Source organism: Lontra canadensis, unplaced genomic scaffold, assembly GCF_010015895.1.
Source record: "Lontra canadensis isolate GAN:19392208 unplaced genomic scaffold, GSC_riverotter_1.0 scaffold142, whole genome shotgun sequence".
Classification (NCBI taxonomy): domain Eukaryota; kingdom Metazoa; phylum Chordata; class Mammalia; order Carnivora; family Mustelidae; genus Lontra; species Lontra canadensis.
The window spans coordinates 1-66,932 of NW_022631136.1; the positions used below are offsets into that span (position 1 = coordinate 1).

A 66,932-nucleotide genomic window follows, 5' to 3' on the forward strand; every position below is an offset into this window, starting at 1 on the left:
TCCCACTTCCCTGTCTTCCCAACTGTGATGATTAATTTGATGTGTCACCTGGCTAGGCCATGGTACCCAGATAATTTGGTCAAACATCATCTAGATGTTCTTGTGAGGGTATTTTATAGATAAGATTAATATGTAGGGGCGCCTGGGTGGCTCAGTGGGTTAAAGCCTCTGCCTTCGGCTCAGGTCATGGTCCCAGTGTCCTGGGATCGAGCCCCGCATTGGGCTCTCTGCTCAGCAGGGAACCTGCCTCCTCCTCTCTCTCTGCCTGCCTCTCTGCCTACTTGTGATCTCTATCTGTCAAATAAATAAATAAAATCTTAAAAAAAAAAGATTAATATGTAAATCAGTAGACTTTGTGTAAAACAGATTACTCTCCATAATGAGAGAGTGGCTCATCTAAACAATTGAAGGCCTGAGGGGAAAAAAATCAAGGTTCCCCCAAGGAGGGAGGAATTCTGCCTCCAAATCCTGCCTCAAGGTTAGAACTACAATATCAACTCTTCCCTGGGTCTCCAGCCTGCTGGCATATCTTGAAGATTTTGGATTTACCAGCCTCCACAATCATGTGAGCTAATTCCTTAAAATAAAAGTTTCTCTTTCTCTCTCAATAGATAAATATTTTATATACACACATATTTATGTCCTAGGTATGTATATAAATGCATCTTCTGTTGGTTCCACTTCTCCAGAGAACTCTTTTTTATTTTCTATTTACTGATTTCTTTTTTTAAGATTTTACTTATTTATTTGACCGAGATCACAAGTAGGCAGAGAGGCAGGCAGAGAGAGAGGGGAAAGCAGGCTCCCCGCTGAGCAGAGAGCCCGATGCGGGGCTCGATCCCAAGACCCTGAGATCATCACCTGAGCCAAAGGCAGAGGCTTTAACCCACTGAGCCACCCAGGTGCCCCTTAAACCTTTTTCAAGAACTCTCTCCTGGCACATTCCCATCTCCTCCAGTCTAGACCACTTTACCTATAGGCCTTCCCTACTGCTGTCATCATAATACCTCTCTTTACCATTATCTTGGGGTTTCCATTGCCTCTTTCTTTTATTAGGTCCCCTCCCTTCCTTCCTTCCTTCCTTCCTTCCTTCCTTCCTTCCTTCCTTCCTGTTAACGGTGTATATCCTCCAATGACTTCTGTAGAGAATTGCTCAAAGAACTAAACTCTTCGAGACACTGCATGTCTGAAAATGTCTATTAGATCCATATCCATTAATTGATATTTTTACTAAATAGAGAATTTTAGGTTGAAATCACTTTCCCTCAGATTTTTCAAAGCACTGCTTCATTGTTTCCTATTTCCTAGAGTTGCTGTTAGGGAAGAAAAAACAGTTCTTCACTGCTGTCAGCTTAGAGCCAGCCTGACTGAAACACCTGGGCTGTGATGTTCTCCTGTTAAAACTAAAAAATTTCCCAGAACACCAACATCAGACGAAACCACTCTCTAATCATGATGAAACAAAAGAAAGAGGAAAAGAAGAACTACTACATGATTGTCTGAAGGCAGAGGAACCTCGAGGATGCTTGACATCCCCTGAACTGAGAAGGCACTTTGAGATGGGGAAACAAATGAGAGAAGCAGTTGACAGTTTTTATATTGGGTAACTTACTGGCGGGGAGGACTGGACCATGATCCAGTCAGCTGCTCAGCTATTCTCCACAAAAATCCAGACCTTAACTCATAAATTGTGTGAGGAGGTAGGACCTGAGGAAGAGCATAACAGTGAGATCTAAGTGTACACGCAAATGTGATTAATAGCTAATATTAACAGACCCATCTGTGCACCAGGAGGCCAAAACCATGTTACTGAAGTTTGTATCTTAATGGACCTGCTGGAGGTACAGAAATCTTGGTGCTCTTGTCTCCTCTGTGATCACAAGACACGTACAGTAATCTGTGGGGAATAAGCGGAATAAGGATTCAAGGCTTTGCTTCAAAAACAGGCTAGTGCACTTCCAATTTAGGTCTCGGAACCATCGACCTCAGAACTACAGCACCCTCCAGTGAGTGAGCAGCGGCAGCACAACCTGACAACCCGTGCAAAGAGAGGTCGTTCGGCGGCGGAGGCCCTCGCCCTGTAGCATTTAGTGGGGGCAGCCGCCAGGTTTTATCGGAGGCGGACCCCCACGAGAGGCGGCACTGGCAGCGATCCTCTGGTGGGGAGGATGTGATACGCGTCCTTGAAGCTGGTGATGCCAGGCTCGCTCAGGGCGGAACCCGCCTGCTTCCCTTCTCCGTTGTCTCCCCTGCCCCAGAGAAGGCCCGCTGTTAAGGTAATCCCTTTAAGTGCTCTCCTCTCCCACAAATTCCAAGCTGCTCGACCAGGCACACCCTCGTTAGTACTCTTCTTGTTTACTTGTAAGATTTGCGATTAAGTATGACTCAACATTCCTTGTTTACCTACAAGACCTATGACTCATAAATGTTGGTTGTTAGGTTGTATCTAATAAATATGGGACGGAGTTGTGGTTTGGGGCGATGGTACTGTCGTCACCTGTCACCTGCTCCCTCTCTGGCAGCTGACTTGTTTGTGCCTCATTCTTCTCCCGTGAGCAGTCAGGAAGCGGCAAAATAAATCTTAAAACAAATCTGAAAGGAAATCTGTAACTTTAAAAAAAAAGATTTTTATTTCTTTATTTGATGGAGAGAGAGAGCGCTGGTAGGCAGAGCAGCAGGCAGAGAGAGAAGGGGGAAGCAGGCTCCATGCTGAGCAGAGAGCACTATGCCGGGCTAGATCCCAGGACTCTGGGATCATGACCTGCGTTGAAGGCAGAGGCTTTAACTCACTGAGCCACCCAGGCACCCCCCGTTCTAATTTTTCTAAGGAGTCACCTGTGTTAATAAAAAAATACAACATGACATAAACTTTCTCCATGACCTTTATATGTCACATATTTAAATTATTTAAAAATACTAATTCTGGCACCTGGGTGGCTCAGTCATTAAGCTTCTGCCTTTGGTTCAGGTCATGATCCCAGGATCCTCATATTGAGTCCCACATGGGGCTCCCCGCTCAGCCAAAAGCCTGTTTCTCCCTCTCCCACTCCCCCTGCTTGTGTCCCTCTCTCGCTGTCTCTCTCAACTAAATAAATAAAATCTTCAAAAAAAAACCACTAATGCTCCTCTCCATTATCAACTTCCATCTCTCTCTCTCTCTCTCTCTCTCTCTCTCGGGTACCACGCAGTCAAGGTCGTGAATTAAATTTGGGTTTTTTCCATGTTGCAAATTCAGGAACAAAATCTTTAAGGAAATATCACATTTAGGGGTGCCTGGCTGGCTCAGGTGGCAGAGTATGTGACTCTTGATCTCCGGGTGGTGAGTTCAAGCCCCATATTGGGTGGGGGTGGGGTGGAGCCTACTTTAAAATGATTAAATATCATACTTAAAACATACATAATAATTTTCCCAGATAGTCTTCATTTCTTATTTTAGTTTTATATATAAATGTACATAAATTATTACTACCCCTGATCAAATTTTTTAAAGGTTTTATTTATTTATTTATATGACAGAGAGCCATCACAAGTAGGCAGAGAGAGAGAAGCAGACTCCCCACAGAGCAGAGAGCCTGATACAGGCTCGATCCCAGGACCCTGAGATCATGACCCAAGCCGAAGCAAAGCCCGAGCCAAAGGTAAAGAGGCTTAAACCATTGAGCCCCCCACATGCCCCCCACCCTTATTAAATTTTTAGAGACCGAATTGTATTTTCCCTGCAGAGGAAGAGAAAATATACTGATTTGTTTCTAAGAAAACATATTTATTAACGGGAAGAATTCCATCAGACTAATGGGCATTCTAAGGGAACTAATTGTGGTAAGTAACATCATTTAATGTGGAAACAAAGGCGACCTGTCTATGAGCAAGTCTTGCTAGTGAAGGACACAAAAGGAAATGATTAAACAATAGGAGGTCCCTGAAGGGCCCCCTCATTGCTGAAAATCAGAGTAGTTCTGTGATACCCTTTTGAGTCTAACAGGACATTCTCTTTCCCTGTGTATATATCTGCACATGAAGTCATTGCTTTTCATCCATTCTTATCAAACCAAACTTGTTTACCATTATGAAAAGTAATAAATCTTGACTTGTCAGAAAAGCACATGTTGTTGATTTAATTGCTTGTCTGTCATATGTGTTTCCTTTACTTAGTGTTGTAATTTAAAATAGAATCCTTAATAGACATTAACATTTTTTTACTCAACTATTTAGAAACTTGTATATACTAATCAAAGAAGGTTGCCCCTTGCATGTTAAAAATTTTGTTTTCTTCTTGTGTTAAGATCCCTTTTAGATATAGTAGTTATTAAAGCCAAGAGTTCCTACAGGGAGATCACTATGTATTAAGGTCATCCTTATCATAGACATTCCACTTTTGCAGATATTGGTAAGTATTGGGTTCATACCAAATATTGGGAAGATAAGCTTCTTGTTGCTGTAGTATCAAATACCGGAAAGTACTGACCAGAATCCTTGGGACAACAATCAACAAGACTCACAGGCCAGATTAGTTGTCATCTCTGACCTAACAGGGAGTAGATCCCCATCAACCATCACTTGGTAGATCCCCATCAACCAATTACTCATCAGAGATTAGCTCCTGGAATTTATTTCATAAAATTAAACCACAATCACACACTGATGCCTGCTGATAGGAGAAAACAATGATGCACAATGAGAGAGAGAAAGAAAGTTTTCCAGTCACCCCACTTAGTATATAAAAGGCAAAGAGCTCACTTTCTGCTCATACGAGATTTAATAGAAGACTGAGCCAACAGCACCAATGGTCCAGGTGTGCAGGAGCTGGTCAAGGGCAGGATTCTATTGCCTCCGGTGAGATGTCTCAGATGGGCTAATTTTTATAGACATAGCAAAAAGCAAACTGTCAAGGAATACTGTAGTTAAATCTGCATGCCAGTTCACCATTGCATAGCAAGGAAGACAGGCATGAGAGATTGTTTCCATCAAATAAAAGCAAAACCAACATTTATCTTTTTAAAGTTTTATTTATTTAAGCAACCTCTACAGCCAACATGGGGCTCACAATCCCGAGAGGCACCCCCAGAGAGAAAAAACCATCTGGAGTCTGGAGCCAGAGGGATTTTTCTCCTCTTGGATAAGCTACTTGGCAGGAGGCAAAGCCATCACTCTGAGCAGTCCGTCCTAGACTCAGCTGAGTACAGAAAACAATGACAGTGATTGGAGGACTCTGTATTCAATGACTGCATCCTGAAAGGTTAGCTGTCCAACATACGCAATAGAATGTCTCTGTGTAATGTTCACAAAGACCCTGTGTTGTACCTGCCCTTAGTTAAGTCAGGAGGGCACCATTTCCCTTTTCAGAATATCTTAGAGGTTCAGAAAGATTGTTGTCTTGGCATGGAAACAAAGGGACATGGACAGGTTGGGAAATAAATGGAAATACAATTTGGTTATTGCTTCTGTGGAAGGCGAAGTTGCAGGATTTCCTATAATTAGGAGCCTATGAATATTATAATATATAGCACTTCCAGTTCTGTAAACTATAGGAATACCTGTACAGGTGGCCAAAGGCATGTGTGTGAGCATGATGGCTACAGCCTATTCAGAATCATAAAATCATATAACTGACTTAAATGCAAAAGCAATATGAGAGAGGTTAAATAAACAGTACACATACTATGGAAGAAATGCCTCTGTCAAAAGAAATACAGAGGATAATTATGATGAGGGTTCCACGGATCAGGACATTATTGATGGAGCAGTTACCAAGTCCCGGCACTTCCTGGGGACAGGTTACCATTGTTGGCCTCATGACACATATGAAAAAAACTGAGGCACAATCAACACGGAAATGTTGGTGAAGACGTAGAGCAACAGGAACAGTGGTTTACTGCTGGTGGGAATGCAAAATGGTACAGCAACTTTGGAAGACAGTTCGCAATTTCTTACAAAACTAAAAATACTTTCTTAATATAGGTGCCAGTAGTCAGGCTCCCTGCTATTAGCCAGAGGAGTTGAAAGTTTAGCCCACACAAAAACCTGCACACCCATGCCTATAGCAGCTTTACTCACAATTGCGGAAATTTAGAAACAACCAAGGTGTCCTTTAGGAGGTGAAAGGATAAGCTGAACTAATAGTACTCAACACTTACAAGAAATGAACTGCCCTTGAAAAGACATCAAAGAATCTTAAATGCATATTACTACATGAAACAGCTGATCTGAAAAGGCTACATGGTATGATTCCAACTATAGGACATTCTGGAAAAGGCAAAACTGTGGAAACAGTAAAAGGATCAGTGGTTGCCAGAAAGGGGGCACAGAGGATTTTTAGGAAGGTGAAAATCCTTTGTGTGAAACTAATGGTGGATAGTTATCTATTTGTCCAAACCCAAAGAATGTAGACTGCCAAGAGTGAGCCCACAAGGTAAACTATGGCCTTTGGGTGATTATGATGTATTAATGTAGGTTCATCAGTTGTAACAAATGCAGCACTCCAGTGGGGGATGTTAACAATGAGGGAGGCTATTCATGTGGGGGTGGAGGGCAGGAAGTATGTGGGAAATCTCTGTACCTTCCCCTCAATTCGCTGTGAACCTAAAACTGCTCTAAAAAAATAACAGCCTTAATATTTTTTAAAAGTAAGCACCCTTAAGAACAATCCTCCCAAAGTAAGCAATTTTGAACAATGAATGCAAACAAATTTAGACTTTTTAAAAATTGAGTCACCAAAGTCTAAGTTATTCATCCAATCTTTTAAGGGCAGAATAAAAAATTGTACCCCACCAGATCCTGGGTTCTTCTGTCAGGAGTTCAGGTTGAGGGGTATAAAGCTGATAGGTTAGCAGATACTCTTTTACTAAGAGAATCAGGTTGGGGAGGTGGGGTGGGCCAGTGGGTCTTAATTAAGAGTTAGCTGATATGAAGCGGATAGGACCCAGAATCAAGTAACAGATTTCATGTGAGGAAATGTGCAGGTGATAAACAGCAGGAAAGACACGGAATTGAGTTAAAAGTCACGCACTCCGTCCCTGGGTGGGCTCGAACCACCAACCTTTCGGTTAACAGCCGAACGCGCTAACCGATTGCGCCACAGAGACTTGACACTGTGTTGCGGTTGATTCCATAAGCAATTGGAACTCCCACCCCGGCATGTACTGTGCCCATTCTGAGGGAAAACCGCAATTTCTAAGGCTTTGCAGAACAGAGATGAATCACGTTGTCCGTCTCATTTGAAACTGGGTGCGCTGGGTGATTCCGAAACTAAAAGGGCAGCGGAACGGCCTTGCGCACCTTGCTCCTTACCGGCCTCATTGCCAGCACCTGCAGAGACCCCGAGGCCGCAGTTCCCCGCACCTGAGCTCCGTGGGGTCTGCGGGAAACTGAAGGCCTGTTGTGCTCCTTTGGTGGCTTTTTCCACTGGTCCACCTTCACCCGAGAATGAGAGTTTGCGTGCCCTTCCAGAGCCCTACGGGAACGGTGTGTTTGGTTTCCCGTGTCTAACACCGGACTCCAGGAAGGCCAGGGTCGTGGGGTCTCCCCTCAGAGAACAGAGTCTGCAACTCACCAGGAAGCACTGTCAAGACCTGTTGAATACATTGCTGTTTAGCTTCTAGTCCCACGAAGAACCCTGAGAATGGAAATAAGGAAGTTTTTCAAAGTAGAAGGTTCTTTGTATAAAGCCTTTATTCGGATTGCTCAGCCTCCGGTGCAGCGGCAACGGGAAAGGCCCAGGGAGCCCCCTTGGCGCCTGAGCTCCCCACTCAAAAAAGCCCCGCGAAGTTGTGTACCCTTTGGAGTAGGCGGAAATGAAACCTCAGCTAGGGGAGGGAGCTGGGGGAGGGGAGGAAAAACGCAAGGAGACCTCCTAGGAGGCTTGTGCGGGGTGGGGATGGGGGGGGGACGGAAGGCGCGTCCAGAAAAGTAAGAATTGGTTTTGTTTTATAACTGTGGGGGAAGGGTCAGAGCCGGTGCGGGGGGTTGATAAAAAGGAGGGAGAGAGGAGGAGGGAGTGAGGAAGACAAGAAGGGGATGAAAGCATTTATAATTCCATCTCTCCCTCATTTGCACTCTCCCTCTCTTTTTTCTTCTGATCCCTACAGCTGAAGAACTCTGATACCCTGAGGTCTGAGAAGACAGACCCAACTAATGTATGCTCCAGAGGACAAGCTCTTGGTTGTAAAGATGGTTCTGTCCTTGGTGGCCGGGTGAGGGGTGAGGGGGGGATGAGTGAAATAGATACATGGGATTAAGAGTACACGTACACGTACACGAGTGCAGAGTAATGTATAGAAAATTTGAATCATCATATTGCACACCCAAAACTAGTAACACTAATCATACTTAAGTTAAAAAAAATGGTTTTTGCCCTTGTATGGCTTGGATAAATACACTTCAATTATCTCATTCTTTATTCTGTAAAATGGGACTAAGAGCGTTCTACTTAATTCTGTTGTCATTGTGCTTGGATTTAGGAAATACTGGATCATTCATGTTAAAAGCAGCAGAATCATGAATATTGCCATTATCTTCCGAATCTTTTGACAACCAAATCCTTATTTATTTCACCTTAAATTAGTTTTGCTCTTTCTAGAAATTCCTGTAAATGGGATCATACATACAGAGTATGTATGCTTATGTCTACTTACTCTTCCCTGTATAACGTCTTTGAATTTTATCCATGTTACTGAGTGTATCAGATTTTCATTCCTTTTTATTGCTGAGTAGGATTCCATCGCATAGATATTTCAAAATTTCTTTACCATTCTCATAATAATATTTGGGCTGTTTCGAATTTGAGCTGTTGTGAATAAAGCCGCTCTGAGCATTCTTGTGTTTCTGTAGACACATTCTTTTTAAATTTCTCTTGGACAGACACCTAAGAGAGGATATTTGATGGAATCAAAAGGGGAGGGGTGTATGTTTAATTTTATAAGAAACTGCCAAAATGTTTCCCAAAGTAGTTGTACCATTTTATGGTCATGCCAACAATGTATGAGGGCTCTGGTTGTTGACAAAAATTCTCTCCTTAACCAGACTCTGTCAGGCCTCTAAACTATCTTCTCAAGTAAGCCCTAATTTTCAAGCTTCTAGGTTTGTCTTTGTGTGTCCAGTTTTAGCAAGAAGCCTGCCAAGTCCTGTCAACCGGAATTCCCCCTCCCCAGATACTTGGTCAGGTTCCTCATCCTCCACCATCCTCCAGGGTGGTGTCTGATCATTTTTGGCCAGCCTGCAGCAAGAGTCCCTTGGATTGATTTAGCCATATTCTCCCTTACTTCCGATGTAAAAAATAGTAAATTTTCATTCAGTAACCTTCTCTCTGTTCCTGCTTTAGGCTATACATTCCCACAGTGTGTGTGTATATATATACATACATTCCATCCCTTGTTGGAAGAAAGGCAGCTTTCTGCCTTATTGTTCATTAACAAATATCATGAATGATTTTTTTCACATTGTTCCACTTCTTTACCAAGATTTGGTGTTTTCAGACTTCTAATTTTATTTCTTCTACTGAGTGTAATGGTATCTCAATGTGGTATTAATTCCCATTTTCTTGACAACTGATGATACTGAGCACTCTTACGTGTTTATTGACTATTATATCTTTAAAGTGTTCAAGTCCTTCAGCCATATTTTAAAAGATGCATTACTTGATTTTTAAAAAAATCAGGAGGTCATAATATATTCTGGACACAGATACTTGATCAGTTACGTTTTTTGGATATTTAGTCTCAGTCTATGGCTTGCTTTTTTCCTTTCATAATGGTTTCTTTTTCAGTAGATTTTTTTAAATGCCGATAAAGTCTGATTTACTATTGCTTTCTCTTATAATGATTTTTTTTCCTGTGCCCTGTGCTAGGATTATTTGCCTACCCAGTTCACAAAAATATTTTTGTATGTTTTCTTCTAAAAACTTAATGTTTTGATCTATGAGTTACAAAAAATTAACTTTTGTGAGGCAGGAATAGAGTTTCTTCCAGCACCACTGGTTTCTTTACTTTTCTTTTTTTTTTAAGATTTTATTTATTTATTTGACAGAGAAGATCACAAGTAGGCAGAGAGAGAGAGAGAGAGAGAGAGGAGGAAGCAGGCTCCCTGCCAAGCAGAGAGCTCCATGCGGAACTTAATCCCAGGACCCTGAGATCATGACCCCAGCCGAAGGCAGAGGCTCAACCCACTGAGCCACCCCGGCGCCCAACACCACTGGTTTCAATTACATTCCTATACCCACTGAATTGGTTTAAGTCTTTATTGAAAACCAGCTGACCATATGAATGAGTCTACAGGTGACCATAGGTGTGAGTCTATTTCAGGTCTCTCAACTCAGTTCCATTTATCTATATTATCTTCCATATGCTTACGGCCCACTGTTTTGCTTAGAAGAGCTTATAGTAAGTCTTAAAAGTTAGGTAGTTTGCCAGCTTTTTTTTTTTTTTTTTAAGATTTTTATTTATTTGAGAGAGTGAGAGCCAGAGCAGGGTGAAGGGCAGAGGAAGAAGCAGACTCCCTGCTGAGTGGGGAACCTGATGCGGGGCTCCATCCAGGGACTCCAGGATCATGACTTGAGCGGAAGGTGGTCGCTTAACCAACTGAGCCACCCAGGCACCGCCCCCCTCCTTTTTAAAGAGAGAGAACAAATGAGGAGGGGCAAAGGGAGAGGCAGAATGTTAAGCAGACTCCATGCCCGGGGCAGAGTCCAATCTTAGAAACCTGAGATCATGACCTGAGCTGAAATCAAGAGTCAGACCCTTAACTAACTGAACCACCCAGGTACCCTTAAGTTTGCCAACTTTGTATTTTTTTTTTTGCACAGCTCAATAAATTTCAAAATATGCATATGCTTATGTAATCACACAGATCAAAGTATGCTGTATTTTGCCCCTCTCACTTTAGTATTGTATCCATGTCCTTACATGTCCTGGTTGATCATGTGGCTAAAGATAATCTTTTGTACCCTCCGAAGAGAATAAATACTCAGTTTTCTGTAAAGATAATGGAGAGGCACAATGTCTACAATACTTAACATTTCCTCTGGATTTTTTCTTGAAGTAAAATTAGTTCACTTTCAAGGCCTGTTGATTATTGCTGATCATGAAAAATAACGTGTTAAATTTTCTGCTTAATTTATAGGAAGAGTTATGGAAAGCCGCATTTATTGGGCTGATTTGTCAAGCATAAGGTTGCAAAGTGGCAACAGGAGAGTGGATTTTTTTTTTTTTTTCTTTTTGGCATATGAAGGAAGATGGGAGTGAGGTTTACATACAGTAGGAGAAAGAATAAGCTGGAACCAGTAAACTGATTTTAGGGTTTGGCCATGGATATCATCAGATTTTGGATAAAAGGAGGCTAAATGGTTATATATAAGAGAGCAAGAATTTTAATGGACATAGCAGGTACTTAAAGGCTATCTTACCACACTTTATCACTGATTCTTCTTTTCTGTGTAAAGATAGCAAAAGGTGGACTTGATGTATTTGTTACATATTCTTTTAATGCATATTTAGGTAAGTTCCATAAACAATGCATGGAAAGTAAGACAGGCGCAACCTGGGGGTCAAACCTAGCTGAAGTGCCGCAAGGTGTGTGACACTCTCAGCTGTAGTTGCTGTGGTGTCCCTTGTTGGAATGGGGCCCCCAAATGTGTGGCCTGCCTGATGGGGTGAGGGGGGTGGTGGTACCGGTGGTAAAAGCATTCACCTGAGGCAGAACAAAGGAGATAGAAGTTTGTTGAATACACCTCAAGGAAGCAGTGGGCAGGTGAGCAAAGCAGAGACTCCTGCAACCAGGCAGTGGGTGCCGGCTGTATTTAGAGGAGGAAGAGGAGGTATAGTGATGTATGGCATTTTCCCTTTTTTGGTAACTGTGTCTGGTTGTAAATCGCCCACTGGTTATTTAGGGCCTACAGATATTTTGAGGGGGGTCACCTGTATTCAGCTGGAGGGGGTGGCATGGGCCCTTTCTACATTCCATCACTCAAGCAGGTTGCCTAAAAGCGGTTTCTACAGTTGCTCCCACACCTTAAAGTCTTCATTTAAAAGCCATCAGAAACAATTTCTTTTGAGGGGCGCCTGGGTGGCTGAGTCATCAAGCGGCTGCGGCTGCCTTTGGCTCAGGTCATGATGCCAGGGTCCTGGGATTGAGCCCTGGGTTGGGCTCTAGCCCTGGGTTGGGCTCTCTGCTCAGTGGGAAGCCTGCTTCCCCCTCTCCCACTCCTCCTGCTTGTCCCTCTCTCTTGTGTCTCAAAGAGACAAATTAAAAAATTTTATCTATTTTAGACAAAATAAAATTAATAAATAAAATCTTTTAGAAAAGGAAATTGTTTCCTTTTCTAAAGTACTCTTTAAGTGCATTGAAAATAATCTTAACCAGGGGTGCCTGGGTGGCTCAGTTGGTTAAGCTTCTGCCTTTGGCTCAGGTCATGTGCCGCTTCCAGTCAGCGATGGGAGAAGAATTAGGCACAAACAAGTCAGCTGCAAGAGACTGGGAGCAGGGGACAACAGTCGAAAAGACTGCTGCCACGAGCAACTCCACAGTCTCACTTTTATTAGATAGAAACAATAGCCAACAGAAGGACCCATGAAGGTCAAACATTAGTCACATGTCTTGCGGACAAGCAAGAAGGAGGACAAAGTTTATAGTTAACCAAGCACATTCAAAGGACACATCTAAAAAAGAACGGGCGCTTCTGGGAAGAGAAAGGAGCGATAACGGAAAAGGGAAGCAGGCGGTTTTCGTTCCACCCTGAGCTGACCAGGGTTCCCGGCTGCCCGGCTTCTGTGAAGGGGCGGCCTTCCGCCCCGAGCAAGCCGGGTATCCCCAGCTGCCCAGCTTCACGGTCGTGTATCGTCCTTCTCCCCAAAGACCTGTTGCCAGTATATGTTTTTCTTAAGGCCATCTCTAAATGTGCTTGGCAACTAGGAAAATCCTCCAGGGGTTTAAGTAACAAATTGTTCCGAGGGGCAGTAGCAGTCATGATCTCCTGGGACCAAGCCCACGTTGGGGCTCCCTGCTCCTCTGGGAGTCTGCTTCTCCCTCTCCCTTTGACCCTCCCCTCACCTGCCCCCTCATGTTCTCTCGCTTTACCAAATAAAATCTTTAAAATTTTTTAAATAAATAGACTTACCAGTTGCATGCTTGGAATCCACAGAAAGCCCAGGGAGAGATGTTCAAGTGCCAAAAGGAACAGGGGCTGCTTACTCACTGGTAGATGATGTGGGGGAAAAGGCAGAAGAAAAGTTATTAAATTTCCTTACCAGATAACAGCCCATTGACAAGTCCTTGAAACAGGCAGAGTGACTTTCCTTTAGGAACTCAGCTGCCTGGATGTTAATACTTTGCTAAGACCAAAAGGCAATCTTAGCCCAAACCCCAGGATCCTGTAAGTCTATCTTAACAAATAAAAATTCTTTTGGAGGGGCGCCTGGGTGGCTCCGTGGGTTAAAGCCTCTGCCTTCGGCTCAGGGGTTCTGGGATCGAGCCCCACATCGGGCTCTCTGCTCAGCAGGGAGACTGCTTCCTCCTCTCTCTCTGCCTGCCTCTCTGCCTACTTTGCAATCTCTATCTGTCAAATAAATAAATAAAATCTTAAAAAAAAAATTCTTTTGGAAACTTCTTTCTCTACCCCCAAAATACATGTTGGCAAACATCCCCAAAGTATATGACCCACCAGTATACCTCTGAAGGATCTCATGACTTGGGTTTTACTGGACAGTAATAAATTACCTTTTCCCAACAATAACAAGTCCCCTCAAGGTCTTGGAAACCTTGCTTCCAAAATTCCTTAGAGATTTACGGTATTCCTAATCCCCACCCAACGTTAAAGTGTATAGTCAGCCACTCCTCATGACCCCACAGGGCAGCTCTTTCTGCCCACAGGTCCTGAACCCCTGCTTTAATAAAATCACCTTTTTGCACCAAAGACATCTCAAGAATTCCTTCTTGGCCCTCATCTTCAAACCCTAACGTCTCTCCTCCACCAGTAGGCAGGCAGGCTTTGGCTCCCACTGGAGAGGGGTACTCGACTCAACCGTCACCCGCGACTGGACCCCGATTTCCTCTTCATGCGGTTTTTAGATGAGGAAAATCCCATGGAGTTCCTCCTTTCTCTCGGCTCTGTTTCCACCTCTCCCTTTCTGTCCCTTCCAGAGCGTTCTGGGAAGCTAATATCGGACAGGACCAAAGGGGAGGTTGCCCTTCTCCTCCGGGTCCTTCCTGCCGGGGCGTCTTGGGTGCTCAGTCCCGCCGGGACGTTAGGGCCCGCGGGTGCGGACTGCCTGGCCGCGAGGGTAGTCGGCGCGGGGCCCGCGAGTTCGCCGCCGGCGGCTGCGCGCGTCGCGCACCTGCGCGTCGCAGGTCCGACCTATTTCATCGACGCTGCCCGGATTTGGCGCGCAGGCGGCAAGCAGGCGTGCGAACCTCCGAGTGGCGAGACGGGCCGCGCTGAAGGGCCCGGCCCTGCCTCTGGAGGCCGGACCCCGAAAAGGCTGGTTGAACGCGTAGAGCCCAGGAAGAGGCTCCAAGGCGGCCCAGCCCGGGGTCCGAGCGTAGTCCTCGCCGCCGGTATCGGGAGAGTTGTTCGCCAAAGGCGGGCCGCCGGAGAAGAGTGTGTGGCTCCGAGACCGCGGCCGAGAAGAGAAGAAACGCGATTTCGGACGGAGCGGCTGTGTGGCGCGAGAGAAAGGTCGGCGTCGAAGAGGAGTGTTCAGGCCGAGCGTGCAGAGCAGCGGCTAAGGTAGGGGGGAAGGGCAGGGCGGCGGTTTGTACGGGGACGGAACCCGGGGTCCGGTTCGGGGTCGCCGAAGCTTCCTGAAAGCGGTCTCGGTCCGCGCCGCCTGGGTTGCTGAGTCCCTCGGAGTCCACCGTCTGATGTTGGGGACCCCGGGGTGTCGCGCCGGGCGCCTCTCCTCGGCAACCTCGCCCACTCTTTGCAGAGGAAAAGAGTTGATGAAAACAGGACTAAACAAACGACTGGATTCCAAGAACCTTCCTTTTCCAGAGTCTCCCCCTCCAGAGCCAGCGATTGTCACGACCCTCCCCCAGTGCTGCTTACCCAGAAGCATTAAAAATGAGCCTTCTCCCAAAGGTCTCGCTTAGGGGAATATAAAATAAGCAGGGTGATAAAAATGATTTTCTCGTATGTGCTACCCTCTACTTGGAGTTCATTCTTGGTCCGTAATTTTACCAAGACCACAGAAAAGTCTGTAGCTTCCCTCACACCCACACTAATTCCTCCACACAAAGCTTTATTTTCCTTGGGCGGCTGACGCCTCCCTAATCACCAGGGTGTCTGCTGGGCCCCACAGCTTCTCTCCTTCCTGGACCTTCATTTCTTGATACTCGCTGCAGAGTGAGACGCTGCTCAGTGGTCAGCCCAAGATCCAGCATGGGTGGACCTGAATACAGTGACCTGATGACACCTTAAATTCCAGATACCTGCCAGCAGAAAGATCAGAAGTAGCAATGGCTTTGGTGTCAGGTATTCAAAATGACCCACCATACTCACCTGTCCTTTCAAAGACAGAGAGCTCTGAAAAATATTTAGTTGTTGAGACCCCCAGCCTGTCCTGCCCTGGAATTAACCTAAGGGATATAATTGCCCTTTTTCCTTTTTAGCGTTGCCTCCTGAGACCCACAACCCCGTAATAAGCTGTCTTGCTAGTGCAATAGGTAATAGAGAGCACTGGGCACATAGAAGTGCAAGGAAAATCCTTCTTTGACCAGCAGTGGAACCCAGACCTCCCACATGGAAGGCCAGAATTCTGCTACTGAACCACTGATGCTTGTTTCTCAACTGCTGGAGAGCAGGTCTATTCAGAGTCTCTGGAAGGACTTCGAAAAAGCAATTTTTTTTTTTTACACAGCTTTTTACACAGCTGTTCTCTTTGGAAAACAGGTGGCAGGTAGAAAACACTGGCGGCAAAGCCTTGCAATGGGGATTTACGTAAAGTAGCACTACAAAGTAATGTCACTCAAATAAAAATGTCTGATTTGAAAGTGCCTAATTCTGGAGGGGGGTATGCGGGACACTCTTCCCAAATAGATAATAGACTTCTAGAAAAATATCAGAAAATGGGGTTGGCTCAGTTGGTGGAGCATGTGTCTCAGTCTCAGTGTTGTGAGTTTGAGCCCCATGTTGGATGTAGAGATTACTTAAAATCTTTAAAGAAAAAGAAATTAGTTAGACTCTTGTCTGGTCCTAAATCTAGTGTGGACCTATGGAAAGCTAATTTCCTCCCTGGCTGAAGCAGTCTCTTTGCTCTCCCATTGCTTGGTGCCTCCCAAACCCTTTCCTTCCATTTTTTTCACCAGTTCTTTACACAGTGAAAGTTCAGGAGGCTGGCTCATTGGGTATGGGCTGAGTTACTCAGGAAAATTGGGGTGATAATTGAATATTGCACCTCTGAAGCTTCTTTTGAGTGTATAGAAAAGAGCAACACACCATCTTGGCCACAGAAGGTAGCCAGGGAAAAAGAATTTGACATTTCCTATTGACTCTAGAATATGCCTTCTTCAACCAATTTGAAAACTTCCCCCTGCCTTTGTCTCTGTATGAGAGTCCAATCTTCACTTACAGTTAGCCTGGTACAGACCTGCACTATTTTTGATATATATAGCTGGAACTGACTTTTACACTTAATTTGAGAGGATTTGAATCCTTTGTAATTGATTGTATTTAGTGTTGGTTGGAGATTGCTGACAGTTGTTTTTCACTTCCACCACCTCATTGTGTGATTTCTATTGCTAAAAAAAAAAAAAAAAGAAGAAGAAGAATTTCTCCCTGCCTGAGTCCTGAGATTGAGTCCCACATTGGGCTCCTTGCTCAGCAGGAAGCCTGCTTCTCTCTCTGCCTGCTGCTCCCCCTGCTTGTGTCCTCTCTCTCTCTGACAAATGAATAAACAAAATCTTTAAAAAAAAATCTTGCAGAAGATCAACAAGGAGATAGAAGACTTAAACAACATGACATAACAGACATCTATAGAGTGCTCCAGCCACCAAGAACAGAATAATACAGTTCCTCTCAACTGCGCTTAGAACATTGTCCAGGATAGACCATACACTAGGCCATGAAAAAAGCCTCAGTATGTTTAAAAGGACTGAGATCTTTAAATTTTGAGACCTCTCACAAACCAGTACTATCACATAGTCTAGTTGCAAGTTGGCAGTTGTGCTGGGTAGCTTGTTTGGTCCTCTTTCACTTTGTCATAATTGTTTAGTGACACATACGGAGGTGGCCAGGGTCACACATAATGTGGGCCACTAACCTGCAAAAGCAAAACAGCTAAACGGAAGAGACAAATATTCCAGAGAAGTTTCTCTAGTGTCAGGCTCACAAAACCAGGGAGAAATTGCTCCATGGAAAGTAAGGAGGTGTCAGAGGATCACTTTCTCTCCTAACTGTGTCTCTCTTTAAAACTTTAGCCTCTATGTCACAACATGTCATTGCATAGAAATGCTGTGAATCACCACCAACCACCATACACCCATGACCTTGATTTTTACTTTGCTCTGACAAAACAACCACTAGTCAGCAGATAGGGGTCAACACAAACTATCAATCTGTGTTCTACAAAAACTGCTCTGGACATAAGAATATGTGGGGCTTTGGGGCTCCTGGGTGACTCAGTTGGTTAAGCCTCTGCCTTCGGCTCAGGTTATGATCCAGGGTCCGGGGATGGAGCCCAGCATCTGGGTTCCTTGCAGGGAGCCTGCTTCTCCCTTTGCCTGCCACTCCCCCTACTTGTGCTATTTGTCTCTCTTTGACAAATAAATAAATAAGATCTTTAAAAAAAAAAAAAAAGAGTAACACTAGTGTATAAGTCACCACTGCATGTATTCAAAGACATGTACAAAAACTCTTTAAATGACTTTGACAAATGGGAAAGATACCCTGTGGAGCTAGAATGATTTTCATAAGTGACAATCACAAAATACCTGTATAGAGATTAACACAGAACAATCCACACATACAGGAGGAGGGCAAGGCTAGGAAATAGGGATGTCAAACTTGACTTCAAGTTTAATGAAAACCTAATATGCTTCCTCAATGAGGGAACAGCAGCAGACATAACCCTGGGCTATGGCAAGAAGAAAATTCAGACAGGATAGAAATCTTTATAAATTAATTATTCACACATTGAATATTATACTCATATTTTTTCTTATAATGTTAAACTAACCTGGAATAAAACTAGAGAACCAAAGAACACCACCAAGACCCGGGGCACCTGGCTGGTGCAGTGGGTTAAAGCCTCTGCTTTCGGCTCAGGTCATGATCCCAGGGTCCTGGGTCCTGGGTTCAGGGCTGGCATTGGCATCGGCATCGCATCGGGTTCTCTGCTTAGCAGGGAGCCTGCTTCCCCTCCTCTCTGCCTGCCTCTCTGCCTACTTGTGATCTCTGTCAAATAAATAAATAAATAAAATCTTTAAAAAAAAAAAAATGCCAAGACCGTCAACAAGTTTTAAATTTTAAAACTTTGAAATTTTGGGGCACCTGGGTGGCTCAGCGGGTTAAAGCCTCTGCCTTCAGCTCAGGTCATGATCCCAGGGTCCTGGGATGGAGCCCCACATCGGGCTCTCTGCTCAGTGGGGAGCCTGCTTCTTCCTCTCTCTCTCTGCCTGCCTCTCTGCCTACTTGTGATCTCTGTCTGTCAAATAAATAAAAAAATAAAATCTTAAAAAAAAAAAAAAACTTTGAAATTTTTCCTGACAGAAAAGTGACTTCATGACAATCTTTAAGGTGATAAAAGAATTTGGGAAAATATTGATTCCTTATGTTTTCTATGCACTTACAAGAATAAACAATGAAAAATATGCTTATATTTTAGAGAGAGATGTGGTATCAGCACCTGGGCACACAAATACTGAGAGTGGCTGCTGGGGGTGGGTGGGCTCTGCGTCATTGGTGACCTTCACAACAGACCAGGTGACCTTGTGTATCGGCAAGGCCTCAGCAACTGGAAGACAGGGGCTCCTAAGATTCCATGACAGCTCTGACTTTCCAGTTCTGTTATTGTGACTCCAAACAGTTACCTGGCAGCCTGGGTGCTCTGTCTGGCATTCTTACCAGAGCCTGAGCTGTAGGCAGTGCCCCAGAGGGACACAGCTGTAGGCAGTGCCTCAGAGCTCTGAGCTCTGGTATCTTCTGCCTTGTTTTTGTGGTTAAGAATTCTTCCAGTTGTGGAATGCTGACAAAGTTTGGCCCCAATGTGAGTATGAATTTCATCTACATACTTTCAACTTGTTTAATTCCATTTTTTCCCCCGCTTAATGAAACTTCAAGGTATAATTTACAAATTATAAAACTCACTGGGATTGTATATTTCAGTGATTTTTTTTTTTAGTAATTTACCGGGCAGTACAGCCATCACCATAACCTTTTCTCTCTCTCTCTTTTTTTTTTTTTTTAAAGATTTTATTTATTTGTCAGAGAGAGAGCGCGAGAGTGAGAGCGAGCACAGGCAGACAGAGTGGCAGGCAGAGTCAGAGGGAGAAGCAGGCTCCCCGCTGAGCAAGGAGCCCGATGCTGCGGGACTCGATCCCAGGACGCTGGGATCATGACCTGAGCCGAAGGCAGCTGCTTAACCAACTGAGCCACCCAGGCGTCCCTCTCTCTCTCTTTTTTTAAAAGATTTATTTATTTGCTTGACAGAGATCACAAGTAGGCAGGGGTCGGGGTGGGGGTGGGGAGCAGAGTCACCGCTGAGCAGAGAGCCCTATGCGGTGCTGGATCCCAGGACCATGGATCATGACCTGAGCTGAAGGCAGAAACTCAACACACTGAGCCACCTAGGCACCCCATTTTTCACTTGTTTCTAATTATTTGTGGGATTTCTGCTCCCCAGGTTCTGGCTATACTTCTTCTACCACCACAAGCTTCAGCATGGCAGAATCTCTCACCACCTTCTCTGATCAAAGGACAGAAATGAGCATCCTGGAAACCAACCAGTACTTGTGCTCCCAGCTGGAAAAAAGCAAACAGAACTTCCGGGACCTCATGGAGAAATTCCTCACATCCAAGGCTACTGCTTATGTCCTGGCCAACCAGCTGCAGAAATACAGTAAGCCCCTGGGTTCACAGTCACCAGAGTCATAAATGATGGCCTGTCTTTCCCATGAGAAACTAAACACTATCCAAACGTTGTTCTCCCTCCATCCAAAATCTTATCCTGACTATACTCCTGGAAAGGTAGAAGTGGGTATTTTACCCTCAATTTGCAGAAGATGGAAACACTGAGGCACAAAGGAATAAAGTTTACAGTGAGAGGTGGGAGGCGTAGAGGCTAAAACCTAGTTCAGACACTGAATTATTTTTTCTCTCTTAGGAACATGTGTCAGATTCTAGAAACATATAACGTCACTGTTGGCTCAAATATCTCAGGATTCAATTCCAACTTTGACTAAGTACCCCTTTGCAAAGCATTGTGCTAGCTGCACTAGGAGTGTATGAGTATTCTTTCCTGCTTTATAGGAGCTTAAAGCTGTCTGTTCCCAACTGAACTGCAGATATTTGGAGATCAGAACATCGATAGCAGACACAGAGGGAAGTCCTGATGCCTGGAGCAAGATTTTTTTCCCATATGAGTTCTAAGAAGCTGTTCCTCACACTCTGGTGAGATTGAAAATATTTCCAGGAAAATCAGAGACTGTAATATCTTTTTCGTCTCTCCCTGAATATGAACTTTGCAGACAGCAAGCTAGTCCAGGATCTGGGCTTTGAGACAGGTAGCCAGAATAAGGGTGAGGCTAAGGGGGCAAGGCCTCCAGTCCAGCAGACCCAGTCCGTGTAGGAGCTGGCCCTTTCCTCTCCATGCTCAGCTCTCACATTTGGAAATCCTTGGACAATCCCAAACCTGTTGGTAATGGGGGCCGGGGAGGGGGTTGATGTAGTGACCAAGGGAACCATGATGGAGTGAGGACACATGAGAGACAGGAATATTAGAGGAAGATTCTTGCTGATATTAAAGTGTGCTTTCAGATTTCTACAGTTATTTTTCACTAAATCAATGGGGGATAAAATTTGCTATCCAACTTACTAGACATAGAGAAAAAAGCTAAAAAGCCTACCTATTGGGGCGCCTGGGTGGCTCAGTGGGTTAAAGCCTCAGCCTTCAGCTCAGATCATGATCCCCAGGGTCCTGGGATCGAGCCCTGCATCGGGCTCTCTGCTCAGCAGGGAGCCTGCTTCCTCCTCTCTCTCTGCCTGCCTCTCTGCCTACTTGTGATCTCTGCCTGTCAAATAAATAAGTAAAATCTTTAAAAAAAAAAAAAAGCCTACTTATTAAAGAAGGAAAAGATGAGCTTTGGGATGTGGAAATATAAGGGTTTTGTTTTGTTTTGTTTTGTTTTGTTTTTTACATCACTCATTAAAATCACAATTGTAAGACAAATTTTTTGAAGCTAGAAAAGAAAAAAGATACCACCCTAGATCTTAGTGTAAAGGTATTACAGTGCAGTGATTAAGAGCACGTATCCTGGGGCCAGACTTCTGGGGTCAAATCCAAGTTACCCTCTTTGTACCTCAGTTTTCTCATCTGTAATGGTAATAAGAATAATATTTACCTTTTCAACTAGTAGTGGTGATTACATGATACTAATTTTTTTCTTTTTCTTTTCTTTCTTATTTTTTTTAAAGATTTTATTTATTTGACAGAGATCACAAGTACAGAGAGAGAGAGAGATGAGGAAGCAGGCTCCCTGCCTAGCAGAGAGCCTGATGTGGGACTCGATCCCAGGACCCTGAGATCATGACCTGAGCTGAAGGCAGAGGCTTAACCCACTGAGCCACCCAGGCAGCCCCTTCTTTCTTATTTTTTTTAAAAGAATATTTATTTAGGGATACCTGGGTGGATCAGTCGGTTAAGCGGCTATCTTTGGCTCAGGTCATGATGCCAAGGTCCTGGGATCGGGTCCTGCATCAGGATCCTTGCTACGTAGAGAGTCTGCTTCTTCCTGTCCCTCTGCCTGCTGTTCCTTCTGCTTGTGCTCTCTCTCTTTCTCTCAAATAAATAAAATCTTAAAAAAACAAGGCAACTATTTAAAAAAAAGAATATTTATTTATTTGACACAGAATGAGAGGGAGAAAGAGAGCACAAGCAGGTGGAGTGGTAGGGAGAGGGAGAAGTAGGCTCCCTGCCGAGTGTGGGCTTGATCCCAGGACCCTGGGATCTTGACCTGACCCAATGGCAGACCCTTAACCGACTGAGCCACCCAGGCATCCCTACATGATACTAATTCTTTTTTTTTTTTTAAACATTTTATTTATTTGACAGACAGAATACAAGTAGGCAGAGAGGCAGGCAGAGAGAGAGAGGAAGGGAAGCAGGCTCCCTACTGAGCAGAGAGCCTGATGTGGGGCTCGATCCCAGGACTCTGGGATCATGACCTGAGCTGAAGGCAGAGGCTTTAACCCACTGAGCCACCCAGGCGCCCCCATGATACTAATTCTTGAAAATCTAGTAGAACAATGCCATGGAGGCACTATGTATTAGTTTTCCCTCTAACACAACACCTGGTAGCATTTGAACATACATCTTTCAGATTTTTGCCCCTCCGGATACCTGTTACATAGTTGTATCCAGATAAACTTGGAAATCTTTGAAATTTTGGGGGCATTATTGAAACTCTCAACATGGAGAGCTATCAGTCTTACAACATATGGAGACTTCCCCAAAACACAGGATATCAGTACTTCATGTCCTAGGTTAACGGTTTACCTAAGAGGCTATGAGGCTTGGTAAAGTGGCCCAAGATTTGGAGTCAGACCTCAGGAGATATGAATTCTGACTTGTCTCCTTCCATTTCAGTCATCTTGAGTAAGTTACCTGCCCATGAGCTTCTATTTCCTCATATCTAAAGTGCCATATAGTGTGGGAGATTGAGGAATGAGATGTGGGAATCCCAGCATGGAGCCTGGTAATGGGGTTCCATTTGTCCTCGGGCTGCCGCCTCATCTTAGGGCAGCAATCACAGCAGCATGTCCAGCTTTCCACTGAGGCAGGTGTGTCTATTTTCTCAGAGAGTGAAGAGTACAAAGGCCTCATCAAATCCGTGCTGGAGGAGGAAGTGCAGTTTGACGGGGAGCTGGCAGAGAAGACGAGACCGACTGCAAGGCTTGGGTAAGGAGGTACCTGTGTGGGAAAGTGGGAATTACTGTGTGAAGTGGGGCAGCCCAGGCTGCTGGTATAAAGAGCGCTTTTGTCCAAGGAGAAGGATAAAAAAGTCCATGGCAGGCACAGAACTAGATAAAGACCACTGGCGGGGCTGTGGGAATTGGGTGGTAGAGTAGCTAGGTGTCTGGGGTTCTCCCTTAAATAGCATATGAATAAAATGGAAACAGATACTGAGATGGAACACTAGCAGTGTGGCTTCTAGCTGTGTGAGCTTGGGCAAATTTACTTGACTTTCCTGCATCTCAGTTTCCTCCACTACTTCACCTGTAAAATGAAAATACAAACAGTATCATAACCCTCAGAGGGTTGTGAAGATTAAATGCATGATTCCGGGGCACCTGGGTGGCTCAGGGGGTTAAGCCTCGGCCTCCGGTCCAGGTCCTGATCAGGGTCCTAGGATGGAGCCCCGCATCTGGCTCTTTGCTCAGCGGGGAGCCTGTTCCCCCTCTCTCTCTGCTTGCCCCTCTCTCTGCTTGCGTCTCAGCCTCTTGTGATGTCTCTCTCTCTCTCTGTGTCAAATAAATAAATAAAATCTTTAAAAAAATGCATGATTCCAAGTTAGAATCATCTCTGACACATACGAAGCTCTCAACAAATATTTTTTGTGATTATTATACTTTATTTTTTATAGGTGTGGTGGTTATCATTAATGGACTAACATTTTCTACCACAAGAGAGATTTTCCCAGCTTTCCAAAATGCCTTTTCATGATATGTTTCTCCTCAACTTTGATTTTTTTTCCCCCTAAGTACCATACTATGTGGAGCACTAAATGTAGGGCTGTTGGGCAGATGGACGATCAGGCAGCTGTTATCTGGAAAATAGGTTATTAATGTGCTGAGGACTAACATGGTCTATCCTCAGAGGGTTTAAAATATAGGCCAGATTGTGGAATTCAAGATGTCTTTTAGCCCTCTGTTGAAATGAAATCTGAGAAGCTCAAGTGTGTAAAATCTACTAAACCAGAGATACCTGATTGTAGGAAGCCTAGGTCTGGAGCCTTCACCAGCTCTGACACTTTATAAAAGCTCTGTGGGATAGGGTTTGAAAGACGGTCTGTGGAATATCACTCAGTAGGAAAGCAGGGAGGAGATTCAGGCATCAGATGAGACAGATGACTATAAATGTCTAGTCCAGCTTTAGGATTATGTGGTTCTCAGTATTAACTGAATACCTGCTTGTGTGTGTACACTCTGTCGAGCGCTGTAAATTGTGTGATATGTGGTGCTGTCTCTTACCTCAGAGAGCTCACATTTTGGATTGAAGTCCATGCTAAATATTTGTATAATCATTCAAAAATGGTGAAAACCCACTTAGTGTGATGTAATTGTTGTTACTCAGAACTAACTTACTCTTCATTGTCTCCTGATTATGGCTTATTTTCATGGCACTCAAGAGAATGCTATCCTTCTTGACCCTTTCATTGATTTTTCTTTTCATCCTTTGAATCAACACCACGTGCACCCAGCCAACACTTCTATATCTGGCTTGTGTGTGTGTGCACCACATTTTCTGCATAATGCTTGATGACCTATATTCCATGGAAATGGATGTGGGCTGAATTAAGGAACTGCAGGGGCATCTTTTCAAAGTAAAGTTAATTAAAAAAGAAACAAACCCAGTACTGTTTCCTCATTCCCTCTGCCATAGGCAAGTCACACAACTTGTGTAAAAATTCAACTTGGGGGGTGCCTGGGTGGCTCAGTGGGTTAAGCCTCTGCCTTCAGCTCGGGTCATGATCCCGGGGTCCTGGGATCGAGCTCCACATCGGGCTCTCTGCTCAGCAGGGAGCCTGCTTCCTCCTCTCTCTCTGCCTGCCTCTCTGCCTACTTGTGCTCTCCGTCTGTCAAATAAATAAATCTTAAAAAAAAAAAAATTCAACTTGGGAAATTTCTTAGGGGCCTTCTATGAGATGTCTCTGCTGAAACTCCCATAAGCTGTGTGCCATTATATTTTACTTTTTTTTCTTACTTTAGGAAATATGATCCCCTGATTCAGGCTCAGGCACGAGAACTGACCCACTTACGACAGAGGATACAGGAAGGGAAAGGTGTCTGTTATCTTTTCATTCAGCATACAAAGAGCACGGTCAAGTCTTTTAAGGGCATCCTCAGGAGCACTGACATTGCCCATTACCAGGGACAGAGATTCTGTGAGCAACTGGCCCACGGAAGCCAGATGGCAGAGAACCTTGCCAGCAAACTCGTCACTGGTAAGTTGGCTTACAAGCTATGGAGACCCTTAGATCCTCCCAAAGGTCCTCTCCTCCCGTAAGTCTCCATGCTTCCATGACCCTAAGAGTGACTTGTTAGCCAGATGTCCTGTTTTGTGCCTTTCTCAGCCTATTGATAGTGATGCTGTCAGGTAGAAGAAATACCTACGAGCACTCACCTGGGCCCAACGTGAGCCCCCACAGACATTTCTTCTTTCTTTTAAGGATAATTGATTTACAGTAAAATGGCACACTGTAGTGTCAGTGCTGTGAGCTTTGAGAAATGCATACACAGAGGTGTAAGCACGGCCACAACCAGGATACAGAACAGTTCCATCACCACTCAAAGTTCCTTTGTGCCTCTGTGTAGTTGAACATTGTCTCCCGCCCCAGTTTCTGGCAGCCACTGGATCTGTTTTCTGTCCCTACAGATTTTCCATCTCCTGAATGTATCAGTCGTTTCTTTGTTTTTCCACGGTTGAGTACTATTCCATTATATAGATACACCACTTTTATTTATCTCCTTGCCCAGTGCAGGGCATTTGGATTATTTCCAGTATGGGGCAATTATGAATAATAGCTATCAAGATTCACATACAGGTTTTTGTGTGAAAATACATTTTCGTTTCACTTCACTTGGGTAAATACCTAGAAGTGGGATTGCTGGGTCACGTGTAAGTGTATGTTTAACCTAGAAGAAACTGCCACACTGTTTTCCAATGTGGCTATACCATTTCAGAGTCCCGCTGGCATTGTGTGAAGGTTTCAGCTGTTCCCCTATATCAACTTTTAATAATTTCAGGTTTTTGTTCTTTTGCTTTTTATCTTTTTAGCAATTTTAATAAGTGTAGGTGTGGGAGAAGACACTGTGGTTTTAATTTGCATTTCCTTAATAGCTAATGATTTTAAGGATCTTTTCATATGCCCATTGACTGTCCTTATATCTTTGGTGAAGCCAGTATTCAAACATTTTGTCATTTTAAAATTGAGTTGTTTGTTCTTCTATTATCAAGTCTTGAGGGTTCTTTACATTTCTGGATACGAGTCCTTTATGAGATATTTAACTTGCGAATATTTTCTCCCGGACTATGGTTTATCTTTTCATTCTTTTAGCAGTGTCCTCAGAGAGCAGAATTTCTTAATTTTAATAAAGTCCAATTTATGGATCATGCTTTTGTAGTTACATATCTGAGAACTCTTTGCCTAAAACAAGGTCCTTTTCCTTTCCATATAAATTTTACATTCAGCTTACCATTACCTGTTTTGTTTTGTTTTTTAAGATTTTATTTATTTGACAGAGATCACAAGTAGGCAAAGAGGCAGGCAGAGAGAGAGAGGGAAATAGGCTCCCTGCTGAGCAGAGAGCCCGATGAGGGGCTCAGTCCCAGGACCCTGAGATCATGACCTGAGCTGAAGGCAGAGGCTTTAACCCATTGAGCCACCCAGGCACCCCCATTACTGTTTTAAAAAAACAGCAGCAGCAACAAAATCCTCTTGGGATTTTGAGTGGCATTGTTTTGAATCTATGAAAAGTTTGAGGAGGATTGGCATTTTTAATAATGCTGAGTTTTTTGTTTTTGGGGTTTTTTTTGCCAGACAGAGATCACAAGTAGGCAGAGGAAGGGGTGGGGAGCGGGGTGGGGGTGGTGGTGGCGAGGAGCAGGGTTCCTGCTGAGCAGAGACCCTGAGATCATGACCTGAGCCCAAGGCAGAGGCTTAACCCACTGAACCTCCCAGTGCCCCAGTGCTGAGTTTTCTGGGGCACTTGAGTGGCTCAGTTGGTTGAGTGTCTGACTCTTGGTTTTGAATCAGGTCATGATCTCAGGGTCCTGGGATTGAGCCCTCTGTGGGTTCTCTCCCTCTGCCTCTCCCCTGCTCGCTCTCTCTCACTCAAATAAATAAATCTTAAAATAATACTGAGTTTTCTAATGATCACAGTGCCTTGTTAGGTTGAGGAAGTTCCCTTTTTAAATTTATTCATATTTGAATGAACAAACAAATCTTTTGTTTTATGATGGTGACTGCTGACAGTAGGGAAGAAAATTAAGTCTCCTAATGAAACATGAGCAGGCATGGTCCAACCAAGAAATGTTTCCAAGTTATTTGAGAAAGTTCCTTTTTATTCCTTATTTTCCAAAAGTTTTATTTTGAATAGCTGTCGAACTCGGATAGATGTATTTTATTCATTTATTGAAATGATTGGATATTGTATCATAAGACCCTGGGTCCTATTAAAACCTTGTGGAAATTATTTTTTAGCAGGCAGTCAACCCCATTAGGTTCAGACTCCCAAGTTCTGTCTCACCTTTCAGTGCCTCTGATAGGCAGCTGTTTGGGTTGGTCCAGCAAATACGTTACTCAGGTTTAGTCTGGACTAGGTGGTAGTTTATGTGGTGATTCAGTTCTCTAATCCTTTGTCATGATTCGTTGGGTCTATTCCACACATATTCGGTTTGGGGGTGAGTCCTGGGACTTTTGTCAGCTCATAGACCATTTTCTAGCCTTTCTTCTCTCTGGTATTTCTTCCATACTTTTTAGTTTCCCAAGGGTCCCTTTTCCAAATTCCTCTGTTCAGAAAGATTGAGTTCACTCAGAGATTACTCTTCTCACACTATGTTGCAGTTCTGCATCACTGGGGCTACTTTGAAAGCGAGGAGATTAGAAAATAGAGAAATAGAAAGTAAAAGGGAGCATTCTTCACACTTTTTAGGCAAGAGGTCCCTTTTTCCTGGTTCTTTTGATCAAAGAGTTAGATTCTCTTTTGTGATTTAGGTCACAATTCAGCTGCCTTGATAATATAGTTCTGCAACTGTGGTGGTCTCTAGTTGGGGTCAGGAAAAAAAAAGGAAAAAATAAAAGAAGGGGAGATTCTCTTCATACACTCTGGCATGCACAGGTGACTTTGTCCAGTCATTTGGTTAGAAGGGCTAGGTGGGTTCTCCTGAAGTTTTTGCTCCTCAGAGATTGCAATGGGTTCTTTATGAGAGCCAAATAGGACACACAACCATGGTCTAGCCAGCAGCTAGCTGTGTGGCAAAAATGGATGTTACAGCTGGAGAAGTCCACAAGGCAGCTAAGCAAGGATTCTGTGCATCGGACAAAAGACATTTTAAACTTTTTGCCGTGGCTTGGTAGCAGATGTCATGGTAATGATTTGCCATACCAGGAAAACACCATTCAGTGTTTTCTCAGGAAAACCTGCCAGGCTACTTCTCTAAAGACACAACCTAAGCCTTCTCTCTCAGAGCCTTCTGAACAAACATGCAGAGTGTTCGTTTCTGATCATATAGGCCCTCATATTTGTGATCAGATACGATCACATATGATCAGAAACACAGTACTGATCATACAGGCCCTCATATTTGTAATGTGTGAAATGGGACTTGCTCAATTTCTGACTGGCTATTTCTGTTTTTTGGCTCATAGAAAATTACAATGATAAGAAGGATGAAGATGGACAGGAGCCATTGGCACCCAGGTAAATGAATATGAAGTGATGATAGAATGGTGAAGTCTAGAGAAGATTCCAGAAGCAAAAAAAAAAAAAAAAAAAGATTCCAGAAGCAATAGCCAAGAGGTCAGATGCCCAGATGCAGGGAAAAAAAACCTCAGAAACTGCTGATTGTACCTATTTCTTTTTTTTTTTTTTAATTTTTAAAAAAGTTTTTATTTATTTGAGAGAGAGAGAAAGCATGAGAAGGGGGGAGAGTCAGAGGAAGAAACAGACTCCCTGCTGAGCAGGGAGCCCCATGCAAGACTCCATCCTGGGACTCCAGGATCATGACCTGAGTCGAAGGCCGTTGCTTAACCACCTGAGCCACCCAAGCACCCCTGATTGTACCTGTTTCATTCATTCATCGTACAGTATTGTTTGTCTTTTGAAACAATGTTGTCTGTTCTCTGTGCAGTTCTTGTATTGGTTACCATTTCCTAATAATTCATGAAGTTTAGTTAGTTAGAGTCAGTCTGACATAAGGGCCAGAGATCCCTGGTTTCTGTATTCTGAAAACCTGTACGGTTAAAAAAAAGAAGAAGAAAAAAAAAAACAAACCAGAGTGAGACATTGTCTCAGGAGCCAGTATTTAGGGGACCACTTCATATTATATTAAACAAAAGTTGTCCACAGCATTTTGAAACTGTTGTCCTAGGTCTTTGTGTGTCATTAAGTATATTTTCTCAAATAGCCGGGTCTACTTCCTTATCCACATGTTATGCAATCAGCACACAGAACAGCTGCTGCTGCTCCCTTCTGCCCAGCTCTATGTACAGTAACCCCCCCCCCCCCCCGTCAGAAGTGGATTGTTAATGCTTTCTTTCTCATCCAGTTGGCCTCTTTGATTTCTGGTGTCTCTTCCAGGAGTTTCAGATAGGACCACTTCTAAAGCTGTGGTTCCAGGTTGCCTTAGTTTAATCTCTTGATTTCTCTCCTTCCTTTCCCCCACCCCAGGCTCAGCAGGGAGCTCCAGGAGGAAGTGAATGAAGCCCAGGAAGACTCACTAGATGATCGGTATTTGACTCATTCCAGTCGCTATGACTCTGACCAGCCTCCCAGCAGCAGTGCCTTCCCCTCTGATGTGCAGGAAGCCAGCTCTGCTGTGGAAGTCACCAGTGAGTATTCCCATTGTAAAGAGAATAAAACCACCAACACTGGAAGAATGGAGAATAAAGCTCCAGTAGCTTCTACATGCTTACTGCCTCTGTCTAGGCTGCATGAGATCATCTCTGCAGGCAGGCCCTAAAGACTGACCTCGAAATTGTGCTTAGGCTGAACACAGTTCTGGTACCAAGTTTCAAGTACAGGTCCCTGGTGGCTCAGGTAATTTGCATTGTTCCTGGTCCACACCTCATCTCAGTCACTCTGGCCCCCGCTGGCATGTGAGAGGTGGTGGACTCTAGGCAAGCCAGACTGAGGGTGAAGGGATCATGACAGGCTCTCTGCTATCACTTCAGCTGTGTACAGAAATCTAATAGACCTCCTCTAAGATGAAGCATCTTAGTTGTATGTGTATAGGTATTGTTTATGTATCTGAGTATTGCCTGAGAAATATCAGCAGTTTTGCCTATATTTTTGGAGGTGGAGTATCATGGTTCTAGTCTCCAGTCTTCATCTCCCCTCAGATGACTTGCTTCCTTAAAAAGTTCCATCTTAGTACCAGAATATCTGCTGGCTTCCCTAAGGACAAGGCTTGGGTACATGGCTAGGGTTCTCATCCTTTGGGTGACGCCATTTTTAAAAAATGTCTGTGGGTTTAGTCTCAGTGCTATAATCTAATCTAAACCAACAACCAGCCTATCTACTGGGAAATAAAGGCCTAATCTACCAGCCATGCCGCTAGCATGCCCCTTTCCTAAGAAACCCCAAACTAGTCAATGTAGTTCCTCCAGGCATGTAAGAGTCCCTAGGGGAAGCAGCCTCACTGATGTGTGTGTGTGTGTGTGTGTGTGTGTGTGTGTGTGTGTATCTGTGTCTGTGTTTGGAGATTAAAATCTCAACCTTCATCTCCTTTTCCTTTTTTGACTTTGACTTTTCTTTGGGGATAAAAGTTTGGACTGTTAAGAGAATTACATGTCTTAAGTCCTCTTGTAGGCATGAGTAAGAGATTTTTTAAGATTTTATTTATTTATTTGAGAGAGAGAGAGAGAGAGAGCAGGGGGAGGAGCAGAGAGAGAGAGGGGCAAATAGATTTTTTGCTGACCACGGAGCCCGATGTGGGGCTCGATCTCACAATCCTGAGATCATGACCTTAGCAGAAATCAAGATTAAGATGCTCAATCTACTGAGCCACCCAGGAACCCCAGAAGGAGACTATCTTTTTTAAATTTTTTAAAAGATTTTATTTATTTATTTGACAGATGGAGATCACAAGTAGGCAGAGAGAGAGGAGGAAGCAGACTCCTGCTGAGCAGAAAGCCCGATGTGGGGCTCGATGTGGGGCTCGATCCCAGGACTCTGGGATCATGACCTGAGCCAAAAGCAGAGGTTTTAACCCACTGAGTCACCCAGGTGCCCTGAGAAGGAGACTATCTCAATCCACTCAGTGTTCGCAGAGTTTTTTAATGTGTTATAAGCCATGTTAGGTTTTGTCTTTTTGCCAATGGTGGGTGCCTTTTATTACCCAGGCAGTCCCCTTACAGAGGCTTCCTCATTCCTACTTTCCATTTCACCTAGAGATGTGACATCTATTAAAGATGTTCAGTCATAAATCATGTGGGAGAGGTATTTAGTAGAGACATTCCCTGTACCAGAAAGTCTTGCCTCAGAGGTGCCCACACCTCTCCCAGTACTAGATAAGCCCTACTCGGAAGGGTTCTTTGGTATTTTCCTGCCTTGTGTTAACCCCCTTTATGCTTCCCAGATCCTTGTGTGAGAGGTTGTCCTGTGGAGTTTGCTTAGCACTGGACCATGCTTTGAAGTTATTTAAAGGGCTGTTAGAGGAAGTTCCTTGGTTTTCCCTGATGAAAGAGGAGGTTGGCAGAAGAATGGCAAAAGGCAGGGATCTTACTGAAAGGCCACCCTATTAGTGATAAGGATTCTCCATCTTCTACCTCATTCCCTGTCTGGTGGAATGGCTGCAGAAGATGAGATCCACAACCTGCACCAACACCTGAGGGAAATTCTTTTCATCAATGACTGCCTTCAAGAAAAGCTGGAACATCATCTCAGCATTTCTGACCAAGGAAACGGTAGGGGGGGCCCAAGACTGCCTGCTTTTGGCATTATGTACCTTTCCAAGGATTTGCCATGTGTGTTTCAGGGCTTCACAGATTACAAGAACTTGATATACCTTACTTCATTTACTCTTAACAAATGGCCCAACTAGGGAGAATAGGGCAGTTATGAATATTCCTACTTTTTAGGTGAGTAAATAAGCTCAGATAGAGATTTGCCCCAAGGCTGAGCTATGCCTCCATCTTTGAGTTGTCTGGCCTCCTAAACCCTTCTTGTGACTCCTCTGCTATATCCTTTCTGCTGCCCCTCTCCTCTCACGTGGTGGTCATCCAGTAGGACTCAGGTTGCTGAGTAGCGCATTCATCAGAGTGAGGGTCTCTGCTGCTGCCATCCTCATCCCCTTTTCTAATGTCTTCATTACTCTTCATTGTCCCCAGAGTGGTTCTCCTCACATCCTTCTCCTGGATTGCACTCACACAGGGGCCATCATTCCTCAGTCTTGGACTGGGTCAGAACAGTGACTGGGCCTCTCTCCACACCAAAGCAGCAGCTATATCGTGAGAAAAGTGTCCTTCATAATTTCAGCCATTGGGTGTGATAATACTAATGAATGAGCTGGCACTTGTTAAGAGCCTTGTGAAAATGAAGCTTCTCTCCCATTACACTGAAGACCCAACCTTTGAGTCCCCAAAGTTTTCTTTTCTTTTTTTTTAAGATTATTTATTTATTTATTTGACAGAGAGAGAGAGATTGCAAGTAAGCAGAGAGGCAGGCAGAGAGAGAGGGGAGGAAGTAGGCTCCCTGCGGAGCAGAGAGCCCAATGCAGGGCTCGATCCCAGGGCCCTGGGACCATGACCTGAGCTGAAGGCAGAGGCTTTAACCCACTGAGCCACCCAGGTGCCCCTCCCCAAAGTTTTCTTATGGGCTGAGAAAGAAGAGAGAAGGAATTGCAGAAAGCATTATCTCAAGTGAATGTGTTTAACTTGGCCTAAACTGTAATTATTTCCTGGACTAGGATGCACGTCTAACCTTAACAGGCAGAGCTTGGAGTCTGCTGCCCAGCTGTACAATGAAAACAGAGGTATCAGGGAAGAAAGTCTGAGCCTTCTGGCTCACCTGAATCGTATTTCCAGAGGTAAGTGCTCAAAACCCACAAGAGACAGTCACTCTCAGCCTTCTTGTCTCTTGCCATACCCAGCTATAAAAACAAAAAATGATCAGGAGGCCACAGCTTCCCAAAGCCTCATGACTCATAATTCTCAATCTAGAGAGGGCTCCCTCCTAGGTGCTCCCTCTACAGGTCCCCAGACTCCAGGCTCCAGGAAGGAGTACCTCTGAGAAATGCACCATTTTAGGTACAAACCACACCTCACTAATGCAAGCCTGAGAAGAAAAGAACAATCCTCAAAGGTGAGAAGACATAAGAGAACAATTATTTTAATTGAGTAAAATTTGCCAAGATTAGATAAAGTCTGTCTTAGAATGCTGAAAGAACAAGCAAACAGAATTTAGATTCTAGGTCAGTAGTCTTTGAGGCAATGTGAGGACCAGAAATGAGCTTAAAAGGAGCAAAACCCCAATTTTGAAACGGATGAAAATAGAGTACTAAAAAATTGAGATAAGTGTAGCATATATTGATCCTTGGCAAAATACAAATTTATTGCACTCAAACGATAATATTCCAGTCACCGTATGGTTCCCAATTCGTACTATTGAGAAAAGCCAAATCAAACCAAATTACCCTCAGATTGGCAAAAATATTCACAAACCTGCAAAATATCTTCCACCTATGCCCTATACACCAGACTCAGTATTTACTAAGTTTTTGCTGTGTGTAATGCCCACCCCAATAGACATTCCTGCCTGATCTTGTAGGTGTCAGTTAAGAAAGCTCCCCTAAGGGGTACCTGGGTGGCTCAGTGGGTTAAGCCTCTGCCTTCGGCTCAAGTCATGGTCTCAGCATCCTGGGATTGAGCCGTGCATCAGGCTTCCTGCTCATCGGAAAGCCTGATTCTCCCTCTCCCTCTGCTGCTCCCCCTGCTTGTGTCCCCTCTCTCGCTGTCTCTCTTTCTATCAAATGAATAAATAAATAAAATCTTTTAAAAACAAAAAAATTAAAAAATGATTTTACTTACTTGAGAGAGAGAGCACGTGTGTGTGCACAGGCTGAGGCAGGGGCGGTGGGAAAGCGAGAAGCAGGCTCCCGACTGACCCACTGAGCAGGGAGCCCAATGTGGGCTCTCAGTCACAGGACCCTGGGATCATGACCTGAGCCAAAGACAGACAAAACTGAGCCACCCAGGCACCCCTCCTTTTGCCTTCTTGTACCTATGTTGCTTTTGTTTCCAAGGACTCTTCTAAATAGGACAGACCTCAGATTACTGGAACCAGTTGCCTGGTGGCTCAGAGAGTGGAAGGACCTGGGAGTTTGTATCAATTCCAGAGACCCTACCTGTAAATCATTATCCATGATTTATAGGTATAGGCAAAGGAAAGCCCAGCTGCTTGACTTGAGGAAGACTTTGTGGTGAATTAACTTTGGGAAGATGTAATCTAGAGGTGAACTTGGTAAAGACCCAGATAAATAAACAGAAGGAAATCCAATTGAGAAAGAGATTCACCTCAGATCAAAAGAGGAAAGAGTTAAATCTTTAGGTCCCATGGGAAAGAAGCCCATGGTGGGACAGCTAGAGAGAAACAAAGAGAACCATGGGAAATAGGGCTGGTCTCCTAAGTAGCTTTATTTTTAAAATTTTTTTCTTATTTCTTTATTTGACAGAGACACAGCGAGAGAGGGAACACAATCAGGGGGAGTAGGTGAGGGAGAAGCAGGCTTCCCGGCTGAGCAGGGAGCCCCATTGTCAGATGCTTAACAACTGAGCCACCCAGGCGCCCCTCCTGAGTACCTTTAACTCATGCTGTCATTGTAAGAACCTGGTCAGGTTTTGCCTAACACAAATGCTTAGATATCACAGCTAGAGATTCTGATTAAAATGGTTTCACAGGTGTTTGGGGTATTAGTTTTTAAAAGTTTCTAGGTGATTCAAATATGTGGCTACCAATGAGAAGGACCACCAATCTACTAAGATCTCAGCTCATCAGTACAGAAGTATCCCAAATAATGCAGTTACTTATGAAAGGCCCATACTAGCCATTAATGGGATTTGCATTCCTCTTTCAACAGTCTTGTTTGTATAGCACGGAAAAAAAAAGACAAGAGGTAGATGAATGGGTTAGATCTATAACCGGTCTCTCTAGAGCAGATAAAGGAAATTAAGATTTTAGATATTTGGGGGGGGGATTGGATGTTTTAACTTGAAAATAATCTTTACACCAAATCTGATGCCTTCAAAAGCTTTTAGATCTTACTGTCCTAAAGAGAATATAGCAGCAAAAAATCTAAAACTTTAGAGAACAAATTTGTATTTATACTTGGCTTCCCTATGCTAAGTGAAATATTTAAAAATAAAATCTTTCCCCAAGAATTAGTTTGGAAAGAATTTAGTGATAAGGAACACCTAAGAATGAGAAATTACTTTTTGAGTTTTCACTTAGAAACTCAGTTGATCTAGTGGAAATATTCCTCCAAATGTTCCTAAGGAGCGTCTGTGTTGCCATGTGAACTGGGGAGACCTCCAGCCTTTGGTGCTTCCACCTAGCCAGACCAGAACGTGTTACTGAAGGTTCTTGGTCTTGTCATGAGAAGAAATTCAAAGACAGACATGTAGCCCAATGGATTGAGTAAAGAAGCAGGAAAGTTTGTTAAAGCAAAAAAGTACACTCTTAAGCTATGAGAGCAGGCAAGCTCAAGAGAGAGGTAGAGCAGCGTCCCCTGGGGGTTGGGTTTCTTACAGTTGTTAACTAGGGGACGGGAAGCAGGGCTTTGACTTTTTCTTCCTAATTTGGTCAGGGGTTTACTGTAATGGCATTGCCATCTTAGCTGGTCTGGTTTGATCTCGCTTCTTGTAGTGTGTTGGCCAGGACAGGCCTCTGACCCTCCCAGTAGCTGCCCATGACCATCTCGTTGACCTCCATATCCTGTCAGAACCTAACTTCCTACTTTTACAACCTGATGGAAAATTAATGTTACAGGCTCTTGGCTCTAAAGGGTGTAACTGGATCAGTACAAGCTTTAACTTTGCTTTTATTTGCTAATTTTCCCTTCTCTCTTTCTGATGATTCCTTTCTTTCTCTGTAATCTCTTAAGAAGAGACTCTATAAAGTCTTATTCCTGTCCCAGCCAAGGTATTCAATATAGCTTGGAGCCTGTTGGCTTCCTCCAGATTGAAGCCTTTCCTCTCCCTTTTTTTCTTAAACTTTGTGACATAGCAAAAAGGCTCAAAGCATGGATTTTAGTCTCAGGATTTTCATTTATGGGTCTTGTGTCTTTAATTACTGCTTGACCTATTGATACCACGGTTTCAAGGCCAAAAGTGGAATTGGATTTGGATAATAAATAGATTCCAGTACCAATTCCAGCTTGGAGGGGAGATGTTTCCACACCAACAAGCAATTTTTGGGACACCAAAAATTGAATTCCATTCTGATACTACCTACCACGTTTACCGAGTAGAAGATAGCATTAGGTTCCACAGGTTAGGGGTTCAGTCCTGTGAGACTGCCGCCACCCTGGCCCCCACTTCAGATGCTGGTAGCAAATCCAGGTTGTCACCTGTATATCTTGACTATAAATTAGTTTCCTGAGAACCCCCTCCTAGGGTCTGATTAATTTGCTAGAATGTCTCACAGAAGTCAGAGAAACATTTTACTTACTAGATTACTGGTTTATTTTTTCCATGTATACGTGTATGTGTGTGTGTGTTTGTGTGTGTGTGATCTCTGCACCCAGTGTGGGGCTGGAACTCATGACCCAAAGATCAAGAGTTCCATGCTTGGGGCGCCTGGGTGGCTCAGTGGGTTAAGCCTCTGCCTTCCCCTCAGGTCATGGTCTCAGGGTCCTGGGATGGAGCCCCGCTCTCTGCTCAGCGGGGAGCCTGCTTACCCCCCTCTCTCTCTGCCTGAGTCTCTGCCTACTTGTGATCTCTGTCAAATAAATAAATAAAATCTTAAAAAAAAAAAAAAAGTTGCATGCTCTACTGACTCAGCCAGCCAGGAGCCCTGATTACTGGCTTATTTTAAAAGGGTATAGCTCAGGAACATCCAGAGGAAGAGATGCATAGGGCAAGTCATGGGGAAAAGGTACAGAGCTTCCATGCTTTCTGTGGGAGGTCTACTCTGCCAACACCTCTACGTGTTCACCAACCCAGAAACTCTCTGAACCCACATCTTTTGGGTTTTTAATGGAGGCTTCATTACGTAGGCATGATTGAATAAATCACTGGCAGTTGATGACTGAAGTCAACTTCAGCCCCTCTCTCATCCTCAGAGGTCGGGGGATATGTAAGACTAAAAGTTCGGGGCACCTGGGTGGCTCAGTGGGTTAATCTGCCTTCGCTCAGGTCATGATGTCAGGGTCCTGGGATAGAGCCCTGGATCAGGCTCTCTGCTCAATGGGGAGCCTGCTTCCCCCTCTCTCTCTCTGCCTGCCTCTGCCTACTTGTGATCTCTGTCAAATAAATAAAATCTTAAAAAAAAAAAAAGAAAAAAGACTAAAAGTTCGGACTTTCCAAATCGTACAGTTGGTAGTCACTTTCCATCCCTCCAGGGCTTTCCCAAGGTCACCTCATTAATATAACAAAAGACTAATGCCAAGCATTTTAAGAGTTCTGCCAGAAACTAGAACAAAGATCAAATTTACATTTCTTATACATCACAATATTACAGATTATATGTAAGGACCGTGCTGGTTTTCACATTCTAGGACTCCTACCTTGGCACCACCCTCCTATTAAAAACACACACACACACACACACACACACACACACACACACACATATATGTATACTATCATATATATATATATATATATGTATATATATATATATATGACATTAGGAGCATGAAAATCTTTTCATGCAAAGTATGCTCTTATTTCTAGAACAGACTATTTCTGAATATACATGTTTGAAGCAAGGCACATCTGGGAGGTGTGAAAGGTCTTCATTTTTCTTCAGAAGAGTAGAATGAAGAATAAATTGATCCTGAGGGAGGTGATGGTAGGGATCTGTCTAGCCCACTTGCAGCAGTTTGAGCAGGGCTATCAGCATTATGAGGTGGTGGGACCCTGCATTCCACACCACAGGGCACATGATATATTTTAGAGGACTTACCCTCTAATCTGCTCGTGTAACTCTTTCCAGACTGTAGTTTACCACCACAACTTACCCACTTTTCAGGTTGCACTCGGCTTCACTTCTTCCTTAGCTGTCACCTCAGCCTCAAATACCAGCAGAACTAATAAAAAATTCTCATTTAATTTTTTTTCTCTTCTATTTCAGGTAAGAACTAACAGTGGAAATACGAAAAGTTCTTATTTCAGCAACGCTTAGTCAGTTTCCCCATTGATGAGAAAAACTAAAAAAAAAAAAAAAAAAAGTGAAATTCCCAATTAAGAAAGCAAGAAGACTTCGTCTCTCAGAATCAACTTTCACAGCCACTCTAGATTTTTACTCCAGATGGATTGTTTGCAGAAATCACAGCTCTTAAGCCTGCAAATTTGACAACTACATAAGAAACAGCAATACGCAGATTCACTGATGATCGTGAGATGCCTCACCCTTTTCTCTCCCCATCCCCATCCTGTGGATAACTGGAGTTAGCAGCAGCTGGAAGAAAATGTTAAGGACTTGGATCAAGAATAAGTCAGAATAATGTCATTGCAGACTGTTACCATCTCTTCAGCACATGTCCATTTCCTTGAAGGATGAAAGTTTAGAAATCTCAAAGAATGGAGTTTATTTTATATAGTCTGTTGCCTGTCATTTTTAACAAATCAAATTTACAAAGTGTTCTTTCTCCAGCTAACAACAGGAAACTCGGTATATCTGCTATATTTATACCCCAGAGTGACAGCAACCAAGGCGGGATGCATCACTTCATTCCAAAATTAAATGTTATTGAGCACCTGGTATTAGATACAAAAACTACATTGTGTCTCACACTCTGGGAACTGAGATAACTCAGGCAAAAATTCTGCCTTTACAGGTGTCTGTAAGCAGGGCAGCAGTCTCATACGTGTCTACTGGTGAGGAACCCAAAGAAAGGATGATACAATCACTGCTGGAGAAGGATCCTGAGGATTTTTATTCACCCTTGTACTTCCTGCATAGGTCTAGCAAAAGTTGCATCCTAGAGGTCTCTGTTTAGAGTACACAGGGAGAAATAGTCTATCTACAGGAACTGGTAGGTTTCAGATAACTCCACTCTCATTTGGATTTTTTTTTTTTTTTTAAGATTTTATTTATTTGACAGAGATTGTAAGTAGGCAGAGAAGGGGGCGGGGGGCCCTCATTTGGATTTTTTTCCCTGAATAAGTACCCATTGATTTGTCTTTTGCAATTAAATATGAAAGCCAGACATCTTATTCTGAAGCTTTGAAACATTAAAGTAGCCTCAAACTTACCAGATTTCCAGGCTTGAAGGTTGATTAATGTAGGAAGAACAAATCCTAGATGGCAGGAAAGAATCCTTTAGATGGGGGTGTACAGCAAACTAGTGACTTACATTTTCTTGTACTGGTAGGTAGTATTGAGGACTGCCATACCTTTCTTCAAGGGGAAGACCCATAGAGGGCCAATTTTTAGTCCAGGACTGAGCTGTTCAGTATCCTAAATTTTACAATCAAAATTATTTTCTTTGAAACATTTCCAACCTACTGAAAAGTTGAAAGAATATGAAAGGTCCCCCAATAATGGGTCCGTGATTAAAGGAGCGAGACTGATACAAGGCAAAGGTCAAGCAAAGCTTTATTTCCAGCCAAGCATCGAGAATCAAACCGACCGTCAAACAGACTGGTTGGGGCCGCCTCTTACAGAGAGGGCGACCCCTCCCTGCCTTACAGACTATCTTTTATAGAGCAAAGGCCATGTGGTTGGGCCTGGCAACGCATAGGTGGCCAATGAGATTGTAACACACAGAGAAAGCTGCACAGTCATGGTAGGTCCCACATGGGTGGCCAATTGAACTACAATTCACCACATAGTAGCTATTTGAACTAGCCTATCACCTTGGTCAGAATTGGCGCTCAAAAGGCATCCAAAAGGTGGGGCCCACAATCCTTGGTAGCTAGGGAGACAGTATGCGTGGTCTACTGATAGATGTCTCCACCTGACCCGACTCATCCCTGCATTCGGGCCATTATCTCCACCTGACCTGACCCGCCCTTGTATTTGGGCTTTGTTACCTGGGACTGGTTCCCCCGACTTGCTTTTAAGTAAGTTCCCCTGGGTGTGGTGGGGCAGGCAGGGTCAGTTTAAGTTTTACTGCGTAAACAACAAAATGGCTGTTCAACCGAGGTGGGGCCGCTCTGGCTAAATAGGCCCTTACATTCCCCCCTTTGCTTTGGAGATTAGTCAAATCCTTGACTCTGCTAGTCTCTTTTCACGGCTGCCAGCCTGTTTTTAAGGACTCCAGTGTGATTTACCCAGAAACAGCATTCCTTTCCTAGGGCTACGCAGAGCTCCCCTTTTCTTAGAAATAGTATGTCAAGCCCTAATTGTCTATATTTCCCACCTACACTTTAATAATAGGAGCAACAATGAACTTAATGAACTCATCATTTTGAGTCTTAGCTTTAGTCCACGATCAGCAGGGTCCACCAGCAAGCGGCATCCATCTCTGGAGGGCGTTCTCGTCCTTGGCTCGTTTGACGTAACCTGCACAAATCCAGGCTCCGTCACCCTCAACTTCCACCGCCTTGGGGGTGGTTGGGATGACAGCATACGGTCCCTTCCAGCGAGGCTCCAAGCCTCCCACTTGGCGGCGGCACATCCAAACCAAGTCCCTGGGTTGACAAGGATATGGCTCCACTCCGTCTCTGTCCCAGTGTGGGCAGTTCAGATCCCTGCAAAGGCTCCTTCCAAGACAAACTGCAATGCCTGCAGTGACTGGAGTATAGACTGATCAGTCATTTCTGCTAGGGCAACCTCTTGTAGCCGAGGGCAGAGCGGTGGGGCGGGGGGTGGGGGTCTCCCAAACATTATTTCAAATGGGGTCACCTTGTTTAAGCAGGGTGTACATCACGCCCTGAGGAGGGCTAAAGGAAGGAGATCCACCCATCCACCTCCAGTCTCCAGAATTAGCTTTGTTAATGTCCCTTTAAGAGTCCAGTTCATTCTCCCTCCTTGCCTGGAGCTCTAGGGCCCGTAGGCACAATGTAGTTTCCAATCAGTGCCCATGGCCTTGGCCAATGCCGGTGAGACTGAACTCACAAATGCAGGGCTGTTGTCTGACCTGATCACAAGAGGTAACCCAAACCTCTAGTAGCTTTTGGCTACCACTCCTGCCATCTCATGTTTGGCAGAAAATGCCTCTACCCAGCCTGAAAAAGTATCCACGAAAACTAACATATCTTCGAGGAAGAATTAACTTTCCTGTTTTAGTCTTAGCCTAATCCCCTTCATAGTCTAATTTAGTCCATTTCTGTAAATGTACTTGCATCCTTGACCAGGAGGGCTGTGCAACAATTATGCGGAGGCAACAGGGAACCCAGCCGCTACTGGGTCTAGTTTCTTGCTAAGATAGGCTATTGGCCTTTGCCAAGGCCCCAGAGTCTGAGTCAAAACTCCTTCGGCCACCTTGCCTTTTCATCCACATACAAGTGGAAGGGCTTGGTAACGTCTGGGATGGCCAATGTTGGGGTACTCAGTAAGGCTGTTTGTAATTCCCGAAATGTTCTTTCTGCCTCAGCTGTCCATCATAGTGAGTCCTCCCTTAGTTCGTAGAGAGGTCAGGCCATCTCTGTGAACCGCGGTATCCACAGCCTACAGTAGCCCACCGTCCCAAAGAACTCCCTCGTTGAGATCAAAGCCTAAATAAGAGGCGTGGCTCTGACAGAGCTGTGTTTTCATTGCTGACACCTGATACCCTTTTCCCTGCAGAGTCTGTAAGAGAGCTCTCGTCCCCCGCAAGCATGACCCATAGTCCTCAGCGGCTATTTCTGCTATTCCCACTAACTCAGTCAGATTCTTTCCCTAAAATCCTTTAATTTTCTGAAGTTTCCTCCTTATATTTGGGGCTGACTGACTGGCAGAAGCAAGATCATCTAAACGAGCTATCGTGCAACTTCTCTGAAGTTTACCTCAAGTTGTCTAGCTTAGGTAGACAAGCATTTAAAAACAATCAAATCCAGAATTTAACACCCATAAAGGTATGTTATTAAAACATAATTTTTCTCTCTAAAATAACCCTCATTTCCAGAGATAGCCAAATCAGAACTAATTCATTGAAAACCAAGTCCAGTTTTGTTTTAACAAACTTGGCCTAATTATTTACATAAGCTTAGCAAGAACAGTAAGTGATCATACTGATCCTTTATAATTTGCTTTGCTGGAACTTCTTATAAGGAATCTCTAGGTTGAACTTTTAGTAGCCTCTCCAGGCCAGAAGCCAAGCCACGTACTTGCCATCAGACATGCCTGCAGTACCTGTCAAGATTTGGGCTAATTACTCTTCCTGAGGTTCCTGAACCTGCCAGGAAGGACATCCTTTACTCACTTGGTGAGTCTGCTGGGAACTCTGTAAAGCAAGGTATCAGGCCAACAGTTCCAAAGGGCTTTACGGCTCCAGGTTTATAAAGTCAACCTTAGTTCCTTTAAGCTGTCTGGTCATATCTGAGTCTTTTCAAATATGATATTCCAGTCAGAGCCTTGGTAAAATAACCAGTTTTCCAATGGTGTCCTGTTACAAGGAGAACAGATTCTTATTGAACTTATGCAAATGACTGATTGCCATGGAAGAAAGAATGCTTGCTGAGACCTTGAGTTTCAGAGGGTTCAGACAAAGATAAAGAGTTGAATGCCTTGATTTGTTTACAAATGAGTACTTTTACATTTTTGTAAGTTACAGATAACTTAAGAAAAAGTTTCCCTAGTCTGTAGGAGCAAACATTACAGAACCAGTAATTGTTTAAAACATTAAGAGACACAACATCACAATCTTTCAGTTCATCTAGTCCCATGTTGCTAATTCTGGTTTAGTCCGAATGCAGCTTTTACTTCTGGAAATTCTTACCCATTTCAGTTCCAGGATTTTAACATATCAAAGACCTGTATTTGTCCTGAAAGTCTTCCATATGAACTTTCCTTAGGGTGGAATTCATCTTACAAGAGAATTAAAACAATTACAAATGACAAAAACTCAGAATAGATATGGTTACATATCAAGTGATGACCCTTATCAAAACATTAAAACTTTAGGAAATGTATAGAACCTCTAGAGTAGTTACAGCATTTACCCAAATGTAACCCAAGGTTTATCATTGGTTTAGCAGTACTCCCTGAGTAACTTAGCATATCAAGGAAAAGCCTTATGAGTCAAAGAGACCTCATTTACAACTCTGCGCAGGCAAAGAGAAAACCATTTACATTTTTTAACAGATCAATTAACCTAAGAAAACTTTGCCCTTTTAAACAGAAAACCAGCTTTTTTATACCAGTGTCTTTCCTTTTTATTCTTAAGCATGCAGTCTTAAGATAGTGGGTTTACTGGGTTTCTTTCCCATTGTGAATGATGTCGCAGACAAAAAGGAGGGTATCTTTCAGATGCGGTCCTGCTTGCGTCCCTTGCAGGAACTTAGGAGTGTCTTAACTAAGGTCTGTCCGTGTAAGCCCCGGACCAGGCTACTCTGTGGAGTAGGTGACCGTTATGCCATATCATGCCCTGCGAGACTCAGGGTGCAGCCCACTTAGACTCCGTAGCTGAAGCAGTGGAGCCATACAGACAGATTCACACAGTCAGGCACTCTTCAGATTTAAACAGGTTGGACACCCCCTTCCCCCGCCCAGGTATCCCTAGCTAATGGGAGGTGATCAGTCTCCCCTTCCATTCTTTATGAATGGGTCTGGCTCAGACAGTGGCCCCGGGGCTTTCCTGGATCAATGGGCGGATCCAGTCAGTTGTCCCTGGCCTCCTATGGTTGGTCCAGCAGGGCGGAGGTGAGCCTCGGCTGTCCAGGAGAGCCCAGGCTAGGGTCCACTGAAATCAGTGGGGCACGCCTAAACCCTAGGGCAGGTGCTCCGTTTGCCCTCCAAGGCCCCTCTCTTGCCCCACACCAGTGGTACAATGGGGGATGGTAATGGGGTGTTTTCACAGTCTCTCAAGGCCAAATGGCCCTTTCATGTGGAAATATATATAGAGGCACCTCAGGGGAGTGCTAAATCACCTTGGGGCTGTTTTTCTTTCTTTCTTAATTCAAACAGGATCAGGCGTCTGGTCTTTTTCTCTCTTTTTTTTCTTAGTCCGTCCTGACCATACCTGAATTTTTTTCTCCTGAAGATTTTCCTTCACAAACCTATAACTTTCCTTTACATTCAGGTTTTGTCCCAAGTCATTTTCTTCCAAACAACCATTTCATTTAGGACAAAATTACCTCTTCTTACTTTTAACAAAATGTATTCCCATTCCTTATCTTTTTTACATAACTCCTACTTTCCTACATACAGAGTTGCTTCCCTTATTTCCATCAGTCTTAGTTACACTTAACAATTTTGTACTCTTAGAAATACCTTAACCTCTAGTGAAGACTAAACATAAACCAATTGTGAACTGTTACAACAGAATTCTTAGAAGGCAAACTTATGAATCAGTTAAGCACAAAACATGTTTACCAACAGATTTCAAAAGCACAAACCTAGTTCCAGCAACCAACGCTCTAGCATTTTATCACACTTGGTTTAAGGTTTCAAGTTACCAAAGACTTTGAAATCTACTTTAACAATTACCCATTAAACTTTGAGACAGACAATTAACCATCAGTTTAGTCATCTCTTTGTTAACAGATTTTAACAAATAACATGAGTTTATTTGACCTTAAGTAAAAACTCTGAAGTTTCACATTCCTACTGTTAACTCAAAAGATATGTTCATCCTAACTAACCCAACAAACTTAACTTAGTTCAAATACTGATTTACGTTCCATCTGGGCCCACTCCGCTTTGAATGTTTACCTGAGACCCGGGTGGGAAGATCTGGAGTTGGGGGTGTTAGGTCCAGGAGGCGCTCTTCTTGTTTCCCAACAGTGAAGAACAGAACAAAGTGCCACCAGAAGGCAGAGAAAGGGTTCCCATTTCTAGAGCTCACCAGCTCCAAGAGAGGGGCAGACGCCATGCTTTCCCGCCAGCAAGGGGGAGAGGCTAGTCAGACCCCATCGGGCCAGAGAGGGCAAGGAACTTCCCTGAAACAAAGGGAGTTTCAGCAGCTGCTTGGGAATATTCCTTAAAGTCTGTCTTTAGTTAGACTCTGTCTTTAGTTAGACTAACCACAGTTGGCTCCAATTATAGCCAGCCATTAACACAAGAAATGAATAAGGGAGAAGCCCCACATCTATTAGGAGGAACGGAGAGATGAAAGAGTCCTCTTACTCTCTGCTTGCCCCAATTCTTCAAACACAACAGACAACAAAAAGACAGGACAAAAACAACCGCAGACCCAGCGGTCCTCACCCAGAGCCTGCTGCTGGTTGGGGTTTTCTCGGCCCCCTAGAGACTCTCGCCAGTGGGGATTTTCTCGGTCCCCTAGGGATGAGCAACACAACAGGCAACAAAAAGACAAGACAAAGACAACCAGACCCAGCGACTGGTGGAGATTTTCTTGGGTCTCCTGCAACCACCCGCTGGTGGGGATTTTCTCGGTCCTCTGACTGCCTAGGGGCACTCGAACCCCTAGACGATCTACCAGAAGAGGGATGGGGCATCCCCGCATCCACTCCAACCCTGGGGAGCATGGCTGCATCCAGCTTCTCCCCGGTGGGCCATACCCTGGAGCTCCGCAACCAGACAGACCGGATCTCACAGAATAAAATCTGGAGATCTTACCTCTGGAGGCTTTTCCCAGAAATTCTGACGCTGGCTCAGTTCTCGTCGTTTGATCACCGACGAGCCCCCAATGTTGGGTCCATGGTCAAAGGAGCGAGACTGATACAAAGTGAAGGTCAAGCGAAGCTTTATTTCGCGCCAAGCATGGAGACTCAAACTGGCCAGGGCCGTCTATGGCAAAGAGGCGACCCCTCTCTTCTTTACAGACTACCTTTTTTTTTTTTTTAAAGATTTTATTTATTTATTTGACAGACGAAGATCACAAGTAGAGAGGCAGGCAGAGAGAGAAGGGGGGAAGCAGGCTCCCTGCTGAGCAGAGAGCCCGATGCGGGGCTTGATCCCAGGACCTGGGATCAAGACCTGAGCCAAAGGCAGAGGCTTTAACCCACTGAGCCACCCAGGCGCCCCTACAGACTAGCTTTTAAGGGCAAAGGCCATGTGGTTGGGCCCGGCCATGCACAGGTGACCAATGAGATTGTAACACAGAGAAAGTTGCACAGTCCTGCTAGGTCACACATAAGTGACCAACTGAATTATAATTTACCCTATAGTAGATATTTGAACTAGCCTATCACCTTGGTCAGAATTGGCACCCAAAGGGCCCCCCAAAGGGCGGGGCCCATACTCCTTGGTAGCTAGGGAGACAGTATGCGCCCCCACCGATTGGATACTTCCACCTGGCCTGACCCACCCTTGTATTTGGGCTTTGTTACCTGGGACTGGTTTCCAGGAGTTGGTTGGTTTTTTTTTTTTTTTTTTAAGATTTTATTTATTTATTTGACAGACAGAGATCACAAGTAGGCAGAGAGGCAGGCAGAGAGAGGAGGAAGCAGGCTCCCCGCTGAGCAGAGAACCTGATGCGGGGCTCGATCCCAGGACCCCGGGATCATGACCTGAGCTGAAGGCAGAGGCCCTAACCCACTGAGCCAGCCAGGCGCCCCTCCGGGAGTTGTTTTTAAGTAAGTTCCCTGAAGGGGGGCAGGCAGGTTCATGAGGGAGCTGCTCTGGCTAAATAGGCCCTTACAGCACTGACTTGTTTTTTGGTTTGCTTTTAATCCCAGCACTGACTGTGACTCTTTTGCCGCCAGGGATTTACTGTGGACTCTAGAGCACAATGTGGTCAGAAGGGAAGGAAGACCCACAGTATAAACACTCCTAGAGCCAAGTGTTTGGGAAACTTGAACATGCCCCATGTATGAGCATGTGCAGAAACAACTCCAAAATGCTTCCTCTCCAGGAGATTGTAATTTCTACTGATGAAATAGTGCCCTCATAGCTGTTTTTCTGATTGAGATATGTAAAATAGTGGTTTTTTTTTTTTTTAGGAGAAATGAAGATGACCTTAGTGCATTTTAAATAAAATCCAAACTCCTGTAGCCATAGGCCTACACAGATTTATCTCCATTCTCCATCAAAATGGACACTAGTAGTTCTAACACCATGTATTGAACCTCTTTGAACTGGTTTTTACTGAAAACCAGTTGACCAAACAGAGGTTAGTTTTAGGGGTATTCAGCCTACTTATTGGTGTATCCTGTTGTCACTAGTACATTGCCTTGCCTGCTGTAGCTTATAATAAATCTTTTTAAAGAAAAGATTTGTTTTAGAGAGAGAGGGCAGGGGTGGAGGGGCAGAGGGAGAGGGAGAAAATCTCAAGCAGACTTCCCGCTGAGCACGGAGCCCACTACCAAGGGGCTCCATCCCATGACCCCGGAGATCATGACCTGAACCAAAACCAAGAGTTGGATGCTCAACCGACTGAGTGTCCCAAGCACCCCAGTGAGTCTTAAAGCAGGTAGTGCTCTTCCTCTTCAACAGCTCAATTTTGAAAAATGCAAAACTATGTAAACAATTGTATAGATTAAGACATGCTGTCATTTTCACCCCTCTCATTTCAGTGTAGGACACATCCCCACCTAGTTATTTGTTGACCCCTGTGGTCCAAGGTTCTCTATTGTACCCTTTAGGAAAGAGAAATCTCCTGCAGGCTGAGGAAGAGGCAGAAAGTCTGCAACATTCAGTGTAGTCTGGATTTTTCCTGAGCAACAAAAAAAATTTCGATCACGTTTCTAGACTTTGATCTTAGGAAATGTTTCCTTTCCTTACTTCTGGAACATTTCCAATTGTGAAATAAAGCCTCGTGTTATTTATAATTTTTCTTTCTAGGAAAATAGATTTCTATGGAGGATCCCTTATTTGCTAACCTGATTGTAAGATCTAATGTTGCAAATTGAAGATTAAGGTAGACTTGACTTTTCTCTGCATATGAAAGAGACAGGAGAGAGGCAGAGGACCAAAGTGGGAAGAATAGTTTGGAACCTGAACACTGATGTTAGGATTTGGCAGTGAATGTCAGAGTTTGGAAAAGGGAAGAGACTGGATGGCATATCTAGGGGAAAAAAAAAACTTCAGTGTAAACAACAGATAGTTGGAGCACCAGGGCAGATAGTTGGAGTGCCTGCCTGCCTCAGCTGGTAGAGCATGTGACTCTTAAACTCAGGGTTGGGAGTTCAAGCCTCATGTTGGGTATGGAGCATACTTAGGAATAAATAAAAATTAAACAACAGATATTTAAAGTCCCTTTTATGACATTGCTTATTTGCTAATAATATAATTATTTTCCATCTTTGTAGATGTGGTATAGTTGAACTTGATGTATTGTATGTTTTTTTAGAATGTATATTTTTATTTTTATTTTTTTAGGTATGCTCTATGCCCAATGTGGAGCTTGAACTCACTACCCTGAGATCAAGAGTCCCATGCTGCTCCAACTGAACCAGTCAGGCGCCTCCTTTCTTCTTTAAATAAGGGCAAATGACCTCCAGTTGTACCCTTGGAGTCCACAGAAATCCTGGCTAAGGAAGTTCAAGGCAAGGTTAAAGACTGCCTGCTCACTGGTAGCCTGGCCAGGTTTATTTGTTTCCCTTACTTGAGTAAGGAGACTCAACTCACTTTAACCAGCCATGGGAAGACAAGGGTCAGATGAGGCTGACTTATGGTAACTTTAGATCCTGAAATCTCACGGGACTTCTTCCCTTCTCTTTGAACTATCTCTTGCTTACCTAACAGGAGGGATTCACTGCCTTTCTTTATCCTTTTGTGGTCCCTTGTGGACATGTCCGAGGTAGGCAGCTGGTTTCTTCTATGTGCCTTTCCCAATCTGGTTGATTTTCAATGACCAAAAGTGACCCACAACATAACTCGCTGCGTGTGGGACCAAATGGATGTGGATAGCGCAAACTCTAAGAGATTACTCAGTTAAGGTCTGGGTCCTGAGTGCACAGCTCACTTGCTGCCTCGGTTTTCTGGTAAAGAAGAAAATACTATCTCTAAATCCTCTCTGCAGGACAAACTGAATGAAGTGAGAGGTTCCAAAAAGGTCAAGAAGAGCCTTACTGAGTCCACCCAAACCCCAGCCTGGCCTTCCAGGACAGGCTTGAATGAGGCTGATTGTAGGATAAACCCAAAGCAATGGTATAGCACAACCTGAGGATACAGAGACCAAAGACTCCAATCTTAACCTCTGAATGAGGTAAGGGCCATGAGTTGAATCAGTTTCCCACATTTATGAAGAGAGTCTTTAGTCCAGCTTCAGGGCGTGAGAACGCACATCAAGGATTCTGGCCCATCCTACCCCCTTTCCCACTAGGACATTTGGCAATGTCTGAAAACATTTTTATTATCACGACTTGAGGGTGTGTTTGGCTTCTACTGGCATTTAGTACACAGACACCTGGGAAGCCCCAGCCCACAGTGCACCCAAATAGCACACAATGCACGGGAAATCCCTCCCCAACAAAGAATTACCCAACCAGTATCAGTTGGGCGAGGTTGAGAACCCCCGGTGTAGCTCAATGTCCACACTTTATTTACTCGACAACACTGATTACCGGATATGGAAGCTGAGGAAAACTGGTGTCAGGGAGAACTCAGATTTTGGCCTGGGCACACGGAAGGATGGAGATCGCACGAACTACGGCGGGAGAACTGCAGGGGCAGCAGGTTGCAGGGTGTAGGGGGTAGATCCAGAATCGAGTTCCGGGCCGCCAAGCCTTCCATGAAAGCGGTTCCAGCGAGCGATGTCGCGGACCCCGGGGTGTCACGCCGGGCGCCTCCCCTTCCGCGCCCTCGCGGGACCTCCCGTCTGCACGCAGCCGCCTTGCAAAGACGTGTCACCAGGGCGGCTCTGAGGGGCAACTGGACCGGGGCAGAGCGACTGGCGCGCCGGGACTTGCGGACCTGGCAGGACCCGCCGCGCGCCTTTGGCTTCTCCCAGGGCTCAGTGCGTCGCCTGAGGGCTTCGTTTTGAGGAAAGCTGGAAAGAACAGTCTTCTGGATCTTCCTCGGAAGGAAGGGCGGCAGCCCCAAGGGTAGGTGAGTAGTCGAAGCTTCTGGGTGCGCAATTCTAACGGAGCTACAGCGGGTCGCAGGCTGCGAGAAAACTAAGTGGCACGGGGTGCCCTGGTGACGCGGCGGCTGGGACCCGGCGCTTCCCCCCTCCCCCCATGGCTTGGTCCCGTCCCGTTTTGGCAACGGGCCCCTTCCCTCAGGAATTGTCTTTATCTCTGGGTCCTTGGTGTGTTGCAAAGGACGGATGCAGAAGCGGCTCCGCAGCGAGTCCCCAAGCTCCCGGTGAAGAAAGGGAAGTAATGGCGGTCCGCGGGGTTGCTTCTCCGACTCAGCGCTGAGCACCCCGCTCCGCCCGCTCGCCACAGCAGGCTCTCTTACCTGCGCGCGCGCTCTTTCTGCCCTCGGAGCATCCTTGTTCTGATCGTATCTCCATCTCACACGAGGGCGGGAGCAGCTCTACCGCGAGAGTAAGCCGCTTGTCCAAACTTCCGCAGCCAAGCGCAGAGGCGAAGTCTCGCACTGGTTCAGGCCGAGCCACGCTCTTGCTGTCGCCGCTCCTGAGGCGCTCTGCGGACGGTGACAGTCACAGCCTGGAAGCGGGCTGGTCGGCTCAGCCTCTGTGGTTCTCCTTGCGTGTAAACTGCGTGTTGGGCGTGTGCAGCAGGTGCCTGCAGGAGACCTGGCGAGGAAGGGAAGGAGCCGAGCCGGGGGTGAGGTCCTCGCTCGTGGGGTGAAGCGCTGCGGTTTTCCGCAGATCTCACCCTCCCCTGAGCAAGGGTCTTTGTGTCGTAAATACATATTTCTCAACAAATGGAGATATCAGTTCCTTTTCCTGCCTCATTCTCCCGTTCCGGTTTTCGAACTACAAATCTGTTAGAACTTTTGATATCGCCCTATAGGTTGCTAAGGTTCTGTTTATTTATTTATTTTTCAATTCTTTTTCTTTATGCTTCAGGCAGGATTTCTGTTTCTCTCTCTTGCTACTGCCCCTCGGAACAATTTACTTAAACTATAGCCCCTGGAGGATTTTACTAGTTGCCAAGCACATTTAGATATGGCCTTAAGAAAAACATACACTGGCTACAGGTCTTTGGGGAGAAGGACAATACACGACCGTGAAGCTGGGCAGCTGGGGATGCCCGGCTTGCTCAGGGCGGAAGGCCGCCCCTTCACAGAAGCCGGGCAGCCGGGAACGTCCGGCCTGCCCAGGGCGCAACGCCACCTGCTTCAGGGAAGCCGAGCACCCAGGAACGCCCGGTCAGCTCAGGGTGGAACGAAATACCGCGTGCTTCCCTTTTCCGTTATCGCTCCTTTCTCTTCCCAGCAGCGCCCGTTGTTAGTTAGATGAGTCCTTTGAATGTGCTTGTTTAACTATAAACTTTATCCTCCTTCTTCCTTGTCCACAAGACAGGTGACTAATGTTTGACCTTCATCGGTTCTTTTGTTGGCTATTGTTTCTATCTAATAAAAGTGAGACTGTGGAGTTGCTCAGGGCAGCAGTCTTTTCGACTGTTGTCCCCTGCTCCCAGTCTCTTGCAGCTGACTTATTTGTGCCTAATTCTTTTCCCGTTCGCCAACAGGGAGCGGCACTCTCTCTTGAAGTTCATTGCATTTTTGTCATTTCTAATATGCAGTTAAATCCATCAGTGATTGTTTTTTGAGAACGCTTTCCAATTTCAAAATTTACATTTGGTCTTTCATTTTCTACTTCTATTTCAAATAATTTTTTCTTTTTGTTATGGTTATATTTTCCTTCACATTCTTGAAATAGTTATAGTTGTGGCTTAGTATTTCCTGCCTCCTAGTTTCAACATTTGGTCAGTCTCCCATGATTGTCTTATCTTGAGCATGGGTAAAGTAATATCAGTAATATGTCAGTATTTTAGATTGTATTGTGGATACAGTGAATGGTACACATAGAGATTCTGGATTGCTATGTATTACAAAAGCACCGAATTTTTATAAAAGCAGGCCTGGTGGATATCAAACTGCAAATTCTCTCCCTTGTAATGGATGACCGGTGAAATCTCAGTTGTCACTTTAGCTTTAACTGAACTACTTGGAGGCTGCCCAACATGCATTATTAGTTAGCCAGAAACTTGGGCAGAATTTTATAGGCAACTTTCCTTTTCCTTTCTGAGATTCCTTTCCACCTCTTGGTTTTTCAACTGCCATGCTTGCCCAAACATTGTCCTCTAAGACAGTTTGGTTTTGTACTGGAATTTAGCTGACCCGAATAGGGCAGACCAAGGTGTGTTCTCAGCCAAAACCTTGTAAAATAGAAAACTCAATATATGCAGTTCTGTCTTGTGTCTGCCTGCTTTGTTCAGTCTCCCCAGCACTTTGAGATAATATTTCAGAAACGTATTTTATCCTCAGTTTATAGTTGTTATCCGGAGGAGTACTCTGAAAAAAAAGTGAGCAGCCATGACCAGAAGCTTACCTCATTGTTTCAGTAATGGCAGCTTAGCAAATTGGACTTGAATCTCTGCATGACTGTCTAAGCTTTGACAGATGCTGCTTAATGGGTCTCTAAAGTCACTCCTGCCCCAAGTGTGAAAAAGGAGATATGACTAAAACCAGGATGTGTGGAGGAAGATAAATAAGGCATACAGGTAAGGGGATTGACCCCTCCAGAGGGTGAGGAGCTGGGCCAACCTCAGCACTTTTCGGAAGGAACTAGAGTAGATCCGCCATCATTTTTCTTCCTTCATCCATTTTAGGGCTTCCCAAATTGCAGGGAGACCAGATCCTTCTGCATCTACTATATTATGGTACATCGCCAAACTGCTCTGTACACAAAGGATATTGCTCCTGGGTGCTGAGACTTTACAAGAAAGCACATTCCCTAGCCAGAAAGAGAGTCTGGTCCGCAGTGGTGAAAGCCTTGAATCCTAACCACTAGACCACCAGGGAATTGACCTCTAGGTCTTCTCTCCAGCCTTCTGATGAGAACTCCATTGGAATGGTGCTCTAGCTGATTTCTTCCCCCCATCCTTCCCTGTCTTGCGTGCCCCTCCAGAGATGGCCTAAAGATCCTACCCTCCAAATTTTCTCCAAGAGGCAAGCCCACAGGGGATTCACTGGGTGCCCTGTCCCCCAAGTAGCACACCGCCTAGGCAGCCAGGTATACAAGTCACAGAGGGAATTTCCACCTCTTGGCTACAGACCTGGAGATGCGCCTTTTCATTGCAACCAGGAGGAAACCATCTGATTGCTGGGAGGAGGCGGGAGGGGAGGCTTCCAGGGTGACGTGAAGCTGAGCACTTAGACCCAGGGATCAAAAACAACAGGATTCAGACACATGCAGGAATGGAGACAGGATGGATGGAGATCTCTTTCAAGGTCCTGAACAGAACTCCCTGTATTCTCCCTAACATATTTTGTACCTTACAGTGTTTCCTTCTCATTTGGAATCCTTTGTTCCCGTCCTTCCAGTGCTCTGAACAAAAAAATTTAAGAGTTCTTTTTGACTCCAGTGTTTTGCTCAACCCTCACATCTAATTAGGAATTCGTGTTTTCCTGTCAGGCAAGTATGGGTGTTGCTCTGTACTATCCTCCTCTTTCTTGATCTCTGAATTAGAGCAAACAACTCTCTTGATAAAAGTGGAGAGATCAATTTAAACAAGTGATTCTTGGCTCGCTCAAGGTCTTAGGTTCTAGACCCTTAGTCTCAGAATGGTTGGGTAATGTGAGTTGATGTTTGGGTCTGAGAGTGAACAGTAAAAAAAGAATTCTTGAGATGTTTTCAGTGCAAAAAAGGGGTTTTATTAAAGCAGAGGCATAGGACTCGGGGGAAGAAAAAGTTGCATTATAACTGAGAAACGACTGATAATATAGGGTTTTGTTTTGTTGTTGTTCATGTTTGTTTTTTAATCCTGTGGAGGGAAAGGTGACTTTAGGGCCCCAGGAAGTTGAGTCTATAGGTTCCTGGAGGTCTGGCTGTTATTAAGATCGAGTTTTTCTTGTAAATCACGAAGACAATAACAAACTGATAGAGTTTCATGTCCTGCATGACAGTGATCTTTATCAGTTGACCATTACCATTTGTTTTTTCTTTCTTTGTTCTTGGGCAGTCATTAGTGCTTGAGGAATGTCACACTTTATTCCACCTTGGGTGGGAGGGGAAGGAGTTTGTGGAATGCCAGTTTGCCTTTCCCCTCAGCTTGCCTTTTGTTATCTCATCAGTGGGGTTGGCTTATCTTCGCACCTTTTCTTTGGCTCAGACCTCAACTTCAGCCTCTTATTGGTGCCTCCTTATTTGTGCCTCCTCTCCTCTAGCAGAGTCAGGAACCCCACACTCTCCTGTTCAGCCTGCTGCGTGGTGCTTTGGTGAAGTTTGGCAGGATCCTGAGAGGCTCAGGTGCACTCGAAGTGAGTTCGTGGTTTCCCCAGTGACAGCAGCCCTTCACACTCCTGTAAAGGAAAGGCAACTGCTCCCTTTGTTTTGTCCAATAGGGACCCCAAAGTGTCCTACAAATAGAAGAGAATGAAAATAGAAAATAGAAAGAAAATAGAACAACAGAACAATAGAAGAACAGAATAGAAGAACAGAATAGAAGAGCAGAACAATAGAAGCAACAGAAAATAGAAAATAGAAGAAATAGAAGAGAATGATGGATCTTCTCTTCTGACTGGGCAGTGAAAGAGGGAGATAGATCAAGGAGAGAAAGAAAGGGGGGAAATATCATGGAATTTCCTGATCTAAAGCTACCCTGAAGTCCGCCTCTTCTGGAAAGATGCCCTCCACCGTGCCCCACAGTAGCTGATGAGAGTGATATGGCCCATTCCTGCCCTGGTCTCCAGTTTGAGCCAGAGTTGAAAAAGGCCAACCACCTCGGCCTGGTGTCTGATAAACCCATTAGATCTTTAATTACTCAGTTGCATTTTTGCTGTTTAGCAGAGACAAACCTGTAAACTTTTCAGACATTACCTTTCTCTGAAAACTGGCCTTAACCTTTTTGCTAAAACTTACATTCCAAGACCTGTTCGAGTTTTCCTCTGAGCAGGAAAACTAAAAAGGCAAGTAAAAAGATGTTTTGGGTGTTGTAAAAGTTGAAATAAAGCTGCCCCTAACAAAGAATCGAAAGACCAATGAGGGAGAAATCTTGTGATCATAAAATCTGCATGGGCCATCCCAGGCTCCTCCACCTGAAGGCAAATCCGAAAGCTCTCTGGTCTATGTTCCGCCTGGCAGCCTGATCTTCAAATGAATTTAATACAAAGCAGAAAACACGGTTTGGCCTATGTTGGACATCTTCAAACAGACAAATGCCCTAGGGACGTCAACATCTACTAGGGAATAGGCTAAAAGATGAAAGTGTGGTTAAAATATTGGACTTAAGTTAGTTGACTAGAGTAAGTGACAGCAGCAGGAATCGTAATCGTAATCGTAATCGTAATCGTAATCGTAATCGTAATCGTAATCGTAATCGTAATCGTAATCGTAATCGTAATCCAGAGGACCGCGGGGAAGCGCAGAGAGAAAGGGCCCGCGAGGGCAGAGAGCGCAGGGCAGGCGCGGCGGGACAGGGGGGAGGCCGGGCAGAGCGCGTCCTCCAGTTCCTGAGATTCCAGGCGCGGAGCAGCGGTCACGAGCCGAGAGCACCGACCGCCCCGCAGCGAAAGGGGCCACCGACAGCCCCGGAGGGCGGGTGACCCCCCGGCCGGGCGGAGGGGGCGCCTGGGGCTCGACGCACGTGACCCGCCCCCTCCGGGAGCTGGAGAGTCGGCGGGGCGCCTTCGGCACCGGGGCGCGTCGTTCTGGGTCTGGAAGCCCTGCGTTTGATGCGGATCCCGAAGCCAGACTGACGGCGGCCCCCGGGTCTTCGCTTCCTGGGGGGAGGCGCGGGATCCCAAACCGGCGCCGCAGCGGGGCTGCGGTCCCTTTGCCTGGAGGGTCGCGAGGGCTTTCAGGGGCTTTTTGCACTTAGGAAAGAAGGTGGTGGGCACAACAGTAGGGGCAGGACGGAAGCTGATCAGGCTCCGGCATGAAATTCCGCCGCGTGTTTCGTTTCCGTAGTGTAGTGGTTATCACGTTCGCCTCACACGCGAAAGGTCCCCGGTTCGAAACCGGGCGGAAACAACATTCCCCCCCGCCCCTCAGAGTTCATCCTCCATTAGGTAACGTTAGGAAAAAAGACAGGGACATTGGGAAGCAATAGCTGCACTTGTGATTCTCAGGAACTTTGAAAGAAAGTGCCATTACTGCTCAGCTCTGTGATTCTCAGGAACCTTGAGAGAAAGTGCCATTACTACCCAGCTAGCCCACTATCTATGAGCCAGTACCCATTCTCTTCTCCGAAGCAGGTTGAACAGGCCAGAAAGTGACGGGGTTCCCTCCGAAAGCAAGCAACAGTGCCCACTTCAGGTTAGATTTTATATCAGGCAATCCCTTAAAATTCCCTCTGTTACCTTCTACCCGCGAATCTTCTCCATTGGCTGACATCGGAAAACGATTATGTATCTCAAGTATTTCCTAAAGGATACTGTTGAGCTTCCCTCACTCTGGAGCAAAATTGCAAAACAGGTTAATTTCCATGATAAAGCCAAAGTAAATAAATCTAAATCCGTATCTGGATCTCAAGCCAAGGATTTATGGAATCAATATTCCGTATGCATACCAATTAAAGGTATATATTTTTGTATTTTACCACAGTTAAAATAGTAACAGCCAAGACCGCTATATATTTTTTTCAAAGACATTACCTTATTTACATATACAAAGAGATACTGGAATAAAAAGACATGGTGAACCCCAGAGAGTGTAAAATTCTGGGGGTGGAAAAGGGAATGGGTGTGGATAAACAGAAAATAACTGAAAGACAAGTATGAAAGAACCTTGTTAGGGCATCTATGTTAATGTTTCCTGAACTAAAGAACATAATACTTAATCATGTACCCGGGATCTAAAAATATATATATATTAACTAATCAGGGGGATGGAATTTTTTAAAAAAGATTTTATTTATTTATTTGACAGAGATTACAAGTAGGCAGAGAGGCAGGCAGAGAGAGAGAGGAGGAAGCAGGCTCCCTGCTGAGCAGAGAGCCCCATGCAGGGCTCCATCCCAGGACCCTGGGATCATGACCCCAGCAGAAGGCAGAGGCCTTAACCCACTGAGCCACCCAGGCGGCCCGGGATGGAATTTTTAAAAAAAGATTTTATTTATTTAATCGACAGAGAGAGAGAGAGATCACAGGTAGGCAGAGAAGCATGCGGGGGTGGGGGGAGCAGGCTCCCTGCTGAGGCTCAACCCCAGGACCCTGAGATCTTGACCTTAGCTGAAGGCAGAGGCTTAACCCACTGAGCCACCTGGCACTCCAGAAATGGAATTTTTTTCAACGCTATAGGAAAACAGCAAATTTTATCTATGTAAATCAGTCTAGTGAAAAACAAAAGGAAAATATTTTTTTAAATATACGATATGGTGGAAATGAGACCAACAATGTCAGGGATCCCTAATACAAAGACTAAATACTGCTAATTATAATGGATTCAAGTCTCATGGCGTGTATAAAAGTAAGTTTCAGTTACAGCAGTGTAGTAGACAAAAAAGGGATAAATATTAAGAGTAGCACAAATCTGTTCCAAACTATGCATGAAAGAACTAAAAATGGGGGAAAATACTGTTTCAGGATTTCTTTTTCTTTAGTGCCCACAGGTCCTGCTCACACTGCTTCTAAGAATGAAGAGGTAGAGCAGACAAAGAGCGGTGGGCAGCAAAGCGCAATTTCTTGAATAAGAGTATAAAGCTCCTGGGGAGGGAGGAGGGGGGCCCAAGTGGGTTGCCTTTGGTGTTTCTAAGTTTAGGGGTTTTCATGAGCTCTTCTGCATAATATCTTAAGCAAGCAGGATGTGCTGAGTCGTGCCAGTCAGGGCTCTGGTCAGGCATCTGCCTACCTGTTAGGTTAATGTCTCTGCTGATGGTCTTTTTTTGCTGATGTCTTAACCTCCCCTTGCCTGCGATATCGACAAATGCTTTGTGGTTAATTGTCTTATCTCAGAACACTTTGCAGAATTAATTTCTGCAAGGGCTGCAAAACAGAATGTTAGGGTGGTCCTATCTAAACTGCAAAACAGGATGTTAGTGCTGTCTTATTTTAGCTGTCCTGACTCCATATTTTCTTGTTGGGGACTCTGGCCCTGACTACTTGTGCAACTAACTCTTAATACATAGAAGGTTAAATAAGCACTAGTACACAGGGTATGGAAAGTGAGGCAGAGAACAACACTGGTTGTTCTTGCTTTCCCACATATGCTTTAAATAGCTCTTCCGAGAATCTGGGATGATCTTCCCATAAAGGATCCCATAAAGGATCTGCACAGGACAGAATGGTCGTAAGACCTCCTTCACTCTGAGAGAGAATGCCACAGAACAAAGACTTCCCAAGAGCAAGCACCATGTCCCTGGGTGGGCTCCAATCACCAGCCTTTCGGTTAACAGCCGAACGCGCGAACCAGTTGCGCCACAGAGACCTGTGAGAACCCACTTACTCCTTCCAACAAGGAGCAAGCCGAACTGCTGGTTGCTGTGGGGGGAACCAGAAAGATAAAGGGACAGGGGAGCGTAGGGGGGTAAGGGGGAAAGAGATCAAGGGAAAAGAGGAATGTGAAAAGGAGCAAAAGAAACAAATATGAAGGGACTGCTAGGAAATCTGTGAAGAGGCAGAGTTGGACCTGAGAAATGAAAGTTGTTTTATTATGTAGAACAGGGAGGGAGAAACAGAGAACAGTATGAAAGAGACCGGCACAAACATCTGCAGGTGTCCAAGAATAAAACAGCCAAAGAAGTGTAAATAAAAATTATAGTAAGCGCAGTGGCTGCCAGTGGGATTGTGGGGCACCATTACTGTATACGGGTTAGTGCCCTTGTGGCTACGGCAACCTCGGTTCAAACCAAGTAACAGTAGGGTAGGTGTAGGTGGCCGTAGTAGGTGCCTAGCCAATCTTTTGGGCTGCTCTTCATCCCAGCACCGGCTCGGCGCCTTAGTTAGCTGCAGTCAGAACACAGGATACTTAGGAGCCGAGTACACCCGCTAGCCCCACAGCAGGTGCAGTCAGAAGAGGGATAAATTCCACAGTGTACAAACCTTTGTGTGGCGGACCAAAGTGAAACCTTGGAAGTTTCCTTGTCTCCTTACTGAGCAGAAAATGTCCCCAAAGATGAAATACTGCCTTTCAAGGAGACTGGCCTATAGCTTTCATGAATGAAATAGTGTCCTCATAGCCTTTTTTTCTGGTAAAGATATTTCAAGTATCAGTGTGTGTGTGTGTGGGGGGAGGGTTAACACTAAATGAGAACAGGTCTCTGCGATTACAATAAAATGCAAACAAGTTGTCATGACAACTACATGACAGCTTGTTTCCATCTGCCACCTGCTAATTTTTATGGAAACAGTAAATTATTGAACTATAGTTCACACAGAGTAAAAAATCACAAATCTTTAGTGTACACTTTGTTGAATGTGGGCAAATGTAATCATCACCCAAATCAAGTAATGAAAAATTGCCATCACCCCCGAAGTATAGGTTGAGCTCCTTTCCGGGTAATTCATACCCTATCTCGCTTAGTTAGTTATTATTTTGAGGTCTATTTGCTATAGGTTACTATTGATTATTCTCAAAATTCAAATGAATGAATGCTTATTTTTTGCATTTGCCTTCTTTTGCATTTGCCTTTTTAATGCAATATTCTGTTCATTAAATATATCCATATTGATAGGTACATAACTTGATTTTGGTATTATTGGAGAAACTTTGGTGTTATTTGGTATTAATTAGTATTATTGATCAATATTCTTAGTGTTTGTTGAATATTCTGTACCAGTCTTTCTATGTACTTGTGCATTGATAGGTGTATACAGTTGCTGGGTCATGGAGTAGGTATGAGTTTAACTTTATTATAAACTGCCAACAGTCCTCTAGAATAGTTTTGAACAGTAACTACAGTTGCAATTGTTCCACAGTCTTATCAGCATTTGGTGTACTAATTCTTTTTATATATAGCCATGTTGGAGGGTGGGTAATATTATCTACTTATATTTTAATTTGTATTTCCCAAATAAATAAAATATCAAGAATATATTTTTTAAAATAAGCTCCACACCTTGGACTCACAGCCCCGAGATCAAGATCTGACCTGAGCTCAAGAGTCAGACACTTAATCGACTGAAACACCCCTCAAGAATGTTTCATATAACTTTTGGTCATTAAGATATCTCACTTTGTGAAGAAAATCTATTCAGTATTTTGCCTTTTATTTGGTTTAGTTTTTTAAAATTAACTGATTAATAAAAAAATCTTCATATATTTGAATAATCAAGACATTTTAAAGTAATATGGCTAATATATTTTCTCAGCTTGTGATTTAACTTTTTTTTTTTTTTTTTTTTTTTTTGGTCAGAGAGAGTGAGCACAGGCAGGCAGAGTGGCAGGCAGAGGCAGAGGGAGAAGCAGGCTTCTTGCTGAGCAAGGAGCCCAATGTGGGACTCGATCCCAGAGATGCTGGGATCATGACCTGAGCCGAAGGCAGCCACTTAACCAGCTGAGCCACCCAGGCATCCCTAACTTAAAAAAAAAAAAAAAAAAAAAAGATTTTATTTATTTATTTGACACAGAGAGAAAGAGAGGGAATACAGCAAGGGAAGCGGGAGAGGGAGAAGCAAGTCTCCTGCGGAGCAGGGAGCCCAATGTGGGGCTCCATCCCAGGACCCTGAGACCATGACCTGAGGGGAAGGCAGAGGCTTAACCCACTGAGCCACCCAGGAGTCCCTAGAATTTTAAAAGTTTTAATTAAAAAATCTGTGACATATTCTCAAAATAAAAATATTCTGGGGAGCTATCAATGACAATGCACAGAAAACACTTCTAAAATGCTCTTAGGAGAATCCATTAGGCTCCTGTACTTGTAGGAATGATGGTATTAGCATACTCTATGGTCCCAGGAAGATTCAGATATTATCTTTCAAACCCGTCAAGTGCTGAGTGAAAATGATTTTTTTTTAAGATTATTTATTTGACAGAGATCACAAGTAGGCAGAGAGGCAGGCAGAGAGAGAGGAGGAAGCAGGCTCCCCGCTGAGCAGAGAGCCCGATGCGGGGCTCGATCCCAGGATCCGGGATCATGACCTGTGCGGGGCTCGATCCCAGGATCCGGGATCATGACCTGAGCCGAAGGCAGCGGCTTAACCCACTGAGCCACCCAGGCGCCCCGAGTGAAAATGATTCTTTTGGAAATCTTTACAACACAGTTTTCCCCTAGTTGCAATGGATGTTTACTGGATCCAGGGAAAGTCTGTGTAGATTACTTGCACAGGTATTTTCTTCCTTGGTCTCTGCCTCCGGCTCCCTCTCTGTCTCCTTTTTTTGGTATTTTCTGAATTACATTCTTCCCAAGGCTATCTCCAGTGATTCCTCCATAGTACATGGCATTTTATTTTTTAGATGGCACTTTAAAAAGCCCTGAGAACGCATCATGCAAACACACGCATACAAACTCACATTTGTCATATTTGAACACTTACCTCACTTACACATTCCCCTTCCTCACGCCCATCTAGGGCAGGTACCTGACCCACAATCCATCCAGGACCAATTCTAGAAGGTCCTGGGATGGATCCAACATCCCCCAGAATTGATCATCCAACCAATTTCATGTATCTCCTACTCCAGACCTTGATGACAAACATTTGTGGCTGCCTCACACCTACGTTACAAGGTGCCTGTGGGCACGGGTTCATAGCTCCAAAGCACAGGAGCCAAAGGCCTCTTCAGCGCTGGGGTTTATGTGGAAACACTGAGGCTGGTTGGGTCAAGTGCGTTTCTCCCTCCTGGTATTGGGTCCCCACCCTCATCCCCTGGCTCTCCTCCCTCATCCCCCGGGATCTCCTATTTCGTAACCGAAGTCCATGATGTAACTTCTTGCACAACGCCTCCTGTCCAAAAGGTGCCAGAGGTACACTCGGCTCATTCCCTACATCCGAAGTGTCTCTGGGCGCTCCTGCGCCGGGACCCTGCCCATCGAGCTCCTCACCAGGCGCGAAATTTCTCCCAGGTTCGTGGGCCGAAGAAATTCCACGCGGCGTATAATGGTGAGAAAGCACGGGGGACGTCGCCCGAAGGCCTCTACATTCCCTCTGGGGCCAAGTCAGAAGGAGGCTCCCCTTCCAGAAACGTGGGGGCCCGAGACCCGCCTTCGCATTCAGGCTTCCGGTGCCAATGCGACCTCTCGGTCCCTGCCCCGGCGAGCCCGCTGTTCCTCGCCTCTCCCGGCTTCTCCCTCTCCCTCCTCCTCCCTCTCCCTCCTCGTCTTCCGCTCCCTCTGTGCTCTTGGGAACCAGAAGCCGCCACCCCTCCCACCCATCCATCTCCAACCCGCGGAAAGGACCCAGCCTCCTCTCCCGTGCCTGCGGAGGGAATTGGATCCATGTTTGCCAAACAAAGGGAGGAGAGAGAACCTGCGGCAGCCCGCAACCGGTTCGGTGCTGGTGCTCCTGGCTCAGCCCTTCGACGGGCCTGGAACCCGCTAGAGACACGCGCGGCTCACGGAGCTGGCCCAGTTAGCGCCTCTCCCACCGCACCTCCGGAAAGAGCAGGAATATCCTGTGGGGGTCGCTCTTACGGCCCAGAAGACGCGCCTGACAACGGATGCTGCTGGAGCCCAGACTTTGCACACCGGACCGCTTCTCAACGTCGTTTCGTCGGCTGGTCCATCCCCGGGAGGGCCTTGGAGACAGGACGAAGGATGGAGGAGGACACACTCTTCAGTGGCAATAAAAACTCCACTTTTCTGTGACTTGCCTCACTGTTCCTCTCCATTCTTCCCTTCTAGCACCTCTAGCATAGAAGAACGGTGGTCTTGCTCACCTTGGAGACATGTGTGTGTGTTTTGGTCCATGGCTCCCTTTCCTTCAATGGACATTTAGTCACATATACACAAGTGACTTGTAGAATGGCATTTGTATGAGTCCTCAATTGCTGCAGGTTGAAATCACTCAAATACCTATCATTTGTCTTTAGTTTTACGATAATACGATACTTATCATCATGCTAGCATCATTATCTTTAACACCAGAATTAAAGTGTGACAAATGCAATAACATGTATAAAAACTATAATGTTGCTTGATAATGGCTAGATAGAAAAAGTGTATATTCATCCATGTGAATTTGAAGAAAGGACCAGGCTAATCTGGGGGGGTAGACCTCAGAATAGTTTAAAATAGCAGGGATGGATAGCCATTACCTGGTAAGTGTATCAGAGAGCCATACGTTGGCTTCGCTGATAGAAAATTTCTGTCTTGATCCTGGTGATAATTGAGCATTTCAATATTTAAATAGCTGTCCCTTAATTATTTGGGCATTTTGTTCTGTGAACACACATTGCTATTTTCCTGTTTTAGGATAAAAATTAGCTATCCAACGTTAGAGAGTCCAACGTAGGCCAGGACAGTTCTGGAGTGTATATTACAGACTCTCCAAAATCTGCTCTTTTTTTGTGTATGAAAGTCTCACTCATGTGTAAAATATTTCCACCAGAAAAGCCCCCGATATGACCAGACCATTTCCTTAGGGGAAGCGATACACAGGGCTTATTGAGAGCTTGTACGTCGTATCTTTAGACATTTTCTGTTAAATGGTGACGTGGGGCACGCCCGGGGTTCTCTCTTCTACTGACCATGTTGCACTGGTGTTCAGCGAAAAGCGTGGCCCCTTGCCTTGCAGGTAAGGGGAGCGGCCCGTGCGGTTTGAGACACAAAGAAAAACGGAAGTTTTGCCGTGACTCGGATTCGAACCGAGGTTGCTGCGGCCACAACGCAGAGTACTAACCACTATACGATCACGGCGCGCCACAGCCCGGGTGGCAAGCTGAGAACTTGCTCTACTAATTTTGACAAATTCATTCCAATTACCGCGCTGCTTTGTTCTCGGTCAACTGCAGGTACTCGTGCTGTTTCCCTCCCTAATCTGATGCATTTATCATCTCCACTGCATCTAGACCGTGCATCTGTAGGGATCTCCTGGTAAGTAACTGCAGCGTTTATGCCTCTCCCATTTCTTTCTGTCCTCCTTACATTTCCTCTTTTGATCCCCGCACCCTCCCTTCCGGCTCCTACCCAGCCGGCCGCAGCCGAGTGGGGCGCCAGCAGGGCAGATAGTAGGCGGGTGAAGGCCAAGCAACTGGTAGAGCCATTACGCGAGCCCACTAGGCGTTCCGCTTCTCTTGGGCCCCTCTTGCCTTAGGCCCGGGGGTCACCGGCATGGAATGCTGACTGCCCTTCCGCCTTCGGAAACGCCCAACGTACGGGTTTCAAACGCGACAGACACACCCCCTCGACTCCTTTCGGGTTTTCGGAGACTTTGGAGACTTAACGGCTGTCCTGCAAAGATGGGTAGCTCCCTCTAGCGTTGAGTGCATGTGCTTGCTCTCTGTTGGATGGGGAGGCGCGCATCCGCTGGTCTCTGTGGCGCAATCGGCTAGCGCGTTCGGCTGTTAACCGAAAGGTTGGTGGTTCAAGCCCACCCGGGGACGAGGTGGTATTTTTATAAGGTGACAGTGTTTGCTGTTGTTTCTACCCTGTGCATTCTCTCACCTTAAGGGAGAGAAATGACTCTATCACCCTCCGGTCCTTAAGTGTTTTGTGTACAAGAGAAGGACCTAAGCCAAAATCGTCACGGATCCTCAGATCCAGAAGAGCTCAGGAGGAAAACAAGTCACCAGGAATCCTCAAGAGTAGAGTCATCGTTGTTAACCTGAATTCCTTTTGACAATGAAGCTTCTCTGTTTGTGTTAGTATTTATTTAACCCTTTCCATTTACTTTTGAAATTAAGTTGGTTTTATGCTATTAGTATCATAAATAATACCTTGGTCCTATGCAGCTAATACTGTACGCATCTTTACCGAAGAATGCTGGAAGAGCAGTTACATGGTTTCTACACGATTCCATGTTTCTCCTTTTGTTGGTTTATTAGCTATAATTCTTTCTTTTGTTATTTTAGCAACTGCTTTAGGCTTCATAGCTGCATACATCTGTAATTTACCGCAATTGGCCTTTAAGTCAACTCATATCTCTTAACATTTCTCCTTTACCTGTCTTTATGCTAGTTTTGTCATGCATTTTATGTTGCATGTTATAAACCTCACAATCCATCGTCATTACCTTTGTTTAATCTGTTCCTTGTTTTCAGAGATTTGAAGATTTTATTTATGTATTTATTTGACAGACAGACATCACAAGTAGGCAGAGAGGTGGGCGGGGACGGGGGAGGTGGGGGGGGGTGGGAAGCAGGCTCCCTGCTGAGCAGAGTCCCATGCAGGATGCAGGCCTCCATTCCAGGACCCTGTGATCATGACCCCAGCCGAAGGCAGAGGCTTTAACCCACTGAGCCACCCAGGCACCCCCAAGATTTAAATAAAAAGGATAAAAAATGAATAAAAATATTTATTAATTAAATAATAAGTAATAAATAAGTAAATAAATAATAATTATTAATTAAATAATAAGGAAAAATAAAAAATATTTTCCCATGCCAATATCATTTCTGTTGTCCTTCATTCCTTAGGCTACGTGCAGAGTCCCATCTGGTATCAGTGTCCTTCTTCCTGAAGGACTCCTTTAACATTTTTTGCAGTGTGGGTCTGCTGGTGATGAAGTCTAACAGCATTTGTATGTAAATGTCATTATTCACTTTCATTTTTGAAAGACTTTTTTGGGGGAAGGAAGCATAGAATTCCATGTTGACTCCCCTCCAGTCATTTAAAGATATTTTCTATAAACAAGCACTCCAGGAAAAACCAGGCCTCCAGGGGCGCCTGGGTGGCTCAGTGGGTTAAAGCCTCTGCCTTCTGCTCAGGTGATCCCAGGGCCTTGGATTGAGCCCCACATCGGGCTCTCTGCTCAGCAGTGAGCCTGCTTCCCCCCCATCTCACTCTGCCTGCCTCTCTGCCTACTTGTGATCTCTCTCTGTCAAATAAATAAATAAAAATTTAAAAACAAAAAACAAAAAACAGGCCTCCAGTAACAACTCCTTACTTCCTGGAGCAGACATTGCATGTATTTTATACTTCCTAAAATGACAATGATGACCACCTGTACCAACACCCCCTAAAGGTATTCACACTTCCTATCAACCTGTTAACCTGTAGCCACTCTATAATTTATAAAAATATGCTGCAACATTATATTAAAAACAGTATTTTGTTATTTCTCTCTTTCTGTATATATATTTTAAAGATTTGCTTATTTATCTTAGATACAGGGAGAGATAGCAGCAGGGAGGAACAGAGGGAGAGGACATCTCAAGCAGACTCCCCACTGAGCAGTGAGCCTGATGCAGGTCTCAATCTCTGGACCCTGAGATCATGACCTGAGCCAACTTCAAGAGTCAGATGCTTAACCAATGGAACCACCCAGGCACCCCTGTTATTTCTCTTTTAATTAGAAATTGTCCAGGCAAAGATTACACATTAATTCAATTTAATATCATTTAAAGAACTTAATAGATCTTAAAATCTCAAAGGGAGCTAACACATAGTAGAGAAATATATGTTGGAATTATGTATTAGATTATACCTAAAACATTTACTGAAGTTTGTGTGTGGAATAATTAATTATG

The 66,932-nt window shown here is 44.7% G+C and overlaps 1 protein-coding gene and 4 non-coding genes across 8 annotated transcripts; 3 read left to right on the forward strand and 2 right to left on the reverse strand.

Annotated features, from left to right (window-relative positions):
- Positions 1–7,008: 7,008 nt before the first annotated feature.
- TRNAN-GUU lies at positions 7,009–7,082 on the reverse strand. The gene has a single exon. It is a non-coding gene; the product is annotated as a tRNA-Asn (tRNA).
- A 7,388-nt stretch (positions 7,083–14,470) lies between these two features.
- Positions 14,471–38,485, forward strand: LOC116858767 (neuroblastoma breakpoint family member 6-like protein). 4 transcript variants are annotated; one of them, XM_032843665.1, is made up of 9 exons: positions 14,471–14,713; positions 19,824–20,039; positions 22,997–23,096; positions 25,127–25,362; positions 28,789–28,840; positions 29,810–29,970; positions 31,939–32,046; positions 33,048–33,167; positions 38,432–38,485. In XM_032843665.1, the coding sequence occupies exons 2-9, from the start codon at positions 19,862–19,864 to the stop codon at positions 38,440–38,442; spliced, it is 966 nt and encodes a 321-aa protein (XP_032699556.1). In that variant the 5' UTR covers positions 14,471–14,713; positions 19,824–19,861; the 3' UTR covers positions 38,443–38,485. The 4 variants fall into 4 exon arrangements, with proteins under 4 accessions (XP_032699556.1, XP_032699555.1, XP_032699557.1 ...); XM_032843664.1 differs by lacking the exon at positions 14,471–14,713 and adding an exon at positions 19,091–19,187; XM_032843666.1 differs by lacking the exon at positions 14,471–14,713 and adding an exon at positions 19,091–19,187 and having other exon boundaries at positions 31,942–32,046.
- Positions 38,486–56,326: 17,841 nt separating this feature from the next.
- On the forward strand, positions 56,327–56,399 carry TRNAV-CAC. Its single transcript has one exon. It is a non-coding gene; the product is annotated as a tRNA-Val (tRNA).
- A 7,690-nt stretch (positions 56,400–64,089) lies between these two features.
- TRNAH-GUG lies at positions 64,090–64,161 on the reverse strand. Its single transcript has one exon. It is a non-coding gene; the product is annotated as a tRNA-His (tRNA).
- Positions 64,162–64,773: 612 nt separating this feature from the next.
- Positions 64,774–64,847, forward strand: TRNAN-GUU. The gene has a single exon. It is a non-coding gene; the product is annotated as a tRNA-Asn (tRNA).
- Positions 64,848–66,932: the final 2,085 nt, after the last annotated feature.

Coding starts and splice junctions, on each gene's coding strand:
- LOC116858767 (XM_032843665.1), top strand. CDS start 19,862: ATGGCAGAATCTCTCACCACCTTCTCTGATCAAAGGACAGAAATGAGC. Junction 23,097..25,126: donor AGACCGACTGCAAGGCTTGG/GTAAGGAGGTAC, acceptor TTCTTACTTTAG/GAAATATGATCCCCTGATTC. Junction 32,047..33,047: donor CATTTCTGACCAAGGAAACG/GTAGGGGGGGCC, acceptor TTCCTGGACTAG/GATGCACGTCTAACCTTAAC.